Genomic DNA, 62,137 nt, shown 5'->3' with positions numbered 1-62,137 from the left:
CTGGCCTTAGACATCTCCCAGTGTGAAGTCTGTAGGTTAGCAACACTATTAAATGCTCACATGACTGAAAATGCTTGCATTCTGCTCTTTAATGCTGAATCCTCTGTCTGGGAAGTCCAGTTTTCTGTCTATCAAACTCTCTGCCCATTTTTGGATTGGGTAATTTTTTTTTTTTTTTTAGTTGTATGAGCTCTTTGTATATTTTAGAGTAAGCCCTTCTTGGCTGTATCATTTGCACATATTTTCTCCCAGTCAGTGGGCTATCTTTTTGTTTTGTTATGGTTTCCTTTGCTGTCCAAAAGACAGTAAGTTTGATTAGGTCCCATTTGTTTATTTTTGGTTTTTGTCTCGGGAGGCTGAAGAAAGAAAACATTGGTATGATTTGCGTCGGAGATTGTTTCACCTACATTCTATTTTAGGAGTTTGTGGGATCTTGTCTTATATTTAGATATCCTTTAAACCATTTTGAGTTTATTTTTGTGTATAGTGTGAAGATGTGCATGCAGCTGTCCAGCTTTGCCAACACCACTTGCTGAAGAGACTGTCTTTCCCCATTGTATATTCTTGCCTCCTTTGTCAAAAATTAATTGTCCATAGGTGTGTGGGTTTATTTCTGGGCTCTCTGTTCTGTTCCATTGATCTGTATGTCTATTTTTGTACCAATACCATGCTCTTTTGACTACTGTAGCCTTGTGGTATTGTCTGAAGTCTGGAAGGGTTATACCTCATGCTTTGCTCTTTTTCCTCAAGGTTGCTTTGGCAAATCTGGCTCTTTTTATGGGTCTAAATAAATTTTAGTATTATTTGTTCTATTTCTGTGAAAAATGTCTTGGGTAATTTAATAGAGATCACATTTAATTTGTAGATTGCTTTGGGAAGTATGGCCATTTGAAAAACATTAATTCTTCCAATCTAAGAGCATAGGATAGTTTTCCATTTCTTTGAATCATCTTTAATTTCCTTTATTGATGTTTTGTAGTTCTCAGCATATAATTCTTTCATCTCCCTTGTGAGGTTTATTCCTAAATATTTTATTTTTGGGGGTGCAATTTTAAAAGACTGCTTATATTCCTTTCTGATATTTCATCATTAGCGTAAAGAAATACAACTGATTTCTGTATGTTAATTGTGTATCCTGCTACCTTTCTGAGTTTATCAGTTCTAGTAGCTTTTGTGTGGAGTCTTTAGGGTTTTCTGTATATATTATCATGTCATCTGCTGATGATAAAATTTTACCTCTTCTCTACTAATTTGAATACCTTTTAGACCTTTTTCTTGTCTGATTGCTGTGGCTAGGACTTCCAATACTATGTTGAAGAGAAGTGGTGAAAGTAGGCATCCTTGTCTTGTTCCAGATTTTAGCAGGAAGGCTTTCAGCTTTTCACTGTTGAGTATTGTATTGGCTGTGGGTTTGTCATAAATAAATTTTGTTATGTTGAGATATGTTCCATCTACCCACTTTCATAATGGTTTTTATCATGAATGGATGTTTAGTTTGGTCAAATGCTTTTTTCTGTATCTCTTGAGATGACCATGTGGTTTTTGTCCTTTTTTAATTTAGGTAGTGTATCACATTGATGGATTTGCATATGTTGAGCCATTTTTGAGACCCTAGGATTAATTCAGCTTGGTCATGGTGTAAGACCTTACTTATCCGTCATTGGATTTGGTTGCTAATATTTTCTTGAGAATTTTTGCACCTATATTTATCAAAGATATTGGCCTGTAGTTTTCTTTTTTGGTAGTGTCTTTGTCTAGTTTTAGTATCAGAGTGACGGTGGCTTTGTAGAACGTCTTTGGGAATATTCCTTCCTCTTCAATCTTTTGGAAGAGTTTGAGAAGGATTGGTATAAGTTCCTCTTTGACATTTGGTAGAATTTCCCAGTGAAGCTATCAGGTCCTGGAATTTAGTTTGTAGGGAGTTTTAAAATTACAATCTTTTTTCACTTCTACTGATTTGGCTGTTCAAATTACCTATTTGTTCTTTATTTAGTTTTGGTGGGCTATATGTTTCTAGGAGGTTGTCCATTTCTTTGAGGTTGCCAAATTTGTTAGCATATAATTGTTATAACTGTTCATAGTATTCTCTCATGATTTTTTGTTATTTCTACAGTATCTATTATTATTTCTCCTCTTTGTTTTTTATTTTGTTCAATTGGATCTTCTCTTTCTTAATCTTGGTGAGCCTGGCCAGAGGTTTGTCAAATTTTTTTACCCTTTCAAAGAACCAGTTCTTGGTTTTATTGATTATTTCTATTTAAAAAAAAAAATCACTATTTTATTTACTTATTACCTCTCTGACCTTTTGTACCTCCTTCTTTCTGTTGACTTTAGGTTTTGTTTGTTGTTTTTTCTAATTCCTTTATGTACTGGGTTAGGTTGTTTATTTGAGACTCTTCTTGTTTGTTTTAAAGACACTGAATCAATATGAATGTCTTTATAAGAACTGTTTTGTTGCATTCTGTAGATTTTGTTTGATTGTGTTTTCACTGGCATTTGCTTCAAGGTATTCTTTAATTTCTTCTTTGAGTTCATGTTTGACCCATTGATTTTTTTTAGTCTCCATGTACTTGTTTTTCTCATTTCTTTTTCTGTGTTTGATTTTCTGTGGCATGTAATTTCATGCCATTGTGGTCAGAAAAGATGCTTGAAATAATTTCTATACTCTTAAATTTGTCAAGGCCTGTTTTGTGCCCTAGTATGTGGTTAATACTAGAGAATGTTCCATATGCACTTGAAAAGAATCTGTATCTGGCAAGAGCTGGTACTTTGAGAAGATAAGCAAAATTGACAAACCTTTAGCTAGACTTTACAAAAAACAAGAAAGGGCTCAAATAAATAAAAGAGGAGAAGTTAGAACCAATAACATAGAAATACAAAGGATAATGAGAGACTACTAAGAATACTCATATACCAACCAAATTATCAACCTAGAAGAAATGGGTAAATTTTGGGAAACATACTATCTCCCAGGACTAAATCAGGAAGAAATAGAAAATCTGAACAGACTGATTATAGTAAAGAGGTTGAATCAATAATCACAAGCCTCCTGGAGTCTGGGGAGAATGGATACATGTATATGTATGTTGAGCACTTTGCTGTCTACCTGAAACTATCACAGCACTGTTGATTGGCTATACTCCAATATAAAATGAAAAGTTAAAAAAACTGATGAGGAGGGAACACTTTCAAACTCATTTTCTGAGACCAACATTACCCTGATACCAAAACCAGATAAAGACACTACAAGGAAAAAAAAAAAAAGAAAGAAAACAGGCCAATATACCTGATGAAAAAGAATACAAAAATTCTCAACAGAATATTAGCAAACCGAATTGAACTGTACATTAAAGGAATCATATACCGAGAAAAAAGAAATAATCACAAATCTCCCTATGAGAAAAGTCCAGGACCAGACAACTACATTGATGAATTCTACCAAACATTCAAGCATTAATACCAATCCTTCTCAAACTCCCCCTAAAAATAGCAGGGGACACTTCTAAGCTCATTCTAGGAGGCCAGCATTACTCTGATACCAAAATCAGGAAAGGATACCACAAGAAAAGGAAATTACAGGCCAATATCCCTGGTAAAATGCAAAAATCCTCAGCAAAATATTCATAAACTGAATTCAACAATATATAAAAGGATCATATACCACAATCAAATCAAATTTATTCCAGAGGTGCAAGGATGGTTCAACACTCAAAAATCAATCAATGTGACATACTACATTAACAAAATGCAAGATAAAAATTATATAAACATCTTAACAGATGCAGAAAAAACATTAATAAAATTCAACATCTAATTATGATAAAAAAAAAAAAACTTTCAACAGAGTGGGTATAGAGGGAATGTACCTCAATAAAGGCCACAAATGACAAACCCAGTGACACAATACTCAGCAGTGAAACTCTGAAAACATTTCCTTGGAGATGAGAAACAGGACAAGGATGCCCACTCCTGCCACTTGTATTCAACATAGTATTGGAAGACCTAGCCAGAGCAATTAGGCAAGAAAAAGAAAAGTCATCTAAATTATAAAGGGAGAAGTAAAACTGTCACTATTTGCAAATGAGATGATAGTCTATGGAGAAAACCCTAATGACTCCATCATAAAACTGTTAGAATAAATACAGTAAATTTGTAGGATATAAAATCAATATACCTAAATCTGTTACATTTACATACAGTTATAATGAACTAACAGAAAGAAAAAGAAAACAGTATCCTTTACCTGAAACCATAAAAATAGAAGAAAACATAGGCAGTAATCTCCTTGACATTGAACTTGGTGATGATTTGTATGTGTGTGTTTGACACCAAAAGAAAAAGTAATAAAATTAAAAATAAACAAGTAGGACTACATCAAATTATAAACCCTCCACAACAAAGAGACTAATAATAAAATGAAAAAAAAAAACAACTTGCTGTATGGAAGGAAATATTTGCAAATCTATCTAATGAGGCTTTACTATCCAAGTAAATATATAAAGAACACATACAATTCAATAGCAAAAAACCAAACAACTGGATTAAAAATGTTCAGAGAACCTAAAGAAATATTTTTCCAAAGAAGACATTCAAATGCCCAACAGACACATGAAAAGGAGCTTGATATTACTAATCATCAGGTAAATGCAAATCAAAACCACAGTAAGATATCACCTCACACTTGTTAGAATGACTATTATCAAAAAGACAAGAAATAAAAGAGCAGGTTTAAGATCCAGCTTTCAAAAAACTAAGATCATCACATCTAGTCCTTTCACTTCATGGCAAATAGATGGGGAAAAAAATGGAAACAGTGACAGGCTTTATTTTCCTGGGCTTCGAAATCATGGTGGACAGTGACTGCAGTCATAAAAATAAAAGACTCTTGCTCATTGGAAGAAAAGCTATGACAAAGCTAGACAGTGTATTAAAAAGCAGTGACATCACTTTGCTGATAAAGTTCCATATAGTCAAAGCTATGGTTTTTCCAGTAGTCATGTACAGATATGAGAGTTGGACCATAAAGAAGGCTGAGCACCAAAGAATTGATGCTTTTGAACTGTGGTACTGGAGAAGACTCTAGAGAGTCCCTTGGACAGCAAGGAGATCAAACCAGTCAATCCTAAAGGAAATCAACCCTGAAGAGTCATTGGAAGGACTGATGCTGAAGCCGAAGCTCTAATACTTTGGACACCTGATGCAAAGAGCCAACTCATCAGAAAAGACCCTGATGCTGGGAAAGACTGAGGGCAGGAGGAGAAGGGGAAAACAGAGGATGGCATCACCAACTCAATGGACATGAGTTTAAGCACGCTCAGGGAGATGGTGAAGGACAAGGAAGTCTGCATGCTGCAGCCCTTGGGATTGGAAAGAGTCAGACACAACTGAGTGACTGAACAACAACAGCAAAAACAAGTATTGGCAAGGATATGGAGAAAAAGGAATGCTTGCACAATGTTGATGGGAATGTAGAAATTGATGCAGCCACTATGAAAATAGTATGGAGGTTCCTCAGAAATTTAAAATAGAGCTATCATATGATCCAGTGATTCTACTTCTAGGTATTTAGGTAAAGAAAACAAAAGCACTGACTGGAAAAGATACATCCACCTACATGTTCACTGCAGTACTATTTATAATAGCCAAGCATAGGAAAAAACCTAAGTGTCCAGGTGAATCGATAATATATACTCTACTATGTATATATTGTGGAATTTTATTCAGCTATAAAGAAACTATAAAGAAGAATGAATACTTGCCACTTGTGACAACATGGATGGACAACAAGGACGTTAACCTAGGTGATAAGTCAGACAGAGAAAGGCAGATACTAAAAGTCTCCTAATTGGCAAGTTTAGACTTAAATTGAAGAAAGTAGGGAAACCACTAGACCATTCAGGTATGACCTAAATCAAATCCCTTATGATTCTACAGTGGAAGTGACAAATAGATTCAAGGGATTAGATCTGACAAAGTGCCTGAGAACTATGGATGGAGGTTCGTGACATTGTATAGGAGTGATCAAGACCATCCACAAGAAAAAGAAATGCAAAAAGGAAAAATGGTTGTCTGAGGAAGCCTTACAAATAGCTGAGAAAAGAAGAGAAGCTTAAGGCAAAGGAGAAGAGGAAAGATATACCCATTTGAACGTAGAGTTCCAAAGAAGAGCAAGAAGAGATCCTCAGTGATCAATGCAAAGAAATAGAGGGAAAAAAATAGAATGGGAAAGACTAGAGATCTCTTCAAGAAAATTAGAGATACCAAGGGAACATTTCATGCAAAGATGGGCTCGATAAAGGACAGAGATGGTATGGACCTAACAGAAGCAGGAGATATTAAGAAGAGGTGGCAAGAACACACAGAAGAACTGCACACAAAAATATCTTCATGACCCAGATAACCACAATGGTGTGATAATTCACCTAGAGCCAGACATCCTGGAATGTGAACTCAAGTGGACCTTAGGAAGCATCACTACGAGCAAGGCTAGTGGAGGTTATGGAATCCAGTTGAGCTATTTCAAATCCTAAGAGATGATGCTGTGAAAGTGCTGCACTCAATATACCAGCAAATGGAAAACTCAGCAGTGGCCACAGACCTGGAAAAGGTCAGTTTTCATTTCAATCCCAAAGAAGGGCAACACCAAAGAATGTTCAAACTACCACACAATTTGCACTCATCTCACATGTTAGCAAAGTAATGCTCAAAATTCTCCGAGTCAGGCTTCAACAGTTCGTGAACCTCCAGATGAACCTCATAAACTTCCAGATGTTCAAGCTGGATTTAGAAAAGGCAGAAGGACCAGAGATCAAATTGCTAACATCTGCTGGATCATTGAAAAAGCAAGAGATTTCCAGAGAAACATCTATTTCTGCTTTATTGATCACACTAAAGCCTTGGTCTGTGTAGATCACAACAAACTGGAAAATTCTGAAAGAGATGGGAATACCAGACCACCTTACCTGCCTCTTGAGAAATCTGTATGCAAGTCAAGAAGCAATAGTTAGAACTGGACATGTAACAACAGACTGGTGCCAAATTGGGAAAGGAGTATGTCAAGGCTGTATACTGTCATCCTGCTTGTTTAACTTATATGCAGAGTACATCACACAAAATGGTGGGCTGGAGGAAACACAAGCTGGAATCAAGATTGCCGGGAGAAATATCAATAACCTCAGATATGCAGATGACACCACCCTGATGGCAGAAAGTGAAGAGGAACTCAAGAGCCTCCTGATGAAAGTAAAAGAGGAGAGTGAAAAAGTTGACTTAAAATTCAACATTCAAAAAATGAAGATCATGGCATCCAGTCATATCACTTCATGGCAAATAGATGGGGAAACAATGGAAACAGTGACAGACTTTGTTTTGGGGGGCTCCAAAATCACTGCAGATGGTGACTGCAGCCATGAAATTAAAAGATGTTTGCTCCTTGGAAGAAAAGCTATGACCAATCTCAACAGCATATTAAAAAGCAGAGATATTACTTTGCCTCTAAAGGTCCATCTAGTCAAAGCTATGGTTTTTCCAGTAGTCATGTATGCATGTGATAGTTGGGCAATAAAGAAAGCTGATCCCTGAAGAAGTTGATGTTTTTGAACTGTGGGTATTGGAGAAAACTCTGGAGAGTCCCTTGGACTGCAAGGAGATCAAACCAGTTAATCCTAAAGGATTCAGTCCTAAATATTCATTGGAAGGACTGATGCTAAAGCTGAAACTCAGTACTTGGGTCACCTGATGAGAAAAGTTGACTCATTGGAAAAGATCCTGATGCTGGAAAAGATTGAAGGCAGGAGGATTAGGGGACAATGTAGGATGAGATGATTGGATGGTATCACCAACTTGATGGACATGAGTTTGAGCAAGCTCCGGGAGACAGTGAAGGACAGGGAAGCCTGGGTGTGCTGCAGTCCATGAGGTCATAGAGAGTTGAACACAACTGAGCAACTGAACTGACTGAAATAGTCTCATTTGCATATGGAAATTCAAAAAACTAAACGCAAAGATATAAAGAACAGAATGTTTACCATAGGTGGAGGTTGGGGGTGAGTGAAATAGGTATAAGGGTAAAAAGTACAAGCTTTCAGTTTATTATTATTTTTTTTATTTCTTTTTATTTTATTTTATTTTATTTTTAAACTTTACATAATTGTATTAGTTTTGCCAAATATCAAAATGAATCTGCCACAGGTATACATGTGTTCCCCATCCTGAACCCTCCTCCCTCCTCCCTCCCCATATCATCCCTCTGGGTCGTCCCAGTGCACTAGCCCCAAGCATCCAGTATCATGCATTGAACCTGGACTGGCAACTCGTTTCTTACATGATATTTTACATGTTTCAATGCCATTCTCCCAAATCTTCCCACCCTCTCCCTCTCCCACAGAGTCCATAAGACTGTTCTATACATCAGTGTCTCTTTTGCTGTCTTGTACACCGGGTTATTGTTACCATCTAAATATCCCAAGGATGTAGTATATAGCATAGAGAATATAGCTGATAATATTGTAATGCATTTTTGAAAGTTGCTAGGAGAATAAGCCATAAAGGTACTCATCACAAGTAAAAAACCAATAACAAAAGAAATATTCAGTCCTCAAGTTATTTCTCAATCTCTCTCTCACCCATTCTAAAATTTGGAATTAGCTAGGAAACACTCATTATTTAAACTTAGAAAGTACTAAATTTCTCTTCACTTCAAAGTTGTAGTTATAACCCTTTAAGGCGATTAGGCATCTCCCAAACACTGGAAATTATTGGTTTGTTGGTGAATGGTAGTCTTTATATATCATTTTTAGGTAAGAATTGTCTGATGACTTCTGACTTGTTCATAATAAACCTACTAAATTATTTGCTGACATGGCAAATACTTCAAAGAGCAAGACTGGACAAGGAAACCTCTGTAATTTCTTTGTTGTGAGTTATTTATTACCTTGTGAGTTATTCAGCAACCTCCAGGTTCTTTTGATGACTGAGATAAGATTATACAGATGATCTTCTGGACCTTGGATCCAAAGTGGATGAAATGAGCAGAACAAGGACACATGCATGATCATTAATTTCATCAAAATGGTGCTTGGCCTTGAGTGCGTATAGTGCTCTCATTCTAGTTTTATTCTTGCCACACTGAGTTTGGTTTCTCTTCCTATGCAATGTCCCGTTTCCTGAACATTGCTGCGTATTTTTTCAGATAAACGTAATTTAATTTATTTCAATAAAATTGTCCATTTAACATTTTTGGGGGGCTACTTGGTAGAGGTTATTTGTTCAATAATCATTTGCTAATGGAATTAAGTATTAGGGTGTCTAAGAATATAATTATTAAATACATACTTGCTCTTACTCTAACTTTTGAGTAATTTTTGAATGCTTCTGTCAAAATGACTTTCTAATTCTAGAGTAGCTTGTATGATTTGTAAAGTAGCAAAGGATTAATTTAATTATATTATTATATAATATAATTTAATTATATTACTTCTTTTTATTTACTATTTTTGGAGGAGCTAAGTCACTGTATCAATGCTATTAAACCATCAACATGCAATTACTCCTCTACAAATTTTGAAAATTTTCTTCATTTTGACTAAGCTTTTTGTGGTTGGCTGAAAGTGAGTGCAAGCTATATATATTCATAGTTAACACTTTTTAAAGGAAACCAGCAAATATGGAACCCACTCCAGTGTTCTTGCCTGGAGAATCCCAGGGATGTGGGAGCCTGGTGGGCTGCCGTCTATGGGGACGCACAGAGTCGGACACGACTGAAGCGACTTAGCAGCAGCAGCAAATTTGGAAATTCTTGATTCTAGAGTCAAAATTATTGCTGAAGGCCAGCAGGACACACTGACCGTGTGCACCATTACAGCATACCAGCCACTCTGTGGTTCCATTTTTCTACTTTGATTTCAACGTCCCCTTCCCTGCCAATGTCAATGTGAATAAAGAGGAAGTTTTGGGTGCAGAAGGCACCCCTACCTCCCTCTCATACACCTCATGGAGCATTGTGCCCCTCTGTGAGAACACTAATATGCTCACCAACCCCGCTCTCCACCTGCTCTCCACGCCTGGGGGGAAGGAACTGGATGCAGACCTCTGTGCAACCAGTAGGATTTTATGCCCACTATGTGACATGGGCCTTTAGAACCATCTCTTTGTCCTCAGTATCACACATTATCAGCACCAAGATAAAAGCGCTGGAGCACCCATCAAAATGAGAACGTAGTGTTCCATGATGTTAGGACATTCTGAAAACCTAGGGATATTCTGAAAGCTCCCCCAACCCTAAATATCTGCTTCAGTGTCTTTGAGAAGACCATGACACTGTTCCCTACATTTACATGGCAGTTCATAGTTGACAAAGCCTTTTCACTGGCATCATTCCATCTAATTTTCTATGAACCTGTAATCAGTTCATGACTTCTTAAAACAAAGGATAAAATGGGCTTAGAGAGGTTGAGTAATTTACTGAAGGTCACAAACAAGTGGTAGATTACTTGCTCTGAGTCTAGAGTCCTTTCTACAATATCGAAGCAAGTCACATGTAAACTAAACTAAACTAAGCTAAAACTCTTTACATGAATAAGCTTTCATTACACATTTAGAGATGAAGCTCAAAATGTAAATCTTCCTTAGAGAAAGGATTAACAAGTGGGTACCATAGGCTTTCACAAGTTCAAAACGATTAAATATTTCGGGGTTGCAGACTTAAGCCATGGTAGTTAATAGAAAAGTTCTCGTTCAAAAATACTTTTGCAAAAACATACATCTATATGTGTATGTGCATAGAAAATCCATTGCTTTGGATGTTTGTGCCATTTCTTAGTTACCCATTTTACATGCTGTGTCCACAGCTGCTTTATTCCCATCCCTAGACTTCAAGGTGCCATATTACTTTTTAGCTACCTTATGGCTCATTTTCAGTTAACTACAGTTGCAATGATAATAATTAAGATCTTTTAACCAATAAACTTCTTTCTTGAGTAAAAATTAGACTTTTTGGAATATGATTCTAAGAATAGTTCAGTTTTCAGATTTAGTATTCAAACTTCACATTTATCACATGTAGTGTGAAAATGTAGTATAAAAACACTTCCCTTCACCTTAAACATGTGTGATATTTACCTTAAAAAATTTCCTTCATTTAGAATTTCTGGACCTTCTCCACTTATAAATCAGAGTGTATTCTTTTTCAAACTATAGTTTTTACTGTAGGGTTTTGCTACATTTCCTAAAGAGGAAAATACAGACAGTGGACATACAGGTAGACAATTTTGAGTACAATACACCATCACATATATGTTGAGGGGAAGTATAATAAGGTCCTTCTCAATGACTACGGCTAAAAGACTAAGGGTGGCAAAGACACAAAAAGTACAAGAAGTCAAAAGAAATACCATTCCTTAGTCTGAAAGGTGACATGATTCAACATGAGCAGAATGATTAAGAAGACTTTATTAGACTCAATTACACATATGATGGTTTATCTAGCTCTCACTTAAATTTTTAAAATTTGCTTGAAAAATGATTTCACATTGATTTTTCTTTTGGAAAGCTCCCATGTGCAATTTATTGGTAGTACCTCTGAAGGACAGAATTATTGATGATGTTTGGCTGATGTTTCAGATGATAGAGGAGGCAGAAGACTGCCAGAAGTGAAGGTGTGTGTATGGTCTCAAAATGTCAGGATGGTACGGACACTGAAACCGAAAATAAAAGATAGAAATTGTTTTAGTGTTTAGATAATATACACTCTTCCGTGGGAGAGTACAAAGAGCATTCAGTTTGTCTCTTTGAAAAGCTGTGTTTGTTTCCTGCTATTCCATTCCCATTCCTAATGCACTCAAGTCAAGTAAAAGGTCAGCTCATCTTTTCTTTCTGTTGTCTTTCTCCAACCTGAATCTCAATTATAACGTTCTGAGTGTGACTATCATTTAGGCTTCATTGTGTATTAGATTTTCAAAATATCATTTTTGAGAGTCTACATTCCTTATACAATAACAAATACAAAATAACAATTGATAATTACATGTAATAAGTTCATGCTATCTGTCACTCTGTAGAGCCTCATCATGTATTTAATCATTTAAACCTCTATTTAAACAACACTATGTGGCAGGTTCTAATATTATTTCCATTGTAGAGATGATAGATGCAGAGATTTAGAGAGACTTGTACCTTACTTTAAAACATACATCTCGTGTGGGCTCCTGGGATTTAAATCCAAATAGAAAGTTGCACAAATTATAAGATGATAGATAATGTGCCTAAAAGTGCTGATAATGTAATAAAGTTAAGACCATGCTAAAATTTTAACAGAGCTTAGATAAAGAAATGCTTAAGAAAACTTAAAAGTAGAAAAAAAGTTGATTTGTGTTTGGAGAGACTTTATTCTTTGGAAGATCAGAAATGTAACATTTTACTGGAACTAATGTCCTTTCTAAAAACCATCTTCTGATGGATAAATGGTTTAGAAACAGATGATCTATGTATCTTAAAAAATTATTAGTATATATGTATATATGTGTGTGTATATATATACATATATATGAAAAAATGTATATAGATAATTTAGGAACTAAAGAACAATATAAAGAAGAAAGTAAAAATAACCTGTAATCCCACAACTTAGAAATAATCAATGTTAATATTTTCTTGAATTTTGATTATCTTTTTTCTAAACATATGTTAAGTTTTTATTGCTCTGATTGAAAACTTGGAACAGTATTATATATATAAGTTCTGTATTCTCTACTCTATAACCTAAAATTACATCAGGAGAATTTCCCAATTTAATGAAATCATTTCCTTTTAAATGGCTTAATTAATTTCTAGTAATGTTTGGAATTTATTTAATATTCTTTTAATGTTCAACTTTTAGGATGTTTCCAATTTTTGCTGTTATAGATAACAAACATGCTTAAAGATATGTTCATTTGCATATCTCATAATTTCTGTAGAATAGATTCTGAGAAATGTAACTGTTGGGACATAGGATCTACGTTTCTTTTTTTGAGGTTTCTTATACATATGACCAAACTGCTTTTTAGAAAGGATGTGATCTGGTACTGTTTGGATGCTAGTTTCTTTCCTTCTTCAATTATATTTATCAGACTAAGTGTCTAGTATATATTATGTGTATAGCTGCTTAAGAAATAGTGTTTAAAACCAAAAAACCTGATGAGCAGAAGTGTGAAGTCACAGAGAAAGCAGAGACTGTGGAACAAGAAGGTGGGAGTTAGGTAAAACTACCTATAACTAACTGTGTCTCATTTATAAATGCAAGTGATGAAATTCTTCTTTTTAGGTGTTTGTAAAAGATTAATATTAAAGGTAGAAAATGAAACTGACTTTGTTTTGTAAGTTTTGAAGAAAATGTAGATTTAAACATTTAAAATAGCATTTTGTACCCTTCCTCTTTGCAATAATTTTTATTTGTGAAAAATCCATTGTAGATGGAAAAATAAGAGTAAAAATAATAGTCAGCATTTTTTGAAAAAAGTAATATATGCATAGAAAATGATGCCTGTATAGCTCCACTGACTTCCATAATGAGTTTTTTGGATGTCTGGAATGTAATTTAAATTTGTAGCTATTAATAGTCAACCATTTTAAGTGGCCAGGCAGGGACTGGGATAACTCCATGTTATATGACTATATGTCTCTGATTCTTTTTCCTTGCAAAGCAGAGAATATTCTTGTGAAGATGGCAGAGGGTCTGATCATTCAGATTTGCTGTGACCAACATAATTTAGCTTCAGCAGAACAAGAAATACAAAGCATTTTAGTTTCTTGCAATATAATCTTATGTGTTCTACATGCAGAGACTGAACTGGGAATGGAAAACCAAGGCAATCCATCCTTGCCTTTCTCTCATCCTTCAACCTCTTTTTCTCTGTTAGTCAAACCCCACCAAAACTTAAAATCTACCTCATTCCAGAGCGAAGCAGGTCAAATCCTTCATTTATTTTTTCAAGTGGTAAAACATGGGTAATTAACTGATCCAGTGAAAACTTCTTAGCCATGAAATCAGTCACAAGTTTGGGGACAGATTCTTTACTTTTGAAGCCTGAAAAGAAAGTGACATCAATGTTAGATTCATCCAGATATAAGCAGAGGTTTAGAGACAAGACTTTCTACATAAAATTTAAATGAAAGTTTATAAAGTGTCCACAGACTACTGTTGCTGAGGTTAATAAGAGTGTATGTTTCAATATCTTTTTGAAGTGATTTGACTTTTAAAAAAATCTCCCCGCCCAACAAACCAGAGCCTTTGGTTATTAGTTCCCTCATAGAGAAGTTATAGTGTAGATGGTTGTTCTCAGAGTCAAGAAGAGATTCAGTAGTTGTCGACATCTGGGCAGTGAGTGCAGACATAAATTGTTGCTATGGGTTTCCTGGATCCTCCTAGGCATCTCAGTGCATTATGCAGTCACCAGTGTCAAAAGAGATGATGCTGAAAGATCCTAGTCAGTTTATGGGGACACCACTAAAGTCTACCTTGGGACTTTTTGGGTACATTAGTTCCACATCTAGTTGATTTGGAGCCTCTAGATACAAAGGAATCTTAGTGTATTTTTAACTACATTGCATTTTAAACCCTTGCCTTGTCACTTGCAAAAGGGAAGAATTCCTGACCTTAGAAAGAATTTAGCGCTCAAGCCTAACTGCTGCTGCTGCTAAGTCGCTTCAGTCGTGTCGGACTCTGTGCGACCCCATAGACAGCAGCCCACTAGGCTCCTCTGTCCCTGGGATTCTCCAGGCAAGAATACTGGAGTAGGTTGCCACGTACCACCAAAAATAGCTCCTTTCCAGGTACGTCCAGTCAACAGCAACATGGGGTTCATAGAGATATTTTGGGCATGAGGAGGTACTCCTACAATGACGCTTACACCATATGCTTCTTGACAGCACAGCAAGGCAGACATCTGGAATAAAATTAATATGTAGCATCATTAAAGTGGATTCTCTGGTAGTCCCCATTTGTGAAACACAGTATCATGTGCTATGGATCTAGTTAAATTGTGAGTGTGTGGCTGGAAGAGATTGGCTTTTTCTTCACTTCCCATTATTTCCTAAAGCCACTACATGTGGCTTTAGAAGATGCCCAGAAAATATTTTGAATGAAACGGTAGATGAATGAAATTGTATGTTTTATGTACATAAATCTTCTTTAGAAAATAATAAAGATGAAAATACCATTACACATATATAATCTGATTCTTCAAATAAAGGTAACGTTTATCATCATGTGACCCCAGAGCAATCTGAAATGGTTAGTTCATTTAATTATTAAGTAGATATCTTGCACTAAGTACTTTGAACCAGGTATTTTGATGGTGAACCAGATATATGGTCAGTTATATCATCAATATTTCTCTCTTCTCCTCTTGATGGTCTTCCTTTTTAATGGATCCATATTTCTACTGCCCATTTAAATGGGCACCATTTTCCTAATTTATATACATTTACCCTAAAGACCATCTCCAAGAAAAAGAAATGCAAAAAGGCAAAATGGCTGTCTGAGGAGGCCTTACAAATAGCTGTGTAAAGAAGAGAAATGAAAAGCAAAGGAGAAAAGGAAAGATATAAACATCTGATCAATGCAAAGACATAGAGGAAAACAATAGAATGGGAAAGACTAGAGTTCTCTTCAAGAATTTTAGAGATACCAAAGGAATATTTCATGCAAAGATGGGCTCAATAAAGAACAGAAATGATATGGACCTAACAGAAGTAGAAGATATTAAGAAGAGGTGACAAGAATACACAGAAGAACTGTACAAAAAAAATCTTCATGACCCAGATAATCATGGTGGTGTAATCACTCACCTAGAGCCAGACATCCTGGAATGTGAAGTCAAGTGGGACTTAAGAAGCATCCCTATGAACAAAGCTAGTGGAAGTGATGGAATCTGGTTGAGCTATTTCAAATCCTAAAAGATGATGCTGTGAAAGTGCTGCACTCAAGATATCAGCAAATTTGGAAAACTCAGCAGTGGCCACAGGACTGGAAAAGGTCCGTTTTCATTCCAATCCCAAAGAAAGGCAATGCCAAAGAATGCTCAAACTACCGCACAATTGCACTCATCTCACTCGCTAGTAAAGTAATGCTCAAAATTCTCCAAGCCAGGCTTCAGCAATACGTGAACTGTGAACTTCCAGATGTTCAAGCTGGTTTTAGAAAAGGCAGAGGAACCAGAGATCAAATTGCTAGCATTTGCTGGATCACGGAAAAAGCAAGAGAGTTCCAGAAAAACATCTGTTTCTGCTTTATTGACTATGGCAAAGCCTTTGACTGTGTAGATCACAACAAACTGTGGAAAATTCTGAAAGAGATGGGAATACCAGACCACCTGACCTGACTCTTGAGAAACCTGTATGCATGTCAGGAAGCAACAGTTACAACTGGACATGGAACAACAGACTGGCTCCAGATAGGAAAGGGAGTACATCAAGGCTGTATATTGTTACCCTGCTTATTTAACTTATATGCAGAGTACATTGGAGAAGGCAATGGCAACCCATTCCAGTACTCTTGCCTGGAAAATCCCATGGACAGAGGAGCCTGGTAGGCTGCTGTCTATGGGGTCGCATAGAGTCGGACACAACTGAGTGACTTCACTTTCACTATTCACTTTTCATGCATTGGAGAAGGAAATGGCAACCCACTCCAGTGTTCTTGCCTGGAGAATCCCAGGGATGGCGTAGCCTGGTGGGCTGCCATCTCTGGGTTTGCACAGAGTCGGACACGACTGAAGCGCCTTAGCAGCAGCAGCAGCAGCAGCAGAGTACATTATGAGAAACGCTGGGCTGGAAGAAGCATAAGGTATCAAGATTGCCAGGAGAAATATCAATAACCTCAGATATGCAGATGACACCACCCTTATGGCAGAAAGTGAAGAGGAACTAAAGAGCCTCTTGATGAAAGTGAAAGAGGAGAGTGAAAAAGTTGGCTTAAAGCTCAACATTCAGAAAACTAAGATCATGGCATTTGGTCCTGTCACTTCATGGCAAATAGATGAGGAAACAGTGAAAACAGTGTCAGACTTTATTTTTTTGGGCTCCAAAATCACTGCAGATGGTGATTGCAGCCATGAAATTAAAAGACGCTTACTCCTTGAAAGGAAAGTTATGACCAACGTAGACAGCATATTAAAAAGCAGAGACATTACTTTGTCAACAAAGGTCCATCTCGTCAAGGCTATGGTTTTTCCAGTAGTCATGTATGGATGTGAGAGTTGGACTGTGAAGAAAGCTGAGTGCAGAAGAATTGATGCTTTTGAACTGTGGTGTTGGAGAAGACTCTTGAGAGTCCCTTAGACTGAAAGGAGATCCAACCAGTCCATCCTAAAGGAGATCAGTCCTGGGTGTTCACTTGGAAGGACTGATGTTGAAGCTGAAACTCCAATACTTTAGGGCCACCTGATACGAAGAGCTGACTCATTTGAAAAGACCCTGAATCTGGGAAAGATTGAAGGCAGGAGGAGAAGGGCATGACAGAGGATGAGATGGCTGGATGGCATCACTATCTCAGTGGATATGAGTTTGGGTGAACACCAGGAGTTGGTGATGGACAGGGAGGCCTGGTGTGCTGCAGTCATGGGGTTGCCAAGAGTTGGACATGACTGAGCACTGAACTGAACTCCCGTTTTTTTGAAGTATGATTGACAAAAATCGTTTATTTTTAGGTTGTACGCCATGAGTTTTTAGGATGTATAGTGTGATGATTTAATATACATATGCCATGTGAAATAATTACCACAATTAAGTGAACACATTTATAATCTCACACAGTTACTAGTTTTTTTTTGCAGTGAGACCATTTAAGATCTTCCTTCTCAGCAAATTGGAGTTATATAAAACAGTATTATTAACAGTATTATTAACTATAGTTAATAATACTATAGTAACCATGCTGTACATGGATGTCTCCAGAACTTGCTCATAACTGAGAGTTTGTACTGTCTGACATCTACCCATTATTCCTCCCCTACTTCCTCCAGCCCCTGGCCACCACTGTTCTACTCAATGGTTCTAAGAATTTGAATTTTTTTAGACTTCACATATAGGAAAGATCATACAATAATTGTCTTTCTGTGTCTGGCTTATTTCACTTTGCATAATGTCCTCCAGATTTTTCCAAGTTTTTGCAAATGTCAGTACTTCTTTTCTATGGCTGAATAATATTCATTCATATATATACATATATACAGTTCACAAATGTATATTATACACACACACACACCTCACAATTTCTCTATCTATTCATCCATATGGACATTTAGGTTGTTTCCATATCTTGGCTATTATGAATAATGCTGCAATGAGCATGGGGATGCACATGTCTAAGATAGTTTATTTTCTTTGTATATATTTCCAGAAGTGGGATTGCTGGATCACATGATAAAAGATCTATCTTAAATCTTTTGAGGAGCATTTACACTGCTTTTCATAATGGCTGTTTTATATTCCCACCAACCGTGCACAAAATTCCCTTTTTTCCACACCCTCTTCAACACTTGCTATTGCTTTTTTTTTTTTTTTATAATATTCATTCGAAGAGGTATGAGGTAATAATCCCTTTGTGATTTTGATCTGCTTTGCCTTCTAATTAATGATGTTTAATTCAGTTCAGTTGCTCAGTTGTTTCTGACTCTTTGTGACCCCATGGACTGCAGCATGCCAATCCATCACCAACTCCCGGAGCCTACTCAAACTCATGTCTATTGAGTCGGTGATGCCATCCAACCATCTCATCCTCTGTCGTCCCCTTCTCCTCCTGCCTTCAATCTTTCCCAGCATCATGGTCTTTTCTAATGAGTCGGTTCTTCACATCAGCTTCAGCATCAGTCCTTCCAATGAATATTCAGGACTGATTTCCTTTAGGATGGAGTGGTTGGATCTCCTTGTACTCCAAGAGACTCTCAAGAGTCTTCTCCAACGTCACAGTTCAAAAGCATCTATTCTTCGTCGCTCAGCTTTCTTTATAGTCCCACTCTCACATCCATACATGACTACTGGAAAAACCATAGTTTTGACTAGATGGACCTTTGTTGGCAAAGTAATGTCTCTGCTTTTTAAGAAGCTGTCTAGGTTGGTCATAGCTTTTCTTCCAAGGAGCAAGCTGTTGGCCAAAAAAGCCATATAGGTGTTGGTGAAAATGGGCATATTTTAAATGTGCTTTGACCTTCTGTGAGCTTTTATTTATTTTTACTCTGTAACTTAAAAAGAAAGCCTTTTCCCTCCAGTCAGGTTTTTAGACATGTGTGTAGTAAGAAAGTTGTTTAGGAAAACACCCCCCACCCCAGAAATATATAGTAGTTGACCCTTTGATTTTGGAGTATGACACTTGGACGATCAGAGAACCTCAGGACATGTGGCTATCAGATACTTAAAATAATCCAATTCCACAAGAGAAAATGGAGGAAAAACCATATTAAAAATGGCATAAGGAGCAAGTGACAGCCTTGGAAAGCGACAGCCTTGGAACATCAGTCGTCTATGGAATAACTGTTCCTGGTCAAGGCTGCAAAGAGCTTTACTCTTAAGGTGCTGCTTCCTGTTAGCAGCACTGCTGGGACTTACTGGAGAACCTAAAGAGAGTGATTGTGTTGGTCTCTGGGGGTTTATTCACTAGGATTCTAGAGAATTCTGCTTAGGGCGAATGTAGCTAGAGATGTGTTCTCTGTTGCAATTGATGATATCTGTAATTATTTGAAAGTAGTATCATGTATGGGGTTTCCCTGATGGTCACACAGTAAAGAAAGCCTGCAGTGCAGGAGACCTGGGTTCGATCCTTGGGTTGGGAAGATCCCCTGGAGGAGGGAAATATCATGTATATTTTAAAGATGATGTAAGTTTTGCACAGTTGGAAATGGTACTTCCTTTTGACAACACCAGATAACATTTATTAAGAGCTTACCACTGACAGGTGGCAGTTGCTAAATATATTACATGTGTCATCTCATGTAATCCGCAAACAACACTACAAGATACATATCACTTAAAATTTTTTGGTGGGAAAACCTGTTGACCTTTTAAATTATTCAGTTCAGCACACAGATTTGGATGCTTTTTATGTACCAGGCACTGTGCTGTCTGCTGTGATAAACGGGGCATATTTTCTGTTAATAAAATGATAAGGAGCCTAAAGTTTCTCATTGGTTTTTTTTTTTTTGGTCCAAGTATGGTCTTGAAAAAAGAGAATTCATTAAAACATAGAAATATTGTTAAATCATTTTTTGTTAAGAATGTGTTGAAAAATCAAACTTGCCAACTTGAGAACAGAATTTATATTCTTTATATGTACTTGAGTTTGAATTTTTAAAACTAAAAATTAAATTTATGACGGCTCAGTAAACCCCCCCTCCCTCTCTAAACAGGACATGATACTCGTACTCGTGACAGGTTTTTTTTGTTTTTTTGTTTGTTTGTTTTTGACTGATGGAATGAGATTCCTCATCATAATAAATTAAGCAACCCAGGTAACAAATAGGAAATGGAAAATCATCATAGTTTTAAAAATATTCTTTCTATATAATGCTTATATTCTGCCACATTAAAGAAAACTCTAGAATGCAGAAGCTTATGTCTTGACACATTTCAAAATACATACCATGGTGTCAAGCCGACCGATGACTTCAAATGAAAAATCTACACCTCCACCACTCACTTCTTTCAGCACCTCCTCGATGGGTTTCTCGTAGTCCTGAGGGTTGATGCACTCCGTGGCACCCACCTGTTTGGCCCTTGCAAATTTGTCTTTGTTGATGTCCACTGCAATGATCCTGGCTGCTCCAGCTGCTTTGCAGCCCATGATAACAGACAGGCCAACTCCTCCAAGGCCAAACACGGCACAGGTGGAGCCCTGGGTGACCTGTGTTTTCAGAAAATGTGAAAATGGATTAAGTAATGATTGTTAAGGGCTTTCCAGGTGCCTCAGTGGTAAAGAATCCGCCTGCCAATGCAAGAGATGCGGGCGCAATCCCTGGGTCAGAAGATCTCCTGGAGAAGGAAATGGCAACCCACTCCAGTATTCTTGCCTGGGAAATCCCATGGACAGAGGAGCCTGGTGGGCTACAGTCCATGGGCTAACAAAGAATTGGACATGACTTAGCAACTCAACAACCACCACCACCAACAACAATTGTTAGAAAGGGCCTAAATTGTATAAAGCGCCATGCTTTGTTTTTTTCAGAAGTTACTCAAATTATGTCCAACCTTTTGTAAAAACCTTTTTTGACTTTAGCTGCCTCACACTTGAAATGACGGGTTTGAATTAGATTAGTGTTTCTCTAATGTTCCTGGACATTAGACTCACCTGCTGCTGCTGCTGCTGCTGCTGCTAAGGCGCTTCAGTCGTGTCCGACTCTGTGCAACCCCATAGACGGGTGGCCATCAGGCTCCCCCATCCCTGGGATTCTCCAGGCAAGAACACTGGAGTGGGTTGCCATTTCCTTCTCCAATGCATGAAAGTGAAAAGTGAAAGTGAAGTCACTCAGTCGTGTCTGACTCTTAGCGACCTCATGGACTTCAGCCTACCAGGCTCCTCCGCCCATGGGATTTTCCAGGCGAGAGTACTGGAGTGGGGTGCCATTGCCTTCTCCGTTAGACTCACCTAGGAAGCTTTAAAAAAAATCTCAATACCCAGGTCACAGCCCATAAGCAATTAAATCAGACTCTGTGCCGGTAAGTGGAAAAAGATATGCAACCCACTCCAGTATTCTTGCCTGGGAATTCCCATGGACAGAGGAGCCTGGTAAGCTTCAGTCCATAGGATCACAGAGGGTAGGACACGACTTAGCAACTAAACAACGACAACAACTCTGCAGGCAAGACCAAGTCTCCAAATGACTCCAGCGGGAAACCCAGGCTGGGAGCCAGCGGACTGGATGACCATTGAGCTCTAGATGCTAGTAACTCCCCTCTTGAAGAAAATCTAGTGCCTCAAATCTGTTGATGCCAGCTTCAGTCCATCACACATACACAAACACAATTCTAGGGAAATTAATAATAAATGGAAGAGAGGAGACTGAGAAAATAATCCAACTGAACCCTCAATAATTAACACCTTGGTTCAAAAACTTTCAGTAGTCATGATGTATAATGAGAGCAGAAAGAAGCTGTGAAGTAGAGAAGAGTTATCCCCAGCTTAAGCAAACTTAACAACAGGGGAAATTTAACAGGTAATTTTAAGATAATACAGCTTGAGATCAATGTGTTCTTAATGAGTCTTTATCTCTGCTTTAAAAAATACACAAATGAAAAATAATGCAATGAAAAGCTGGTTTATATTTTAATAATGGATGAAATCCATTATCACAAGTACCCTTGGCTTCCACTCTGTGCGCAGGTTCAATTAGACAATCTGTTCAGATGATGCAATTGCACAAGGGACTTAGTGCTAAGGTCACAGAAATTTGGAAAACACGCACTCACAATAGCTTAACTTACCTAAGGGACTGTTTAATAAACCTAGTCTGTTATAGTCAGACTTCACTGTGGATAAAATGTTCCTCCTATACCAAGAAAACATTCTGTGGGGGTACGACACCACTTTTTTACCTTAGAAAAAGATGAGGCTTGTGATTGTGATTTAAAAGTGTTGGTAAATATCTACTGTGGTTTGTCATTCAGCAGGAGTTTTGAGGAGGCTAGTCGCAGTTGTCATGTTAACTACCTGTAAGATGTAGGGCAAATGGCTTTATGTCTCTGGGTGTCAGTCCATAAAACAAAAGGATACTACTAGATTTCCAACCTTTTAGGAAGAGAAGACTTTAAAGAATTTCTCCTTAAAACCTGCCACATTGAAGTTTGGGTGTGTGTGTGTGTTCATGGCTGGGGAGGAAGTATAGCAGTGGAATAAATGCTTCATGCATCATCGAAGCCTTATTGCTTTCCTCGTAGAGATACAGAGAGTGGGCATGTTGGTGACCCTCAGTTTGGAGGTATATCAGGATATCAGGTCAGGCTCTGGAATCTCCTGTTGATCCTAATTCTGGGAGTAGAGGATCCATGAACTAAACTCATAGTCAGCCCCTTCATTTTGTTTACTTTTGCTTCCTCAAAACTTAGCAGAACCTATTGTTCATGGCTCATGTAGGCACTAAATGAATGATAAAATGAACTCCTAGGTCTAAAACTTAGTAATACCACAAAGAACACATACAGAAGAATAATTATGGAAAACACCTTTACTTGTTCTTAACTAATTATCAATAGCTTTTCATTTGTGGTAACAGATACATTTTCTAGGACATGCCCTGAATTCCTTCTGAGGGTATCTTCTACTTTTAATCAACATCCTCAATTCTGTGGAGCATAGCAATGCTATTATGGTAGAAGAGGGGAAAGCTTCCAATAAATGTGAAGAATGATCTCAGATTCCTGTGAGAAATTGCTTTGCTTTTAGCTCGTGACAGTCTGAGTGTAGCTGGTTTTATCACTCATTGTTATTCCTACCTTGGCAATTTTGACTGCAGACCCATAACCAGTAGAAAATCCGCAGCCAATGAGACAGACTTTCTCCAGTGGTGAGTCTGCATGGATCTTGGCCACTGACATCTCATCCACCACTGTGTACTGGGTGAAGGTGCTGGTGCCGAGGAAGTGGTGGATGGGCTTCCCCCTGCAGGTGAACCTGCAGGTACCATCATTAAGGGTCCCCCGAGGCTCCTTCAGCCTGGTCAGTGCAACACACAAACACAAGCGGGTATAAGACAGGAGCAAAACTAGCGTGCAGCTTCCTTCACTGCCAAGGAGAGTAACAGATACTCACTGGTATTTCAGGCAAAGGTTGGCTTCTGGGTGTTTACAAACATTGCACTTTCCACACTGGGGAATAAAGAGTGGGATGACTTTATCACCTGGGGATGAGGATAAAACAGATTCTTCTTAAATTTCTACACAGGAATTAAGAAATTAAGTAAGAACTTAAAGCTTCAGTTCGGTCAGTTCAGTTGCTCAGTTGTGTCCAACTCTTTGCGACCCCATGAATTGCAGCACGCCAGGCCTCCCTGTCCATCACCAACTCCGGGAGTTCACTCAGACTCACGTCCATGTCCATCGAGTCAGTGATGCCATCCAGCCATCTCATATCCTGTCGTCCCCTTCTCCTCCTGCTCCCAATCCCTCCCAGCATCAGAGTCTTTTCCAATGAGTCAACTCTTCGCATGAGGTGGCCAAAGTACTGGAGTTTCAACTTTAGCATCATTCCTTCCAAAGAAATCCCAGGGCTGATCTCCTACAGAATGGACTGGTTAACTTAAAGCTTATACATATGTATTAGAGGCACTTGACTTTGAGAAGTCTCCAAGAATAGGGTCCTGTCAGCATTATGTCTTGGTCATTGGCTGTCAGTATTGTTATCGGTTTGAGTTTATATATGCTGAAGACGCCCAAAGAAATTGCAAATGTGGAAAACATGATTTTTAAAAGTAGTTCCACTGTGTTGATAGTTCTCTTTTATTGTGTGCCCTTTCTCTTAGGGATTTTATAGATATGATCTCATTTAATATTTAGTAATTAAACCTTAAATAGTCTTACTACTAATATAAATATATATTTCAGTTGTGAGCAGTCTGCCATAGTTCCACTAGATAATCTGTTAATAGTTTATAGTAATAGTACAGTAATAGTAATAGTAATAATACAGTAAAAATAAGAACCTCAACATCCATTTCCTGGCTTTTCAAAGTGATTATCCTTATCTCTATTATGAAGTGAATCCTTCTTTTAAAAAATTAATTCTTTTTTAAGGAAAACAAACAAAAAAAGGACAAGTAAGAATTTAAGACAGTCTTCTGAAAACCTCAACCGTCAATAATGAGTTAGATACTTTCTTTTAGGATAGGAACTGACTTTCAAATGTTTGTAGCTGATGATTTGTAGATAATTTATTTTTACTGGTGGAGGGAGCAGGGGTGAAAAGTAGGGGTGTCATTTGTTATTAATAGATTTCTAACTAAAGGAAATATTAAGAGCTGAAACTCAAACCAGACAACTTATTTTATTGTTTTTGGTTTACAGGTCAATTAAATGTTTTGTAAGTCGGGAGGTCAAATCTACTAGCTAAAGTGATTTTTTAGAATTAAACATAATTTTTATTTTTAATCATCTATGCTACTTATCCAAAAGACTCAGAAAAATAACATTTAAGAGATTATATGCAATGATGGCATGGAAATTTTCTGTTTATTCACTGTTTACCTCTAAAAACATTTGTATTAATATATAATAATAGGATACAGTAAATATTCAAGAAAATTGGTAACCAGTCACGTTTAATCATGGTTTAAGGAAAAGTGGGGAAACAGTGGAAACAATGTCAGACTATTTTTTGGGCTCCAAAATCACTGCAGATGGTGACTGCGGCCATGAAATTAAAAGACGCTTACTCCTTGGAAGAAAAGTTATGACCAACCTAGATAGCATATTCAGAAGCAGAGACATTACTTTGCCAACAAAGGTCTGTCTAGTAGAGGCTTTGGTTTTTCCAGTGGTCATGTATGGATGTGAGAGTTGGACTGTGAAGAAGGCTGAGTGCTGAAGAATTGATGCTTTTGAACTGTGGTATTGAAGACTCTTGAGAGTCCCTTGGACTGCAAGGAGATCCAACCAGTCCATTCTGAACCCTGGGATTTCTTTGGAGGGAATGATGCTGAAGCTGAAACTCCAGTACTTTGGCCACCTCATGTGAAGAGTTGACTCATTGGAAAAGACTCCTGGGGGGGATTGGGAGCAGGAGGAGAAGGGGACGCCAGAGGATGAGATGGCTGGATGGCATCACTGACTCGATGGATGTGAGTCTGAGTGAACCCCGGGAGTTGGTGATGAATAGGGAGGCCTGGTGTGCTGTGATTCATGGGGTCGCAGAGTCGGACACAACTGAGCGACTTAACTGAACTGAAGGAAAAGTGGCCATATATTCAAAGGGGAAACCTGTGAATGGGCTCCACGTCCCACCTGAGAAGAGATTATGTTGATTCAGTCCAGAGCTCACAATCCCCACTGTGTGAAGTCAGCCCTGAACAGGTTCAAAACACTGATTATGTTTGTCCCCACTATGTCTAGACATGTTTTTTCTGTCTCATCAGTAGTTTTCTTTGGACCTGGTAGAAGACAGTGCTTGGCAACACTAACATGGGAATTAACTGATAATGAACTCTACCCTGGCAGACACTGGGTCTCTTTCAATCCTCATGTATTCCCAGGATCTAACGTGGTGCCTGACATCTAGTAGGTCCTCAAGAAATACTTGCTGATGTAGAGAATACAGTAGTGCATGGATGCATATATGCCTGAGTCAGGCAGGAAGCGGGTAAAGAAAGAGACCTCTGTCCCAGCTCAGCCTTAAATACGTCATCTCTCATTGCTTCAGTGTCATTATCCAGGCTACATCATCTTAGGGCCCTGAGCCAAGGCACATTTCCTAAGTGTGAATTCTGTACCTGGTCTTACTGTAGTCACCCCTTCTCCAATGCTCTCCACAATGCCGGCTCCCTCATGACCTAAGACCACAGGAAGACGTGTGACCAGAGATCCATTAACCACATGGTCATCTGAGCGACAGATTCCTGTGGCCACCATCTATAGGGTAAAGGGGGGTTGATTAGATTCAGATAAGACTATGACCCTCAGATTGACTTAACATACTCATTTTCCTGAAGTTGCATTGAAGAATTTTAAAGCGTTTTGCTAATAATTCCTACTCTTCCAAATACAGTTTCAAATTATACCTGAAGTTATTCAGCCTGGTAATGCTCCACTTTCCTTTTATGCAGAGTAATCTGTGAAATAATTGTTTCTGAACTATTGAAGTCATATAATATGCAGCCTTTTTGATAGAAATAGAAAATGCAGATAAGAAAATAAAGTTACCTAAGTGCCACCACATAATGCTAATTGATTTTAAATGATATATATTCGTTTGCACTTTTTTTTGTTGTTGTTGTTGTTATTTAGTTGCTAAGTCGTATCTGACTCTTGGCGATTCCACGGACTGTAGTCCACCAGGCTCCTGTGTCCGTGGGATTTTCCAGGCAAGAATACTGGAGTGGGTTGCCATTTTCTTCTGCAGGAGATATTCCCAATGCAAGGATCGAACCCACGTTTCCTGTGTTGGCAGGCAGATTCTTTACTGCTGAGCCACCACATAAATTCTTCTTCGTTTCACTAGGATTATACTGTACATACTCTTTGGTCTCTTTTTAAAAAATTTAACAATTTTGATTTACAGCTTCCCTTGACAACAAATGTAATTCCACTATCTGGATGACTGTATTACAAGTGCTTTGGTTACTTTCATTGTTACATTCTGAAAAATTTAAACCTAAGATTAAATAGAAATGGAAAAAAATTTTACCTTAATACGAACTTCATGGGCCTTAGGGGGTGCAACCTCCACCTCCTCAATGGAAAATGGTTTATTGAGCTCCCACAGCACAGCTGCTTTGCATTTTATTACCTGAAAATTGAGCAGAGAGATGACACCATTGTCCCCCCAGCCTCGAATTCAGGGAATGTGCCTTTAATCTTTTTACATGTACCATCTAGCCCCATGTCTGAAACTTAATATTGTTCCATGAACATGAACAACCTCTGATTTGCAAAAAGAATAATAGTGACTTTTTATAAAAATGTGTAAGGCAGTAACACAAGGAAAGAGAAACAGAATTAACTGTAGGGAGACATTGAGATAAAAATGTAATATATTCTTCTATGAAGAAAGATCATCATTGTTTTTCCCTCTGAAGGTTCTATTTCCTAATGTGGTTCTGAAATTGGTTGTTTATCCAAAGCTGTTGTCTTGTCCATGAAGTTCTAAATCACTATCATATTACTACCAGATTCAGTGTCTGTTGACATGAAATTCATTTCCCTCTTGCTCAATTCTCCACTTAAGCCAAAATGATTTGACTTTAGAATTCCTAAGCCTCCCAGCCTAGAATTTCTTTCTCTATTTGCCTGCTCTTTTGATTTCTCTCTCTATTTCTTCTATGGGCTCCTTGTTTGCATCACTCATTTGGAAGTTAGATTTGGCAGCTCTGTTTTGTTATATAATTTATGAATAGAGATTTCTTTCAGATTGGATTTGAGCCTAAAATTGTAGAGATTAAAACTACACACACACATAAACACACACACACACACACTTAAAAATGGGAGAACTGTGTTTGACTTTCTAGCTAGCATAGCTTACCTACAGATGTTCTTACAAATAACAGTTAAGCATATATGTTTAGTGCTTGGGAATGTAACATAAGGGTTGTCCTCACTTTTGCAAAGCTGGTGTAATTGAGAGTTTTTTCTAAAGAGAATTAACAACATACTACAAACATGATAAAAATTCAATTGAAATTTATCTGATAATTTATTTTTACTATATATACACCAAATCCTTCCACTTTGCAAAGTGTTCATCATGGCCAATGCCACAAGAAATATAAGAGTGCTTGGATATAATACACTAATGGTAGAGAGGTATTGAATTTTGGGGTGCCAATGATGTAGCAGGAACAAGTGGCTGTGTTGGGTGAAATACGAGTTTGACTTTTAAACTTCACAGGGTAGTATTACTGAATCATTAGTCTTATTTTTCAGATGAAAAGCTTGAGGCTCAACTGACTCAATAGTTGAGAGTACTTTTCCCAAAGTTACAAACCTGGGTGTCTGAAGAATGAATACCATTTTATCTTTCACTACTTGATGATAGTAAAAGATTAACAAAAGATTAGAAGTTAGATAATAATAATAGCAGTGATTAATATTTAGTGAGTTATTTCTATGTACCAGGCACTATTTTAAATGCTTTCCAGTATTAGTTTATTAAATTCTCACAACCGCCTTACAAAAGTAGGTATTATTACTATTGTCATTTAGCATTTGAAGAAAATATAATGCCAGAAGGTTAAACATAAGTGAAGTGTTATCATATAGCTAACAGTTATTGACATTGTACCTGAGGAGGGGGGATTGATTGCCTGTAATTCATAAATTTAATTAATGCATTTGGCCTACCCTTTTGATCTCTGAACTCTGAGTTTTGAAAAATTAAAATTTTCTTTTTCTTAAGTATTCTTCATTTGAAATGTAATATGCTACTGTAAATGCCAATCAGCAATGCATGAAAATAAAGATAAAATAAGAAAACTGCCAACTGATCATCTGTATGGTTTCCAACCAGTCTTATTGATATAGGCCTGATATATATATAGGCCTGATATAGGCCACACTATACAGGCCTGCCATTATAGCAAGATATTATATTGCACAATTCACTCCTTACACAGCAAGCCTACTAGAAACAATTGCACAGGCTTTTGCCATTAAGCAGTTAAACAACATGGATTGATTGTATTGAACAACCACGTGTATTTCTCTGTACCTGTAAGCACATTGAACAAATAAACATGAGTCTGTGGAAGGCTTAGAACCAAATATATCTGTTCTCAGTGTAAATAGTGGTTCCAACAGTATCAGTATTATTATTATTTTTTTTGTTTTGTAAAATCACGTTGGCTTTTGCATGAAGATAACATTTCTATGGGAATTCCCTAAATTGTGCCATAATAGGACACTTTAAAATCACAATTTGCATGTTGATTCTGGTTTGCTTTATTTTTAAATTTTTTTTGTTTTTTGATTGGAGTATAATTGCTTTACAGTGTTGTATTAGTTTCTGCTGTACAACTGTGAATCAGCTACACGTATACATATATATCCTATCCCTCTTGAATCTCCCTCTTACTACGCATTTCCCCCCCCATCCCACCCATTTAGGTCACCACGGAGCACTGAGCTCGGCTTCCTGCGCTTTAGGGCAGTGTCGCACCAGCTGTCTGTGTGGTGTCGCACCAGCTGTCTGTTTCACACACGATAGTGTATATGCGTCAGTGCTCCTCTCTCAAGTCACCCCACCCTCTCCCTCCCCTGCTGTGTCCACAAGTCCATTCTCAACGTCTGCATCTCAGTCGGTTTGCTTAGCCTTGATGATTCTAATGCTTTGAGGTCAATAAAAGTTTTGTCACATTTAACTTTCCTATATTCATAAAAAGAATGATTATGATCAAAGAGAATAACATTTATATTATAAAGAATAATATTAAGTTATATTATAAAGAATAACACATTTATATTATGATATCTTAATATAGACATAACTTCTTGATAAAAACATTTCATTTCTAACATTAGACTTGAAAATTACTCATGACTGGCTATAACTATTTCACATTTACTTAATATAGGAAATACAGATTTTAATATATATAGATGCTCTACATACTTCTTAAAGATATTTAGGTATTGCCCTTCTCAATTGTAGTTTAGTATACTTTGTATATTGAAGCATATATCTTAAGTTGTATTTCAGTATAAATTATTTCTAATTTATATATGAATTCTGTTATTCATTAAATAGTGTATCTCTATATATTGCATGGTTGATTCCCAGGTGGCTCAGTGGTAAAGGATCTGCCCACCAATTCAGGAGATGCAGGAGACATGGGTTCAATTTCTGGGTCGGGAAGATCCCCTGGAGAAGGAAATGGCAAACCACGCCAATATTCTTGCCTGGGAATTTCCATGGACAGAGGAGCCTGGCAAGCTATAGTCCATGGGGTTGCAAAAGAGTCAGACATGACTGACCGACTAACACACAGGTTGCTGGCTGCCGGGGTCCAGCCCCGGTGGATCCAGGGAATTCGAAGCGGGGACGGCGTCGGCGAGGATCAGGAAACAATTGCTTAATTAAACGTTAATTAAGGATATAAAGAGTAATAGAATGAGGATAGCTCAGTGAGGAAATTTAGTGGAGAAAAGCGGCTGAAATAAGGATAGCTCAGTGAGGAAATTCAGTGGAGAAAAGAGGCTGAATAATTCAGCCAGAAGGTAAGAGAAAGAACGACATGGTGAGACCAAGTTTTGGTGAACAAGGCCCGCACTTTATTTTCCAAAGTAGTTTTTATACCTTAAGTTATGCATAGAGGATAATGGGGGAAGGGGTAGAGTCATGCAGCAAGCCAGGCTTTCTTCCTGCAAACTTATCATATGCAAAAGCTTAGGTGATTTGCATCATCTTCTGGCCCAGAGGCCTGTTTCTCTAAAGGTGATTATTCTAAAGTCAGGCGCCAGCCTCCAAAAAGCATTAGATAAAGTTGCATTCCTACAGAGCAAAGGTGTGGTGGGCTATAACAAGAAAAAGAATTAACTCAAGGGTCCCAGGTTACAAACATTAAAGCTACTACTTACACCAATTATATTAATCAATACACTGCCAGGGACACAGCAGATAAGGGATATGGAAACTTAGCAGCAAACATTGGCCCAACAAGTGAAAATCCCTTCACCAATACAATTTCTAATCAATCTTTTAACTGCTCAAAGGAATCTGTATTTAGACAGTTTAGAACATCTCATGCCTCTCACAGTTGGGAGGCTCTGAACAATCACGTGTGGCCGGAAAAACCTATTCAGGCAGGCTAGAGGATTTCCAAAGGAGTTTGTAGGTTAAACACTGTCACACCCAGGAATTATTAACTGGAGCTGTAAGCTAACTCTTTTTTCAGAGAGAGGTAGTGGGGGACAGCCCCCCATAAAGTCAGAGGTGTAGGTGAAAGCACAAAGCAGAAAGTAGGCAGACTTTGGTTTTGGGGGTAGATGGGGGACTCCTGAGGCTTGATCCCGCCTTTGCGTATGCCGAGCCTCCTTCCTCATGACCTTTGTCATGGGCGGAGTTCCTCACACTGGCTATGGGCAGTGATAGAATTCCAGTTGAGCTATTCCAGATCCTGAAAGATGATGCTGTGGAAAGTGCTGCACTCAATATGCAATATGCACTCAAAATGCAATATGCTGGCTCCCGGCAGCTGGCCTCCTGAATAAAGGAAACTTTCCTTTCTAGCCAATGCTTGTCTCTCGAGCAGTCAAACATGAGTATTACATTAATTAGAATAATTCTAAAAAAAAAAAATTGCCTTACTTTTCCTGCTGTGCTCATGTTTCTTCTTTTCTCTGCTGGCAGGAGATGTGAATTACAGACTTACAGGCTCTTCCCTGTTCAAGTACATACAAGAGATAGATTGCACAGATTCTTATATGCTTGAACACCATCCTGTTACCCACATGTGATCTGGGATCTTTAAGCCCTGCCCATCAGCTTATTCTTAGACCTAGTAAAACCAACAGTAACAGGGCACTGAACCAGCACTCAAATATTAACTTTGTTTGCAATATGCTAATTTCAAATAACATCTTGACTTCATTAGTTAAATATTTTCTTACATGTACCTTTTTTTTTTTTTCTGGAGTACATATTTCTCCTCTCTCATTCCCACATAGGATGTTCAGAGTTCTGTTTTCCCTTTGTATAAACTGAGCTCCGACTTCAAATCAACATAACACAGTTAGCAAGGAGGAGTAAGAAAGCAGCACAAAAGGCATAGGACAGAGAGAGCTACAAGCCCGAGCGATGTGTTTGCTCCAGCACGCTCCCACTCTTAACAACAGAGAAATCAGACACCAGTCAGTGACAGCAAAAGTGGCATTTCTGCTCCATACAGTATCAATCGAAACTGACTGAGACCCTCCCTGTTCCAGATATTCAAGTGGGTACTATGGGGTGACAGTGATGGATAAGAAATGACGTCTACCCGTGCCAAGAGGCAGTATGAGGCCGTGGTTATAGCACGACCTTGGAGTCGAGCCGACCCTGTCCTTACTAGCTGTATGAATTGGACTTGTTGTTAAACTGTCCTTGGCCTTAGTTTCCTTATCTATAAAATGAAGATGAAGAGTATTGTCACCTGGAAAGGTTGTTTGATGAACAAATGAGTTAATCTTTTTAAAGCACTTAGGGATCCTGACAAATAGGATGGCCTTTAATAAATATTAGCTACAATGATCATCCAAAAAGTAAACTCATAATCTATGGGGGGGAAAAGGCACAGCAAACCAAGTCAGACGATCTGTAACGTTCTATATCAGAGAGAGAGCATCCTGTCTGAAGAACTCAGAGGAGGCTTTGTAGACCTTTCAGTTAGAAACTAAATAATGATCATTTTGGCAATTATTCAAGAAAACTCACTGTGAACTTCCATTGTTATTTGTTCAGTGCAGTGAGTATGAGAAAGAGAATATGAGCTTGATTTTTAATAAATCTCAAGTCTTTTACCAACAATTGGAGGATATGGTTCATTCAACTACTTAATTAGACTTAGTCTGTCAACATATGTTAACAAACAGGGTATATTTCTCTAGAATTGTCAAGGGAACAACACCACTGTCTGTTGTCAACTTTACATATGCAGACATGGAAAGCCATACTACAGCTACACTGTCCACCCAGCAGAGAGGGTCGAAAGGTCTTCTGTCTCACTATGGTCTTATAAACATTGACTAGACACCACTTCTACTGAATGGCTACCATACTGCTCTCACTCACCTTGACTCGTGAAGGACAGCAGTGCAAAAAAAGGGAGTCTGACCACTTCTCAGAGATTCTGGGTGGTATCAAAGGGCTGATATGTCCCAAGCAATTCAAAAGACTCGTTGGGTTGACTTGTTTATAGGATAACGGAAGGATAAGGTATTGGCAATACTGTAAATTCTTAATAAATCGTTGGTTTATTTATGAGATATAAATTTGCAGGAAGCTAAAGGCCACAATTAACTGAGCATCTACTATATTTCTAGAACTCCACTGGGAGTTTTTCATGCATTCTCACCTACTATCCTCAGAGCAATCCTACAAGGAAGATACTCTTATTATTCCCATTTCATAGATTAAGTAAGAGAAGCTCAGAAATTATAGGTCCCTAAGTATCCTTTCTAGATCAGAAATATTGGCTTCAAGAACATCAAGATACTCAGGCTGATGTTAGTAAGAATGAATGCATGCTAAGTCCCTTCAGTTGTACCCGACTCTTTGTGACCCTATCTACGGACCATAGCCCACCAGGCTCCTCTGTCCATGGGATTCCCCAGGCAAGAATACTGGACTGGGTTGCCATGCCCTCCTCCAGGGGATCTTCCAAAGCCAGGGATTAAACCCGCATCTCTTACATCTCCTGCATTGGCAGGCAGGTTCTTTACCACTAGCACTGCTTGGGAAGCCCATTAATAAGAGTGTTAGGGTGTAAATATAATAGACAATCACATAAGCATCAAAGGGCTTGCATATGGAAGTGAATTGCATATGGAATATCAGGGCTAACTGACTATTTCACATCTTTGATTCTCCCTCTCTGTTTGAACATAGCCTGGCCTTGGCTTCTGTCTTTTAATTAAAGTCTCTCTGTCAAGCAGTTGGGTCAGATATTATTTTATTCTGTCTCAGCTGCTATTAATATATAAAAAATATCATAGACTGGGTAGTTTAAACAGAAAATGTTAATTTTTTACAGTTCTGGAGGCTGGAGCCTCCAAAGTCAAGGTGCTGGCAGATTCGGTGTCAGGTGAGAGTCTACTTCCTGTTCATAGATGACCATCTTTTCACTGTGTCCTCACATGGGTTAAGGAGCAAGGAAATCTCTAGGGCCTCTTTTATAAGAGCACTAATCTCACTCATGATAGCTCTACCCTCCTGACCTTATCACCTTCCAAAGGCCCTGCCTCTAAATACCAGCTACTGGGGACTAGGTTCAAACTTATGAATTTTGGGAAATGCAAACATCAGTCTATATCAGGTGCCCAGTCATGAAATAATTAGTATAAAACAGAGGGTTGAGGTTTAGCAGGTGTAGAGTTATACCATCTCTAATGGTATCATGAAGTTGGAAAGTGGCAGTGGCAGAATTCTAGCCAGGTCTGCTCAATTCAGAAGCCTATATTTTCCCCATTACTTTATAAAAATAAATCAGGGCGGAACAGGGTTTGAGTAAGATATTTATCTGTCCACAAAGGTAGCCCCCACATTATATAAGGCTTGACAAAGAATACTTTATCTAGCAAGGAGATTAGAAATCCAATTCAAATTCCTTATTTTATAGGCCAAATGACTTGGCAAAGCAATGTGGTCAATATTTACTTAAAAGATATTCAGAAAGGAAAAAGATAGCAATACTTCCCATGGTTGCATAAATAATCTAACAGCTTCAACTATTGTGTGGTTTGGGCAGATAAATAGAAAGATTAGTAATAGCCAAACATTTAAGTTGCTATGGCAATATGTTTAATCTGCTCAAATCCAATACCATAAATCAAGTATTTACTTAATACTTTACTTTGACATTGAAGCCTAAGTTAGTGAAGGAGTTAAAGTTATCTCTTTTTCCCCTAAATTAGAAAATATTTTGGCAACTTTGACTCTTGACCATGACCTAAAAAAACATGTAGAGAATGTTTAAAATATTTGTTTGTAGATCTTGTGAAAGGTGCTAGGAAATAATCTCAGAGAAGTGTTAAGGCAAAGCCATGCAGATTTTCTTGACAGTTTTCCCTGAGTTCCAAACTTGAATGATCTTAATATGTAGGTGAAAGGCTTTGGCATAGTCAATAAAGCAGAAATAGATATTTTTCTGGAGCTCTCTTGCTTTTTCCATGATCCAGGGGATGTTGGCAATTTGATCTCTGGTTCCTCTGCCTTTTCTAAAAGCAGCTTGAACATCAGGAAGTTCACGGTTCACATATTGCTGATGCCTGGCTTGGAGAATCTTGAGCATTACTTTACTAGCGTGTGAGATGAGTGCAATTGTGCGGTAGTTTGAGCATTCTTTGGCATTGCCTTTCTTTGGGATTGGAATGAAAACTGACCTTTTCCAGTCCTGTGGCCACTGCTGAGCTTTCCAAATTTGCTGGCATATTGAGTGCAGCACTTTCACAGCATCATCTTTCAGGATTTGGAATAGCTTAACTGAAATTCCATCACCTCCACTAGCTTTGTTCGTACTGATGCTTTCTAAACCCACTTGACTTCACATTCCAGGATGTCTGGCAAGTCAGGGAGCAACAGTTAGAACTGGACATGGAGCAACAGACTGGTTCCAAATAGTAAAAGGAGAACATCAAGGCTGTATATTGTCACCCTGCTTATTTAACTTATATGCAGAGTACATCATGAGAAACGCTAGACTGGAAGAAACACAAGCTGGAATCAAGATTGCCGGGAGAAATATCAATAACCTCAGATATGCAGATGACACCACCCTTATGGCAGAAAGTGAAGAGGAACTAAAAAGCCTCTTGATGAAAGTGAAAGTGGAGAGTGAAAAAGTTGGTTTAAAGCTCAACATTCAGAAAACGAAGATCATGGCATCCGGTCCCATCACTTCATGGGAAATAGATAGGGAAACAGTGGAAACAGTGTCAGACTTTATTTTTCTGGGCTCCAAAATCACTGCAGATGGTGATTGCAGCCATGAAACTAAAAGACGCTTACTCCTTGGAAGGAAAGTTATGTCCAACCTGGATAGCATATTGAAAAGCAGAGACATTACTTTGCCAACAGAGGTCCGTCTAGTCAAGGCTATGGTTTTTCCAGTGGTCATGTATGGATGTGAGAGTTGGACTGTGAAGAAGGCTGAGTGCCGAAGAATTGATGCTTTTGAACTGTGGTGTTGGAGAAGACTCTTGAGAGTCTCTTGGACTGCAAGGAGATCCAACCAGTCCATTCTGAAGGAGATCAGCCCTGGGACTTATTTGGAAGGAATAATGTTAAAGGTGAAACTCCAGTACTTTGGCCACCTCATGCGAAGAGTTGACTCATTGGAAAAGACTCATGCTGGGAGGGATTGGGGGCAGGAGGAGAAGGGGACGACAGAGGATGAGATGGCTGGATGGCATCACTGACTAGATGGACGTGAGTCTGGGTGAACTCCAGAGTTGGTGATGGACAGGGGGCCTGGTGTGCTGCGATTCATGGGGTCACAAAGAGTCGGACACGACTGAGGGAATGAACTGAACTTAACTGAATATAGGTGTTTTAGTGAAATATTGTGGTTCAGTGTGGTGAAATGCTATGTAAATATAATTTTTGAGATGATACAGACACAAAAATATTAAGTAATGATTTTTGAAAAATTAAGTATAGTTGATTTACAATGTTGTGTTAATTTCAGGTATACAGCAAAGTGGCTCAGTTATACATATCTATCTATCTTTTCTTTTTTGGATTCTTTTCCCTTGTAAGTTATTACAAAATATTGAGTAGGTTCTCGTTGGTTACCTACTTTATATATAGTAGTGTGTATCTATTAATCCCAAACTCCTAATTTATCCCTTTCCCCATTCCCCTTTGGTAACCATGTTTATTTTCTATGTCTGTGGGTCTATTTCTGTTTTGCGAATAAGTTCATTTGTATCATGTTTTTAGATTCTGCATTTAAGAGATATCATATACAATGTTTAAAGTAATGCAAAATGGCATGAATTCCACACTTCAATAATATGAAAGTATGTACCAAGGAAAGATGTGATCTACACACTGAAAACTGTTGTTTAATGATGAAGAAGACTATGGTGATTTTCCACAGGATAGAATTATTTTTATTGATCATCACATTACATAACAACTTTTCTTGAGTAATTACTTTATTAGTGCTTTATTTACATTGGTTTAATTTTTATTAGTGCAATATTATCATACATCACCTTTTGTAGATGGGTAACTGAAGATACTAGATTTAAAAACAGATTGTGATAAGTTTCTAAGAAGTTTTCTCCAAAGTTCTTTTTTTTAAAGTGTTTATTGAGGTTGTTACAGTATTTTTTCTGTTTTCTCTTTTGGGTTTTCGGCCAAGAGGCATGTGGGATCTTAGCTTACCAACCAGGGATGGAAAGGGAACTCTTAACCCTCACCCCCAGCATTGGAAGGACCTCTAGCAAGTCCCCAAAGTTTTTAATAAAGAATAATAATGATAATACTAGTAGTTAACAATTATGTATATTTTGTATCTGCCAGGCACTGTTCTAAGTGCTTTATATTTACCAAAAATTCTCAAATCAATCCGATGCAGTAGTGTATTCCTTTTTACAGATGAGGAAATGGAGGCCCAAAACCAAGTTCTTCAGCCAGCATGGGGCAGAATCAGGATTTGAACAATTGAGCTCCAAAGTCCACACTCATCTGTTTACTGCTCTAGTCCCAGGACTTAGTGAAAGTAGCAAAGGATGAAAAGAGAAATTACAAAGGAAAAATTAAAGTACATGTGATAAAATCTGAAAAACTCCAGTGTTCCAGTGCAAATGAGTGGGAGAAAGCAGTTTTATTGACTAACAGGAGAAGTTGATTTGAACATGTTGAATTCTAGATAACCTTGAAATATTCTGAGAGGAATGTCCAGTTGGGAATGTAATAAGCAATATAAAAGGACTCAATGTATAGATTTAAAGAGTATGCAAAGAGAGGTCAGAGAACTTCTGGTTTTCAGTCTGTCATGCAAGAAGCTTGGAAGTCACCACACCATCCTAACAGCAAGTAAAATGTTGAATAAACCGAGAAATCAACTCTTCATAGATCCATAAGAGAAATGAGGTCTCAGGGCAGAATGTTTCCCCCAAATTGGAGAAGTCAACAGGTGAATACAAAACATCACAACTTACTGGTGTAGCAACGTCTGCAGGAACCAGCCTTGAATAAGAAGACCTGAATTGTAACTGATGAATTGCTGAGGCTCAGTTAAAAACTGAGGGAGTTAAACAACTTCAGGGGGGATCCATTCAGAAGGAAACCCCCACACTTTTGTGAGTTTTGTCTCCTGGATCTTGACCAAATTCTCAGATATTGGAGAAAAATCCCCTCCTGCTTCTTGCAAGGGGAGAAGAGCCTTTTGGAAATAGGCCAGTATATTTTGTTCTTCTTAACAGGCCTTTGATCGTTCCACTAGTCATGTACTGATGTGAAACCCAGACCATACAGAAGGCAGAGTGCCGAAGACTTGATGCTTGCGAACTGGTGCTGGAAAAGACTGTTGAGAGTCCCTTGGACAGTAAGGAGATCAAACCCATCAGTCTTAAAGGAAATAAACCCTAAATACTCATTAGAAAGACTGATGCTGAAGCTAACTTTGGTCACCTGGTGCAAAGAGCCAACTCATTGGAAATGAGTTCAATACTTTGGCCTCCTGATGTGAAGAACTGACTCATTGGAAAAGACCATGGTGCTGGAAAAATTGAAGGCGTGAGAAGGGCAACAGAGGATGAGATGATTGGATGGCATGACCGACTCAGTGGACATGAACTTGGGCAAACTCTGGGAGACAGTGAGGCATAGGGAAGCTTGGTGTGCTGCAGTCCATGGGGTTGCAAAGAGACAACTTGGCAACTGAACAACAACAATGCCTTCCCTCAGAGAAGCTAGTTCACTAAAGCCTAACCTTCTGGGGTTTTCATGAGAGCCTAGATTATCTGGGCAAAGGGAAACACCCAACCCCAGCCAGCTCTAGCCATCTTGTCCCACCTAAGGGGGCTTGAGAGGTGGGCTGAGAAGCCCTGATGAAGTGCACGGTGCAGGGGCCCAAGCTCACTGAAAGACTGTAGAACCATAGAATCTTCCCCTCTCTCATACCTCGCCACTGCATTCCTATTTTCAGCAGTTCCTTTTTGCCCAGTATAACATGTCCAGATATCAAGAAAAAATTACAAACTATACTAAAAGCAACAGTTCAGTTCAGTCGCTCAGTCATGTCCGACTCTTTGTGACCCCATGAATCGCAGCATGCCCGGCCTCCCTGTCCATCACCAACTCCCAGAGTTCACTCAAACTCATGTCCATCGAGTCAGTGATGCCATCCAGCCATCTCATCCTCTGTCGTCCCCTTCTCCTCTTGCCCCCAATCCCTCCCAGCATCAGATTGACTTTTCCAATGAGTCAACTATTCGCATAAGGAAAAACAACAGAGTAAGCCTCAAAAGCAGACTCAGATATGGCAAAGATACTGGAATTAATGGACTGGGAATTTAAAACAGCTATGATTAAGATGCTAAGGTCTCTCCTGGATAAAGCACACAGCACGCAAGAGCAGATGGACAGTGACAGAGCAGATGCAGAGAGATGCCCTGTCCTTTCCTAGAAGGAAGTCGGGATGAGTGGAGCTTGGCATTAAATAGGTATAAATGTTTTGTGCTGAGACCAGCCCAACAATGAACTGACCTGAGGGAGTTGTGCTGCAGAAGAATAAAGAAAAATAAGACTCAGAAAGAAACTGGGGATCATGGGGCTGATGCCATTCACAGGCAAAAGCTCGGATCCTAATCCTAGCATGCCTTTTCTTGTTAACATCTACTTCCTGTACATGCTCTAGAGATATCTGTTCTTTACAATCTTAGATTGGGGATAAAGATACACAATGCACAGCCCTCAGTGTCAAAGCTTCAGGCCTTTCATAACTTTGTAGCCCTTCGGCTAGTGATTCCTGTCTCAGCAACTCCCTCAAGGCTCTGGTTATGGGAACAGTCAGTAATGGTTTTCTGTCACTCACATCAGTATTTCAACATCTTGTTTTCAAGATGTCTTTCCAAGATGTCCCTTTTATTGCTCCCAGCCCTTCGCTTGGGGGTGATAAGAAAGTCATTCTTATTTTTCAAGGAAGCCATGTTAATTATAGTACAGGTCTGTGCATAGCATATTCCCTACAGTTTTGCTCTTAATATTGATCTGTTGTCATGGTTTACACTTTCATAGTCTGCTCTGTGATGTTGGGACTGTGCCTTTGCAAATTCAGTTTCTCCAAGTCCCTTGATATGTAGCTTCCCTAAAGTTTCTGTCACAGAAATCTGAACACAGGAAAAAGGGAGGAGCCTTTCTTTGCAGTTCTCATTACTGTTATGCGTGTCACACAGTTGGCTCCACTGGCCAGGTGCTTATAGGCGCTCGGGGCTCCAGGCTTGCTTCATGCGTCAGAGGAAGCAACGGTGGCAGCAGCTGAGCGCTCTCCTGGCAGAGTGAGTGTGAGCTTTGGCTTCTGAGCAACCGCTGTGCTGTACCCTGTCCTCAGAGGCCTAAGTCACAACCCTGGGGGGCTCTTTTGCTCAGGCTTCCGTTTTGGCTACCCTGCCGCATTTTTTTCACTCTCCCAGCCCTTTTGAGGCTTAATGCTCTTTGTGATCTCAGTATGCCCTTGCGGCTCCCGACTATCCTATAACCCATTTTCCGAATTAAATCCATTTTATTTGAAACGTAGAGTTTTCTGCTTTCCTAACTGGACACATTGATACAGCTTTGGCACCAGGATTGGTTCCAGAAGCAGACCCTCAAATAAATGTTAATGCCAATTGAGTTGATATCATGTTTATGGTCTTATTTTGTTGAAACAGAAAGCACTGGGATGAGTGTGTTTAAGGGATGTGAGAAGAAAGGCGAAGATCTAGAATTGTCAACAGAGAAGCCCCTAGAGCAACTGGGTTAACAAGGCCTAGTTGCTCTTTCCCATGACAGATTTATACGGGTCTGACTTACAGTGTTCTGTGCACCCTCCATGTGCCTACAGGTAGAAGTTTTCCAGAACACTTCTGTCAGGGGAGTTTGTAGTTTCTTTGGTTCTGTCTTGCAACAGCAAAAATTTGAAGCAATGGATAGACCAGTGTTATAGCTCAGTTTTACTTGGCAAGCGAAGGAAAACACATCCTCGAGGTGTGAGGGTGGGCCTCCACCCCCCACCCAAAAGACACAAAAAGAAGAGGGGCCTGAAGCTCAGTGTTGGCTCCTCTTTTATATGTTTTTTTCTCCTCCCCTTGAGCCTTCCCTGTGTAAATTGGGCTAGCCAGGAGGGCTGTTGCTTCACCTGAGGTTCTCACTCTGGTCCTTGGACCTTCCTTTATTCCTTTTTCGTGGGCTTTTCACTGCATTGTCTTTTAGCTACCACCATTCAGGACTTCCTTTTCCTATTCTAACTACCTGACATCCCCCCCTCAAGAGATGGGAGGTCTAATTCTTTGGGAATAGGGGCATCGAGGTCTCTCTGGCTACTTCCTGCTGAACTCGGGTGGCAAGGGGCCTTGAGCCGCCCCCTCTTGCTAGTCTCAGGCCTCAGAGTCCGTATAGTGGTGTCCATAATAAGTAATGCCCAATGCTTTCAAATCTATGGGGCTGCCCAGAGTCTGACATGACTGAAGTGACTTAGCAGCAATGCTTTCGAGACCCCTTGGGTGACCTTAGAAGTAAATGATGTCCCATTGTCACTTTGTAATGACCTGGGGAGACCAAATCTCAGAATGATTTCATGGAGCAGTTTTTTTTTTTTTTTTTTTTACCACCTCCTCAGCCTTCTCAGTCCTGGTGGGAAAGCCTTCAATCCATCCTGTGAATGTGTCTATCATGACCAATCGGTATTTACACCCTTGAGAAACTGACATCTGGGTGAAGTCCATCTGCCAGCCCTCTACTAGGTATGTCCCATGTCGTTGGATGGGCTGGGCCAGCTGGGTCTTTGAACTCCTTGGGAGTTGTTTAACTGGCAAGTGGGACAAGAGAAGACCACTTGCCTTATAGTCATTTGGAGGCCTGTTCTTCTAAAGGACCTTTTTAGTAATCTTTGGAGGACCTTCTTCTCTAAATGGTGTCATGTAAGGAGTTAACCAACTTCCATTGGAGGTTCTCAGACAGAAAAAGGAGTCCCTCCTTTAGGAACCACCCCTAAAAAAGGGGTGGTTCTTGAAAGCCCTCACTCTTAGCTTTAAGAGTCTCAACTTCAGTATATGAAGGAGTTTCTGGAAAATTAGTCTGTGGAACTAAGATGGCAACTCCTATTAAGTCATTGTTCTATAATACTGCTCTCTTAGCTGCCTGATCAGCTGCCTGGTACCCTCAGGCCCCTTCCATGCTCACTTTTTGGTGTCCTTTACAATGGGAGACTGAAACCTCAGTAGGCAGATAGACTGCCTCCAAGAGCCTAAGGATATGATTGATGGAACCCTCGGGTGGTCAAGTGGCCTGTTTCTTTCCAAATAGCATGTGCATGTAGCACCAGAAAGGCATACTTGGAGTCAGTGTAAATGGCTACTTTTTTTCCTTTTCCCAGCTCTAAATCTCGAGTCAGGGCTATGTCAGCTAACTGGGCGGAAGTAGCTAGCGGCAAAGGTTTAGCCTCTAGGGTCTCAAAATTTGAGACTACTGCATATCCAGCTCTTCTTTTCCCATCCAAGACAAAGCTGCTTCCATCAGTATACCAGATTTCCTCAGGATTGGTCAGAGGATCTTCTGACAATACCCCTCGGGGTTTTGTCTAGTGGTCCAAAGTTTTTAGGCAAGATTGAAAGGGGAGAGAGCCCTTGGAGGTAGGCAGAGGGTGGCGGGTTAAGAACCTTACAAGGAGATATAGTAAGGCCTGGATTTTCCATCAGCCCTACTTTATATCTGAGGACTCTTTGATCAGATATCCATAAATGGCCTTTCCCATTCAGGAGTTGTTTCACTTGATGACTGGTAAAAATAGTTAGTTTGCCCCTGAGAGAGTTTTAAACCATCTTCTATCAGGACTGCAATAGCTGCAACATTTCAAAGGCAGGGTGAGATCTCTTCCCAATAAGGGAGTAGGACACTCAGAGGCCACCAGAACCCGGTGGGAAAATATTTGTCCATCCCAGCAACATAGAAGTACTCAGGTGAATCTTTTTGTAATTTTTTTTCCTGTAGCAAAATGGTACTGCCTTGGGAGGAGAAGCTTCCAGAGTAGAAGTTCAGGTCAGGAGCCCCTGTGTCAACCAAGAAATTCTCAGACCCACCTGCCACATCCAGTTGTACCCTTGGCTCCAGCCCTGTCATGGTTATCTGTGACAGGCGGGCTGGCTGAAGCAGGCTGCTTCAGTTCTGTTGAACCCATCGTGAGGGAAGGCTTGGTGCTTGACCTCAAGGCTCTTGGGTCCCAAGGGAAGAGTGCCACCCAATGTCCCAATTGATGGCATTTGTAGCAAGCCATTCTAGGAGACTTGTCACAGTTTGGACACTCTTTGGCCCAATGTCCTGCCTGTCTACATGCTAGGCATTTGCCTTGTGCCCTGTCTTCAAGGAGTTGGGGTTTGTGATAGGGCTTTCCTGGAGGGCAGACAGCATCTGAGCATGCCTTGTCTCTTTTCTTTTCTCCCTTTCCTGGGCCTTGGCTTTTCCTGTTCCCTGTTATAAAAGGTATGGGAGGCTGTCTGAACCATCTCATCTAAAGAGGCAGTGGGGTCCTGCTGCTGTAGCTGTTGTAACTTTATCCTGATGTCTGATGCACATTGGGACAGAAATTTGTCCTTTAAAATCACCTGTCCCTCATAAGAGTCTAAGTCCAGATTGGTAAACTTGTGGAGGGCCTCTTTTAGCCTTTCCAGAAAGGCAGTGGTGTTCTGGTTGGATTCCAAAGCTATTGCTGAGACCAGGCACAGCCCCACAACTAACATGCTTCCTTCTGTTTCCATGGGTGGACTTCCTTAGGGGTGAGTCTTTCTGAAGCTTATCCTACCCAATACTGTTGCAACCTGAGAGCCAGGCGTCCCCAGGTCAGGATGCAGATGCCCAGGCAGGCTGAAGCATGACAGCCTCCTAGAGATCAACTCCCCGGGTAGGTCGAGGCAGGTAGGGCTCATGAGAAATCGATCCCTGGGCAGGTTGAGGCATGTAGACCTTCTGGGCCTCCCAGACTGGTGGATCCCTGAGCACATTGAGGCATGATAAACTCCAAGGACAAGATCCCTAGGCAAGTCAAGGCAGGTTGACCTCCTGGGACCCCCAGACTGGAGTTGGGCATCCCCAGGATCTGCAGCATGACTAATGCTGGGTAGAATTAAGGGGTTGTAATCTTAACTCATTGCTGATTTGTCAACCACAGATGGCAATAGATATCATGATGTAAAGCAATCCAAGTCTTTGTCCTGAGATTGGGAACCTAGTGAAACAGTGATAAGCCTTATTCTCTTATTGCTCTGAGGGAAAGCAAGTCACTGATTTCCTTCCAGGTCCTCCATAAGAACAGCTTAGGGTGTTTCCAGTGGTAAACCTTTCACTGTCATCGGTTCAGTTCAGTTCAGTCACTCAGTAGTGTCTGACTCTTTGCGACTCCATGGACTGCAGTACACCAGGCCTCCCTGTCTATCATAAATTCCTAGAGCTTACTCAAACTCATGTCCATTGAGTTGGTGATGCCATCCAACCATCTCATCCTCTGCCATCAACTTCTCCTCCCACCTTAATCTTTCCCACCATCAGGGTCTTTTCAAACGAGTCAGTTCTTCGCATTAGGTGGCAAAAGTATGGAATTTCAGCTTCAAGATCAGTCCTTCCAATGAATATTCAGGACTGATTTCCTTTAGGATGGCCTGGTGAAATCTTGCAGTCCAAGGGACTCTCAAGAGTCTTCTCCAACACCACAGTTCAAAAGCATCAATTCTTCAGCTCACTCAGCTTTCTTTATAGTCCAACTCTCACATCCATACATGATTACTGGAAAAACCATAGCTTTGACTAGATGGACTTTGTTGGCAAAGTGATGTCTCTGCTTTTAAATAAGCTGTCTAGTTTGGTCATAACTTTTCTTCCAAGGAGCAAGCATCTTTTTAATTTCACGGCTGCAGTCACCATCTGCAGTGATTTTGGAGCCCAATAAAATAAAGTCTCACAGTTTCCACTGTTTCCTCATCTATTTGCCATGAAGTGATGGGACCGGATGCCATGATCTGAGTTTTTTGAATGCTGAACTTTTTGCTAATCTTTTCACTCTCCTCTTTCACTTTCATCAAGAGGCTTTTGAGTTCCTCTTCACTTTCTGCCATAAGGGTGGTGTCATCTGCATCTCTGAGGTTATTGATATTTCTCCTGGCAATCTTGATTCCAGCTTGTGCTTCATCGAGTCCAGCGTTTCTCATGATGTACTCTGCATATAAGTTAAATAAGCAGGGTGACAACATACAGCCTTGACATACTTCTTTCCCGATTCAGAACCATTCTGTTGTTCCATGTCCAGTTCTACCTGTTGCTTCCTGACTTCATACAGATTTTTCAAGAGGCTGGTAAGGTGGTCTGCTATTCCTGTCTCTTGAAGAATTTTCCACAGTTTGTTGTGATCCACATAGTCAAAGGCTTTGGCATAATCAATAAAGCAGAAATAGATGTTTTTCTGGAACTCTCTTGCTTTTTTGATGATCCAACAGATGTTGGCAATTTCATCTCTGGTTTCTCTGCCTTTTCTAAACCCAGCTTGAACATCTAGAAGGTCATGGTTCATGTACTGTTGAAGTGTCATAGACCCACTCTATGTGGGTCTATGTAATAACAGAAGTAATGACAAAGGAGTGGGTTATCTGGTTCTGTCAGGGGCATTAAGAGTATTTTAATAATAAGCAGGGTGGAGCGATATTGCCTACAGGGGGGCAGGGTCCTGATAAGAAGGAACAGATCAGATGTTCCATAAAAGTGGAGTGGAGATTTGATCTGGGGGTATGTTTGTAACTTTAGGAGAAGGATGGCAAGAGTTTGCGCCCATACAGCCTGCAGGGCTAACTCCTGCAGTGGCAAATATTATCCCTGGAAGCCCAATTGCCCTTGAAGGAGGCCACCAATAGATGGACTTCTAGCAGGCATTGTGTGCCTGTCATCTGCCCTAGGGGGTTCACTGAGAAATGCTATTGTTGCACATGTTGCAGAAAGCTTATCTAGAGAGATTGGAATTTGCTTCTCTCTGAATCTGAACAAATCTACCTCTTACCTATCACTGTTTTTCTCACTGAATTTTTTTCAATGAGACATCAAGAGCCTGAGCTTCATTACTTCCTGAAACCAGGCACCATGGGTTTTGGCCAGGTTCAAGCCCCAGTTGGATACAACCAAGTGACTAAGCATAACACAGAGTCCCTGCCATATGGATATGAGTCCCAAACTTAGGTAAATGATTTCAAGCACAACTTGCAGAAATGGAAAGATGATGACCTGACCAATACTTTGTAAGCAGTAGCATAGATGGAGAGAGGAGCTGAAGGATGGGAGGAAAAAGCAGTGGGGAAAATGTGCTGAGGAATCCCCTTCATAACCTGCCAGAAAATCTGCTAAATACCTGACCTGTGCTCACAGTTTTCATTGGCCTGATCCTTGGCACAAAGAAGATTAAGGAAAGAAGAATCCCCAGCCACTTGGGCAACAGCTACTAAGGCACAGCAAATAGTAGAGCCTTTGGGACACCCTAGGGCACCCACTGCCACTTGCCTGTTTGCAGGGGGTTTGAGGAAAGAAGAAATGAGAGATTGTAAGGAATTAAGATTTTGTTAGACATATGTCCTTCCAGCCATGGCAGCAAGGTCTTCCTACCCCAACCAGAGATTTTCTGGAATCTGAGACTGAGCTGTGTGAGCTTATACCTCTTTTGTTTTTGCTGTTCCAGTTTCCAGCACTCTGGGCTTCTTGTCACTTCCACTGCACTGGATTTTCTTCGCATTCAGATTCCACCGTGGGAGCTTTTGCTGAGTTGGGCTTCTGTTGTTCTTGGCCTCTGCCTTGCAGAGGTTGTTTCAGCCAAGCAAAATCTGAGAATGGCACCATATATGTCAGGGGAGTTTGTAATTTCTTCAGTTCTCTCTCGTTGCAGTAAAAATTTGAAGCAACGGACAGACCAGTATTACAGTTCAGTTTTATTTGGCAAGCAAAGGAAAATACATCCTCGAGGTGTGAGGGTGGACCCCCACCCCCACCCCCAACCCCCACCCAGAAGATGCGAAGAGAAGAGGGGCCCAAGGCTTAATTTTGGCTCCTCTTTTTATATCCCTTTTCTCCTCCCCTTGAGCCTGCCCTATGTAAACTGGGCTAGGAGGGCTATTTTTTTCACCTGAGATTCTCACTCTGGTCCTTGGACCTTCCTTTGTCCTATTTTTGTGGGCTTTTCCCTTCTTTGTCTTTTAGCCACCACCATTCTGGACTCTTTTTTCTTATTCTAACTACCCTGTCCTGGGTGTTTTTTGGAAGGAATGATGCTAAAGCTGAAACTCCAGTACTTTGGCCACCTCATGTGAAGAGTTGACTCATTGGAAAAGACTCTGATGCTGGAGGGATTGGGGGCAGGAGGGAAAGGGGACAACAGAGGATGAGATGGCTGGATGGCATCACGGACTCGATGGATGTGAGTTTGAATGAACTCCAGGAGTTGTTGATGGACAGGGAGGCCTGGCGTGCTGCAATTCATGGAGTCACTAAGAGTTTGACACGACTGAGTGACTGAACTGAACTGAACTGAATACTTCCAAGGTGTTGCAACATAGTGCCTTTTGAATTCTTATTTGATGCAGTCACTGAAAACATAACATTCAGCTACATATACCTATTTTTGTACATGCTATGAAATTGGTTTTAAAACATTCATTTTATGCTTTATGAATTTTGGAATGTAACCAATTCTTCCTGTCTTCAGCATTTTTCCAGTTTTTTATTTTTATTTTACCAAAGTGATACAGGAATATACAAATGCAAAAATGTTTCCTGCAAAGCCTAACCACAGCATTCACTTTACCACTTCTTCCTACATTTACTCCTCCTTAGAAGCCACTGCTTTCAACTTTTGAAACTTACTATTTTGTGTTTTCTCTCTGCATCTCTAAGGAGCATGCATATATTCCTAACTTGGTTTTTCTTTGGGCTTTTGTTGTTCCCATTTTGATGGATGAGAATTTGGGGCCATCATTACCACAAAAGGACTATACTTCCCCCCATTTCCCAACAAAATAATAGATGTTAGGGTAATTTATATTATAACGGCTATGTAAAGGCTACTTACACATGAGTCATGTAGTTTGCACTGCCTTTTTTCTTTTTACCTGAACAGTTTTGCTTTTTCCTAGGATTAAATACTGACTTTAAAAAACTATTTTGTTTTTGTCTTTATACTTAACTAACTCAAAGCCCAAAGCATCACCAGCTGCCTAATTCTCCACTCAAGACATACAGATGCATCAGGAATCCCATGAATTTTGTCTTGATGGGAAGTCTCTCCTGCAGTGGTTGACTTGCTCCAGGATGGCCTGGGTGTGCTCTGCATCTGGGGTCAGGTCTATCTGTTGGGTTGCTTTCTTGTGTCTGCTGTAACAAATTATAGTGTGTGCATGTGTGCTCAGTTGCGTCAGTCGTGTCTGACTCTTTGTGACCCTAGGGACCACATAGCCCACCAGGGTCCTCTGTCCATGGGATTCTCCAGGCAAGAATACTGGAGTGGGTTGCCATGCCCTCATTGCCCTCTATTTCAGGTGCATTCAGTGACTACTAAAAATATGAAGATTAACTTCCTCAGTTCTATAACATTTAGTTATGTTGCTTTGTTAATGTTCTTCCCTCTCTGCCCCCTCTCACTCTGCTTTGTCTGTTCTTTGATTCTGAAACTCCTACTACTCAGACATTGAATGTCTTGATTTGGTACTCTAATTTTCTCTCTCCCTGCCCTTCTCTCCATTTTTCTCTTTGTGTATTTACTCCCTCTAGCTTCAAATCCCCTCTTAAAATGAAGGTGCAGGTGGCAGTGTCAGGGTTTGCAGAGCATGGTACTATCTTCTTAGGGGTTGGGGGCATTTACAAGCCTAATGCTGGCACTTGGTTCTTAGTTCTAGTGGTGAGGACACAGATGGGTTGGAACAGAGCCTTAGTAACGTCATGCAGTAGGGTACCATCTCAGAGCACCCTCCTGGTTTCCAGCAATGACAAATTTGATTTCCAAGATCAAGAAATTCTATTGATTTCCTCCAAATGGTTACAACTTATATTCAAGGAAATAGGGGCCCTAACTTTTTGCTTACCATCCTAGCTAGTCCCCTGATACATTGTGAATGATATTTATATGATGATTGATAAATTTATGGTTCACTTAAGACTTGTGTTACTGCCTGAACATTTATAGCTGGGTAATAAAAGATCTCAGTTTGCCAGAGACAGTTACTGTTGTCCCAGTGTTATTACTGATAGCTCATTTTTCACTTTCAGGAGTGTTCTAGTGTCATTGTACTTATGCCTAGATATAATTTAGGTTTCAGTTCAGTTCAGTTGCTCAGTCGTGTCAGACTCCTCAGGATCCCATGAATCGCAGTATGCCAGGCCTCCCTGTCCATCACCAACTCCCGGAGTTCACTCAGACTCACTGTCCATCGAGTCAGTGATGCCATCCAGCCATCTCATCCCCTGTCGTCCCCTTCTTCTCCTGCCCCCAATCCCTACCAGCAACTCTTTTCCAATGAGTCAACTCTTTGCATGAGGTGGCCAAAGTACTGGAATTTCAGCTTCAGCATCATTCCCTCCAAAGAAATCCCAGGGTTGATCTCCTTCAGAATGGACTGGTTGGATCTCCTTGCAGTCCAAGGGACTCTCAAGAGTCTTCTCCAACACCACAGTTCAAAAGCATCAATTCTTTGGCGCTCAGCCTTCTTCACAGTCCAACTCTCACATCCATACATGACCACAGGAAAACCATAGCCTTGACTGGACAAAGCTTTGTTGGCAAAGTAATGTCTCTGCTTTTGAATATGCTATCTAGGTTGGTCATAACTTTCCTTCCAAGGAGTAAGCATCTGTTAATTTCATGGCTGCAGTCACCATCTGCAGTGATTTTGGAGCCCAAAAAAGTAAATTTAGGTTTAGTCAGTTACAAAAGGCTTCCTTGGGATAAAGAAAACTTTTCAAGTTTCAAGAGTTAGAGGTTTATGTTAATTATTTGAGCAATATTTTCTACAGTGGTGACCTATTCCAATAATACTGTAAAAATTGAAAAAAAAAAAAAGAGTAATGTGGAAGAACACTTAACTAATTTTTACTATTTTATGAGTCATACAACTAAGTAGGATTAGAAAGAGCAAAGGTTAATGTAGCTTAAAAAATTAGATAGACTCATAAGGAAACTATTCTCAGAAGCTATGTTAGAATGAGTCAAAGTCTATATTAATTAACTACAAAATATTCAATTTTGATAGGAACTGATTATTACAAAACCTCTGTTAAATATTCACTGAAAGATTTTAAAGTCATGATTGTGTTGAAGTATGTCAATTTTATTTGTGTAAAACTTGCAATAACCTGGAAATGGGCCATTGCATGAGAATAGATAAAATTATTGAAATTAAAATGTGTGAGAAGTACAATAGTTATATTGTAGCTTTATCAAATTGGTGTGTGAATTTGAGATTAACTCAATGAGATTAATGGTCTTATGTGTGGACTTGATTTTCTTTTTTTAACTTACAGTCCAGAAGATGTTCTGTGTGCTGCTGGCACACACAACCCTACAAAACCAGAACTTATTTATTAGCCTAAGCTGCATGCTAAGGGGAATTAAAAAAAAAAATCCTAGTGTGCACATATGTGTTAAATATTATCTAGATAGGATATTTAACATATTATGCTGCTACTGCTGCTAAGTCGCTTCAGTCGTGTCCTACTCTATGCGACCCCTGAGACAGCAGCCCACCAGGCCTCCCCGTCCTTGGGATTCTCCAGGCAAGAACACTGGAGTGGGTTGCCATTTTCTTCTCCAATGCATGAAAGTGAAAAGTGAAAGTAAAGTCACTCAGTCATGTCCGACTCTAGCGACCCCATGGACTGCAGCTTACCAGGCTTCTCCGTCCATGAGATTTTCCAGGCAGGAGTACTGGAGTGGGGTGCCATGTTCTTTTCAATGAAAGCAAACCAGAAAAAGAACAAGATCTTTCTTATGTAAGCATTCTGTTTTTGTTCCACCACTCCCCAGAAATTGCAGGTAACCTTGGTGGTATCCAATTACCTTAAGGTAGATCGCTGGAGTCTCAAAACAGAATTAGTATTTGTTTATTCTAATGTCAAAAATAAATATCCTCCTAGAATGCTTTGTCTGTAATGTGAATTGCAGGGAGGGCAACCAAAGAATGTCAAAAAATATCTTAAGGACTAGTTCTGCAGTCTAAATTCAGGCCCTGGGAAAGTAGAAGTTAAAAGAAAGCTAGAGTGAAGTCTATTCCTCTATTTATGAAAGAGAGTTAAAAGCAACCGCCCAGCCCCCACCAACGCTCAAACAAAAATAAATAGCAGGAAGGGTTTGGAGGAATCATGACCTATTTGTGTGACACACAGAACCTTCCTCTCTTATAGAGATATTCCAGGGTACATAATACTCAAGTCACCGATTATTTCCAAGTATGGGGATTTTTAAGCCATTTTTATTTATTTATTTCATTATTTATTATGACATTAACTTTATTGATATAAACTTTTTATACAAAAAATGCACCCATTTCAAGTTTACACATTGATAGGTCTTGCTCAATTAATATTCCTCTAAATCTACCACCACAAACAAAGTATGGAAAATTTCCTAAAAAATTCCCTCATGCCCCTTTGCAGCCAGTCTACCTACACACACCCAGCCCCAGGTAACCACTGATCTTTCTATCTTTAGCTCAGTTCAGTTCAGTCGCTCAGTCGTGTCAGACTCCTCAGGATCCCATGAATCGCAGCACGCCAGGCCTCCCTGTCCATCACCAACTCCCGGAGTTCGCTCAGACTCACGTCCATCGAGTCAGTGATGCCATCCAGCCATCTCATCCTCTGTCGTGCCCTTCTCCTCCTGACCCCAATCCCTCCCAGCATCAGACTCTTTTCCAATGAGTCAACTCTTCGCATGAGGTGGCCAAAGTACTGGAGTTTCAGCTTCAGCATCATTCCCTCCAAAGAAATCCCAGGGTTGATCTTCAGAATGGGCTGGACGGGTTGGAACTCCTGCAGTCCAAGGGACTCTCAAGAGTCTTCTCCAACACCACAGTTCAAAAGCATCAATTCTTTGGCGCTCAGCCTTCTTCACAGTCAAACTCTCACAGCCATACATGACCACAGGAAAAACCATAGCCTTGACTAGACGGACCTTTGTTGGCAAAGTAATGTCTCTGCTTTTCAATATGCTATCTAGGTTGGTCATAACTTTCCTTCCAAGGAGTAAGTGTCTTTTAATTTCATGGCTGCAGTCACCATCTGCAGTGATTTTGGAGCCCGGAAAAATAAAGTCTGACACTGTTTCCACTGTTTCCCCATCTATTTCCCATGAAGTGATGGGACCGGATGCCATGATCTTCGTTTTCTGAATGTTGAGCTTTAAGCCAACTTTTTCACTCTCCTCTTTCACTTTCATCAAAAGGCTTTTTAGTTCCTCTTCACTTTCTGCCATAAGGGTGGTGTCATCTGCATATCTGAGGTTATTGATATTTTTCCCAGCAATCTTGATTCCAGCTTGTGTTTCTTCTAGTCCAGCATTTCTCATGATGTACTCTGCATATAAGTTAAATAAGCAGGGTGACAATATACAGCTTTGACGTACTCCTTTTCCTATTTGGAATCAGTCTGTTGTTCCATGTCCAGTTCTAACTGTTGCTTCCTGACCTGCATACAGATTTCTCAAGAGGCAGGTCAGGTGGTCTGGTATCCCATCTCTTTCAGAATTTTCCACAGTTTATTGTGATCCACACAGTCAAAGGCTTTGGCATAGTCAGTAAAACAGAAATAGATGTTTTTCTGGAACTCTTTTGCTTTTTCTATGATCCAGCGGATGTTGGCAATTTGATCTCTGGTTCCTCTGCCTTTTCTAAAGCCAGCTTGAACATCAGAAAGTTCACGGTTGACGTATTGCTGAAGCCTGGCTTGGAGAATTTTGAGCATTACTTTAATAGCATGTGAGATGAGTGCAATCGTGTGGTAGTTTGCACATTCTTTGGCATTGCCTTTCTTTGGGATTGGAATGAAAACTGACCTTTTCCAGTCCTGTGGCCACTGCTGAGTTTTCCAAATTTGCTGGCATATTGAGTGAAGCACTTTCACAGCATCATCTTTCAGGATTTGAAATAGCTCAACTGGAATTCCATCACCTCCACTAGCTTTGTTCGAAGTGATGCTTTCTAAGGCCCATTTGACTTCACATTCTAGGATGTCTGGCTCTAGGTCAGTGATCACACCATCGTGATTATCTGGGTCGTGAAGATCTTTTTTGTACAGTTCTTCTGTGTATTCTTGCCATCTCTTCTTAATATCTTCGGCTTCTGTTAGGTCCATACCACTTCTGTCCTTTATCGAGCCCATCTTTGCATGAAATGTTCCCTTTGTATCTCTAATTTTCTTGAAGAGATCTCTAGTCTTTCCCATTCTGTTGTTTTCCTCTATTTCTTTGCAATGATCACTGAGGAAGGCTTTCTTATCTCTTCTTGCTATTCTTTGGAACTCTGCATTCAGATGCTTATATCTTTCCTTTTCTTTCCTTTTCGCTTCTCTTCTTTTCACAGCTATTTGTAAGGCCTCCCCAGACAGCCATTTTGCTTTTTTGCATTTCTTTTCCATGGGGATGGTCTTGATCCCTGTCTCCTGTACAATGTCACGAACCTCATTCCATAGTTCATCAGGCACTCTATCTATCAGATCTAGGCCCTTAAATCTATTTCTCACTTCCACTGTATAATCATAAGGGATTTGATTTAGGTCATACCCCTATGGTCTAGTGGTTTTCCCTACTTTCTTCAATTTAAGTCTGAATTTGGTAATAAGGAGTGCATGATCTGAGCCACAGTCAGCTCCTGATCTTGTTTTTATTGACTGTATAGAGCTTCTCCATATTTGGCTGCAAAGAATATAATCAATCTGATTTCGGTGTTGACCATCTGGTGATGTCCATGTGTAGAGTCTTCTCTTGTGTTGATGGAAGAGGGCGTTTGCTATGACCAGTGCATTTTCTTGGCAAAACTCTATTAGTCTTTGCCCTGCTTCATTCTGTATTCCAAGGTCAAATTTGCCTGTTACTCCAGGTGTTTCTTGATTTCCTGCTTTTGCATTCCAGTCCCCTATAATGAAAAGGACATCTTTTTTGGGTGTTAGTTCTAAAAGGTCTTGTAGGTCTTCATAGAACCGTTCAACTTCAGCTTCTTCAGCGTTACTGGTTGGGGCATAGACTTGGATTACTGTGATATTGAATGGTTTGCCTTGGAAACGAACAGAGATCATTCTGTTGTTTTTGAGATTGCATCCAAGTACTGCATTATGGACTCTTTTGTTGACCATGATGGCTACTCCGTTTCTTCTAAGGGATTCCTGCCCGCAGTAGTAGATATAATGGTCATCTGAGTTAAATTCACCCACTGCAGTCCATTTTAGTTCACTGATTCCTAGAATGTCTGTATTCACTCTTGCCATTTCTTGTTTGACCACTTCCAATTTGCCTTGATTCATGGACCTGACACTCCAGGTTCCTATGCAATATTACTCTTACAGCATCGGACCTTGCTTCTATCACCAGTCACATCCACAGCTGGGTATTGTTTTTGCTTTGGCTCCATCCCTTCATTTTTCTGGAGTTATTTCTCCACTGATCTCCAATAGCATATTGGGCACCTACCGACCTGAGGAGTTCCTCTTTCAGTATCCTATCATTTTGCCTTTTCATACTGTTCATGGGGTTCTCAAGGCAAGAATACTGAAGTGGTTTGCCATTCCCTTCTCCAGTGGACCACATTCTTTCAGATCTCTCCACCATGACACAGCCATCTTGGGTTGCCTCAGGGGCATGGCTTAGTTTCATTGAGTTAGACAAGGCTGTTGTACTAGTGTGATTAGATTGACTAGTTTTCTGTGAGTATGGTTTCAGTGTGTCTACCCTCTGATGCCCTCTTGCAACACCTACCATCTTTCTTGGGTTTTTCTTACCTTGGGGGTGGGGTATCTCTTCACGGCTGCTCCAGCAAAACGCAGCCACTGTTCTCTATCTTGGATGAGGGGTATCTCCTCACCACCACCCTTTCTGATCTTGAACGTGGGATAGCTCCTCTAGGCCCTCCTGACCTGCGCAGCCACCACTTTCTCTCTTAGTATAGATTGTTTAGCTTGTTCTGTACTCGTATATACATAAAATCAAGCCAGGACAAACTCTCACACATTTAGCTTCTTTCTTCATCATCATGTTTTTGAGATGTGAACATGTTGTGTATATTTGTACTCTGTTCCTTTTTATTGTGAGATAGTAGCTCACTGTATGGATTTACTGGATTTGTTTACCCATCCATTAGGGGATGGACATTTCAGTTGCAATTTTGGCTAGTGTGAAAATAGCCACTATAAACACTTGTAGACAAGTGTTTTTGAAGACATATGTTTTCTTTCTTTTGGATAAATATCCAGGACTGGAATCACTGTGTCATATGGTGGAGAGATGTTGAATTTCATAAAGAAATAGCCACACTGTTTTCCAAAGTACATTTTACATTCCCACTAACTGTGTACATGAATTCCAATTGTTCCACATCCTCATCAACACTTGCTATTGACAGTCTTTTAAATTTAAGCCAATCTAGTTAAGTTCAGTGTTATTCCAATGTAGTTTAAATTTTCACATACTTCAACACTAATTTTTTGAGCCTTTTGTTCTTATTGACCATTTGTATAATTTCTTTTGTGAATTGTTTAAATCTTTTAGTTATTTTTGTTGGGCTATTTTCATCCTATTTGTTGGCAAGAGTTCTTTGTATATTCTAGATACAAGTACTTTGCCAGGTATGTGCTGAGAATATTTAATTCCATTCTTTGTCTTGCATTTTTGTTTCCTTAGTGGTGTTATTAGAGGAGTATAAATTTTTAATTTCAGTAATCTCTTAGTTATTAATTTGCTCCTTTATAAGTAGTGTTTTTGTATTCTAAGAAATATTTGCATGAGCCAATATGCAAAAATTTTTCCAATGAAGTCTTCTAGAAATTATACAGTTTTACCACTCACATTTATGTCTATGATCCAATTTAAGTGATTTTTGTGTGTGAGTATCAGTACAGTTCAGTTCAGTCACTCTGTCGTGTCCGACTCTTTGTAACCCCATGACTCTCAGCACGCCAGGCCTCTCTGTCCATCACCAACTCCCAGAGTTTACTCAAACTCATGTCCATCGAGTTATTGATGCCATCCAGCCATCTCATCCTCTGTCATCCCCTTCTCCTCCTGCCCCCAATCCCTCCCAGCATCAGAATATTTTCCAATGAGTCAACTCTTCGCATGAGGTGGCCAAAGTATTGGAGTTTCAGCTTTAGCATCAGTCCTTCCAATGAATACCCAGGAGTGACCTCCTTTAGGATGGACTGGTTGGACCGCCTTGCAGTCCAAGGGACTCTCAAGAGTCTTCTCCAACACCACAGTTCAAAAGCATCAATTCTTCAGCGCTCAGCTTTCTTCATAGTCCAACTCTCACATCCATACTTGACTACTGGAAAAACCATAGCTTTGACTAGACAAACCTTTGTTGGCAAAGTAATGTCTCTGCTTTTGAATATGCTCTCTAGGTTGGTCATAACTTTCCTTTTCCAAGGAATAAACATCTTTCAATTTCATGGCTGCAATCACCATCTGCAGTGATTTTGGAGCCCCGCAAAATAAAGTCTGACACTGTTTCCACTGTTTCCCTATCTATTTCCCATGAAGTGATGGGACCAGATGCCATGATCACAACCAAGATAATCATGATGGTGTGATCACTCACCTAGAGCCAGACATCCTGGAATGTAAAGTCAAGTGGGCCTTAGAAAGCATCACTTCAAACAAAGCTAGTGGAGGTGATGGAATTCCAGTTGAGCTATTTCAAATCCTGAAAGATGATGCTGTGAAAGTGCTACACTCAATATGCCAGCAAATTTGGAAAACTCAGCAATGACCACAGGACTGGAAAAGGTCAGTTTTCATTCCAATCCCAAAGAAAGGCAATGCCAAAGAATACTCAAACTACCGCACAATTGCACTCATCTCACACGCTAGTAAAGTAATGGTCAAAATTCTCCAAGCCAGGCTTCAGCAATATGTGAACCATGAACTTCCAGATGTTCAAGCTGGTTTTAGAAAAGGCAGAGGAACCAGAGATCAAATTGCCAACATCCTCTGGATCATTGAAAAAGCAAGAGAGTTCCAGAAAAACATCTATTTCTGCTTTTTTGTGTGTGTATAGTAGGACATTGAGGTTCTTTTTTTTTCTTTTTCTGGGCTTCATTTGTTTTCATAAGCTACTTATTCCCTCACCATTTCTTGAAAATCTCTCCTTTTATCTGTCACATTACTTTGGCACTTTTACTTAAACACATGCACAAACACACATGGGTCTATTATTTTTGGATTCTGGAATCTCTAATATGTTCTATGGCTATTTGTTTATTGGTGTGCTAATGCTGAACTATTTTGATTGACATAGCATTATGATAATTCATAAGTCATCCAACTAAGTTCTTATTTTTCAAAAGTGTTTTGGAGACTCTATGTCCTTTGAAATTTCATCCAAGTTTTAGAACTAGCTTGTCATATTCTACAAAACAAGCCCACTGTGAGTTTGGTTGGAATTGTATTAACTCCATAAATCAATTTGGGGTCAAATTATATCATAACAAACTTGAGTCATCTAATTCATAAACATGGTTTTATCTCTCCTTTTAATATCATCAATAGTATCTAACAGCACTGTTTAGCATACTTGAGGGTATAATTCTTATATATATATTTTGTTCATTTTATCCCTGAGTATTTCATATATTGAATGATATGTAAATGAAATTTATTTTTCAATGTTTAATTATTACCATATTAAAATATAATTGATTTTTGTATATTGACATACATATTCATTAACCTTGCTAAATTCACTTCCTAAGTCTGGAAGCTCTTTGTGCATTCCTTTAGGGTGTTTTCTGTATATAGTCACAATATCTGTTAATACAAGCAGTTTAACTTCATCCTTTCTAATATTGAGGCTTTTTGGGTTTTTTTTGGTCTTAAGAAACTTGTTTAGACCTTCAGCACAATGTTGAAATGGTGAGAATGGAGTTCTTTGCCTTGGTTCCAAATAGGCATATGGTCTTAAACTAAGTATGAACTAGCTTTAGATTTTTTCATAGTTCTCAGAGATTTTTCTTATCATGCATGAATGTTAGATATTGTCAAAGGTTTTTCTTGCATCTGTTGAGATAGTCATATGAGTTTTCTCATTTACCCTGTTATGAATTACACTTACTCTGTGGTTAATTACATCAATATTTGTATATATTTAAAAAAATTACTTATTTTATTTCTTTTTGGTTGTGCTGGGTCTTTGTTGCTGCATGTGGGCTTTCTCTAGTTGCGATGAGTGGGGGCTACTTTTCATTGCAGCTCTTAAGCTTCTCATTGCAATGCCTTTTCTTATTGTGGAGCACAAGCTCTAGGCATGTGGGCTCAGTAGTCATGGCTCTTGGGCTTTATAGTACAGGATTTAGTTGCTGTGCAGCATGTGGAATCCTTCCACAGCAGGGATCAAACCAGTGTCCCCTGCACTGCAAGGAACATTCTTCTCCAATGCACCACCAAGGACGTTCAACATTTGTATACTAAAGCATCTCCCTTCCTAGGATAAATCCCACTTGATTATGACATTATCATTTTTACATATTATTGATCTGCTAATATTTTGTTAAGGATTTTTGTGTCTGTGTTTATGAACTCTAGTTTTGCTGTAAAATGTTTGTCTGGCTTAGATGTCAGAGTAGTAGTGACGATAAAATGGGTCCCCTCTTCCTCTATTTCCTAAAGTTATGGAGTAAATTGTTATTCTTCCTAAATATCCCTAGTTAGAAGTGGAGTTTACTTTGTGGGAAGAGTTCTAGTTAAGAATCCAATTTGAAAGATAGACAGGAAAGAGGTGCAGGATTAAGCAAAGTGCCTGAGCCCTTAATCATAATGTGAGTTTGTGAAACTTCCAAAAGTAATAGGTACTTGAAAAGAATAGAACATGGAAGTAATATTAGAAAGTAGAATTAAGCAAGAGATTATAGTGCTTTCTCTCCCTAACATAAACAAACTTTTGAACTTCCCACATGTATATTTATTCTGTAATTCAGAACTGCATAATTAGTGACTCTGAATTTAATGTCAACATTATATAATATTCCATAAAGAATATGGTGAATTTAAAGTTCTGTGCTTCTTGATAATTTGAGCACCTCCACTCTATAAGGTCTTTCTGACTCTAAAACCTTGTAGGAAGAAGAAAACTCTTATTTTACTTTGAGGTTTTGTCACAAACATTCAATGGTTGGATGGGATCCTTTAGTTTACATTATTTTTATATAATAAAATTGAAGGTCCTACATGAGATTATGCAATTTACTCAGGTCATGTAGAGTTTATGAAACATCTGAAATGGGAACTCCGTGCATTTCCTAATATACCTCAGTAATATCGGGGTCTAGGCATTGCATCCCTGGGTTCAGTTATAGGGTTAACATGATAGAAAATAGCCATGCCTGCTACCCCTCCATACAACCAAGCCAACAAAGATTAAAAAAAAAAAAAAAATAGAAAGAAAATGTCATCCACAGTAGAAATCCAAAAGGTCAGAGTAGATTTCCTGTCAAATCAGAGTAGATGTCATATCAAATCAGAGTAGATTTCCTGTTTGTATTGAGAAGTGTAGACTTTGAGACACACCTCGTACTTTAGCCTTTGAACCATATTGTAACTTAACAGAGGAAATAAGAATGTATTTTGTTTTACCTCTCTTCTCTGTGCTTTTTTTTCAACTTGAAGGGCTGTACAGACGACTGGGAAAAGTGGCCATTCCTGAAGTATGAAGTGTTGACTTTGTTCATTATAATTATTCTACTGTCCTGGACAGGTCCTACAACATTACTGCCTCCCTTTCTCCACCCAGGCTTTTCCATAAATGCTATGTGTGAAATGAAAGGGGTCTGGAAAAGGCACATGGCAACCTTAGGTGCTTAGCGACCTAAGCAAAATGGTTGCAAATGTGGATAGAGTGTAGGAAGAGTTCACAGAAATGTCTAGTCCCATGCATAATATTGTTCAAATAGAAACTGCATTCTGCATGGCAGTTACGTTGCTAGTCTGCCTAAAATGAACTAGGAGCTAAGCACCTAAATTAGCTTTAGCTACAGAATGAGGCTAAGGTAAAGGTTGGAGTCCAAGTGGTATCTGAGTGAGTGGGAAACTTATACAATAAGCTATAGGTACAAGTTTAAAGAGCTTCCCTGGTGGCTCAGCAGTAAAGAATCCGCCTTCCGGTGCAGGAAACGCAAGAGACATAGGTTCGATCCCTGGGTTGGGAAGATCCCCTGGAGGAGGGCACAGCAACCCACCAAGTACTCTTGTCTGGAGAATTCCATGGACAGAGAAGCCTGGTGGACTACAGTCCATAGGGTTGCAAAGAGCTGGACACGACTGAAGTGACTTAGCACGCACGCACAAGTTTAAAACGGCTTCCCAGGTGGCACTAGTGGTAAAGAACCCACCTGCCAATGCAGGAGATGCTGGGGATGCACATTCTATCCTTGGGTTGGGAAGATCCCCTGGAGGAAGGAATGGCAACCCACTCCAGTATTCTTGCCAGGAATATTCAGTCATGTCTGACTCTGCTACTAACACACATGCACACACACAAGTTTAAAAATCCCCTCAAAATGGAAGCAGTAGAGAGTAGAATGGAGAAGGCAATGGCACCCCACTCCAGTACTCTTGCCTGGAAAATCCCATGGACAGAGGAGCCTGGGGGGCTGCAGTCCATGGGGTCGCACAGAGTCAGACACAATTGAGCAAATTCACTTTCACTTTTCACTCATGCATTGGAGAAGTAAATGGCAATCCATTCCAGTATTCTTGACTGGAGAATCCCAGGGATGGTGGAGCCTGGTGGGCTGTCGTCTATGGGGTCGCACAGAGTTGGACAAGACTGAAGCGACTTAGCAGCAGCAGCAAAGAGTAGAACTGATACTCTTGACAGTAAATCAGTAACCTAAAGAACAAACTTGAGACACTCATCAAGAAACCCTACAGTTGGTTAAAAGAAACATAAAACTTCTTAAGACAAATGATGGTTAAAAATAAAAGAATAAATAATAGGTAATAATGATTTATTCATTCAGTTAATTTTTATTGAGCATGCTCAGTCGCTCAGCCATGTTTGACTCTGTGACCCCATGGACTGTAGCCTGCCAGGCTTCTTTGTCCATGTTTTTCCTGGCATGAATACTAGAGTGGGTTGCCATTTCCTCCTTCAGGGTATCTTCCCAACCCAGGGATCAAGCCTATGTCTCCTGCTTAGCAGGAAGATTCTTTACCACTGCACTTCCTGGGAATCTTTTATTGAGCATCTGTTGTGTTTTAGGCATGTATTTGGCAAATTCAAACAAAGAGAAATAAAGATGGTTTCATAAATATCATATAGAGTTCAAAATGAAGAAGCATGAGACCAGATAAAGAGGATC

The 62,137-nt window shown here is 39.5% G+C and overlaps 1 protein-coding gene across 1 annotated transcript; it reads right to left on the bottom strand.

Annotated features, from left to right (window-relative positions):
- Positions 1–11,430: 11,430 nt before the first annotated feature.
- On the bottom strand, positions 11,431–32,104 carry LOC133249335 (alcohol dehydrogenase S chain). The gene is made up of 9 exons (XM_061419584.1): positions 31,976–32,104; positions 27,359–27,460; positions 26,445–26,583; positions 23,774–23,861; positions 23,458–23,677; positions 20,612–20,872; positions 14,786–14,921; positions 13,924–14,062; positions 11,431–11,693 (listed from the first exon to the last, which is right to left on the bottom strand). Exons 1-9 carry the CDS (start codon positions 31,991–31,993, stop codon positions 11,669–11,671), a joined length of 1,128 nt encoding a protein of 375 aa, XP_061275568.1. The 5' UTR covers positions 31,994–32,104; the 3' UTR covers positions 11,431–11,668.
- Positions 32,105–62,137: the final 30,033 nt, after the last annotated feature.

This window comes from Bos javanicus, chromosome 6, assembly GCF_032452875.1.
Source record: "Bos javanicus breed banteng chromosome 6, ARS-OSU_banteng_1.0, whole genome shotgun sequence".
Classification (NCBI taxonomy): Eukaryota; Metazoa; Chordata; class Mammalia; order Artiodactyla; family Bovidae; genus Bos; species Bos javanicus.
The sequence above is the reverse complement of the archived record's forward strand: the minus strand, read 5'-3'. Positions and strand labels throughout refer to the sequence as shown.

Bases quoted from the DNA above. Each gene is read 5' to 3' on its own strand.
- LOC133249335 (XM_061419584.1), bottom strand. The intron at 14,922-20,611 runs GTATGTATTTTG...ATTTTATTCCAG, and splicing joins TCGGTCGGCTTGACACCATG to ATGTCTGCCTTGCTGTGCTG. The intron at 11,694-13,923 runs GTAGATTTTAAG...TTTCGGTTTCAG, and splicing joins CTGCTTCGCTCTGGAATGAG to TGTCCGTACCATCCTGACAT.